Source organism: Geotrypetes seraphini, chromosome 2 (assembly GCF_902459505.1).
Source record: "Geotrypetes seraphini chromosome 2, aGeoSer1.1, whole genome shotgun sequence".
NCBI lineage: Eukaryota > Metazoa > Chordata > Amphibia > Gymnophiona > Dermophiidae > Geotrypetes > Geotrypetes seraphini.
In genome coordinates this window covers 218,126,222-218,198,310 of record NC_047085.1, presented here as the reverse complement: position 1 = coordinate 218,198,310, position 72,089 = coordinate 218,126,222, and positions in this window count along the sequence as shown.

The window sequence follows — 72,089 nt, the reverse complement described above, 5'->3', positions numbered from 1 at the left end:
TCAACGCGGTTTACAAAAAGTTACAAAAGTAAACATATTGCATAAAATAAGACGGTTCATTAGACAGTCAGATATTTAGGAAAAAAGATAGATCTTCAATTGTTTTCTAAAATGTCCATGAGAACGGGTAGTAAGCAACAATGTTCGGAATTCGTTGTCATGAAGAGCTGCCTGAGATGCCAAAGTATGATTAAGAAATTTCTTACTCCTGCAACCCTGGACAGATGGAAAATTAAACAAAGGATGAGATCTTCTACTGTGTCTGTATGATGCTAAAGAAAATCTATTGACTAAGTAGGAAGGAGCTATGCCGTAAGCAGCCTTGTAACAGAAACAGCCTAATTTAAACAACACCTAGGCTTCCATTGGCAGCCAATGCAATTCACAGTAAAAAGGTGTAACATGACCAAATTTCTTCAGACCATAAATCATTCTGTATTCTGTATTATTGTAAGTCTTGCTAATTCTTTCTTGGTGACTGTCAGGTAGATGATATTACAATTATCGAGAAGACTCAGTAGTAATGATTGAACCAGTAGTCTAAAAGCAGTAAATTCAAAATAAGAACTAATTGTTTGTAATTTCCATAACGTGAAGTGGCATTTACGTAATACAGCATCAATCTGAGCATGCATTGTAAGATGCTAATCTAGAATGACTCCCCAAATTTTAATCGGATGAATTATATACTGAGTATAATTTATGCTAATAGAAGGTTCAGAAGAAATATTACTAGCGGTCGCCACAAAAAACTTTGTTTTTCCAGAGTTTAGTTTGAGTTTAAATTTTTGCATCCAAGAATCCATCTGCTTCATTACGATTTCAACTTTAGTGGCAATCTGGGATAGAGCTGAAGTAAAAGGTATGACAATAATAATGTCATAATGTCATCAGCATAACTGAATCGACTACCAATTAGAGAGATAAGTTTCTTAGTAATCTGTGACACTGGTTACTATATACTCTTATAATCACAGCTAAAATTTGAATAGAAATATTTTTCTTTTTCTTTGATAATTAAACAAATTGTATTTTTATATAAATTATTTGTGAAGTGCTCAGACCAAGAAACCCATATAATAGTGATGTCACTACAATGAGGTTTTCAAGGGGACCATCATCGCCTTCACAAGTCCCCAGCCCTCCCTATATCTTAAGGCCTGTGTAGTGCCTATCTGGTAAATGTAACCAACTTATAGTGTTGGTCTATTTTGGGGAGCTATTAACGGTGTTGCCTCTCATTGGTGACTTATTAAAATAACAACAAAATATGAAAATAAATATAAAGTGCTTATCTAAAATGTAGTACTGATCGTTTTTTCTTATCTGATTAAATTCCCGTCCCTCCGACCCGGATTTCGTCTCTTCGTCAGGGAGGAACACTAAGAAAAAATCAGACAAACACTATATATCAACTCGACTTAACGTGTTAAAATATAATACTAATAATGACCCTACCGTGTAATTCTAGGTCTAAACTCTATTAAAGCTTTATTAAAAGAACTAAAAGAACCCTTTATTCAGATTCTTATAGGTTTTATAAGTTCAATTTTTACCTGGTGAAGGCTCGCTTGTGGCATGAACAGTCAAAGCGGATGGGCCGTCTGAACCTATCTACTGCTTAAACGCTATTTATATTAACTAAACGGAAATGGTAAAGGACCCAACAACCGGAAGTAGACACAACGTCAGATGGTCACTTTCTAAAGATCTAAATTGCTAGCCAATCAATGTCTAAATTCAAACCAATTGGTTCTAATGTGTGCCAATTGTATATCAAACGCTGTTCTTTTTGTATTAGAGATTTTGATATATCTCCGTCATTTTTTCTTGTTTGAATCAATACTGTGTATTTTAGATCTTGAAGTGTATGTCGAACAAAAGACCCAGTATGGATGACTAAAATAGTGAAAGAAGCGATAGGCAATAAGAAAAATTCATTCAGGGAATGGAAAAAGGACAAAACTGAAGGGAACCAGAAGGAGCACAGGAAGTATCAAAAAGAATGTCACCGTGTGGTTCGAAAAGCCAAAAGAGAGTATGAAGAGAGGCTAGCCAGGGAGGCACGAAATTTCAAACCGTTCTTCAGATATGTTAAAGGGAAACAGCCAGCTAGGGAGGAGGTAGGACCGCTGGACGAAGGAGACAGGAAGGGAGCGGTGAAGGAGGAGAAAGAAGTCGCAGAAAGACTCAACATGTTCTTCTCGTCTGTATTTACAAACGAAGACACAACCAACATACCGGAACCTGAACAAATATTCAATGGAAATCAAGCAGAAAAATTAACATCCATGGAAGTGAGCCTTGATGATGTACACAGGCAGATAGAAAAACTTAAAACTGACAAATCCCCGGGTCCGGACGGAATCCATCCCAGGGTTCTGAAGGAATTAAAGGAGGAGATAGCGGAACTACTGCAGCAAATTTGCAACCTATCCTTGAAAACAGGCATGATCCCGGAGGATTGGAAGATAGCCAATGTCACGCCCATCTTTAAAAAGGGATCAAGAGGTGACCCGGGAAACTACAGACCAGTGAGTTTGACTTCGGTTCCGGGGAAACTGACGGAAGCACTGATTAAAGAACACATCGATGAACATCTGGAAAGAAACGAACTTTTGAAAACAACCCAACATGGTTTCTGCAGGGGGAGATCGTGCCTAACGAACTTATTGCACTTCTTCGAAGGAATTAACAAACGGATGGACAGAGGAGACCCCATAGACATCATATACCTTGATTTCCAAAAAGCCTTTGACAAGGTGCCTCACGAACGTCTACTCCGGAAACTGAAGAACCATGGAGTGGACGGAGACGTACATAGATGGATCAGAAACTGGTTGGCGGGTAGGAAACAGAGGGTAGGGGTGAAGGGCCACTACTCGGACTGGATGGGGGTCACGAGTGGTGTTCCGCAGGGCTCAGTGCTCGGGCCGCTGCTATTTAATATATTCATAAATGATCTAGAAACAGGCACGAAGTGTGAGATAATAAAATTTGCGGACGATACAAAACTATTTAGTGGAGCTGGGACTAAAGAGGAATGCGAAGAATTGCAAAGGGACTTGAACAAATTGGGGGAATGGGCGGCGAGATGGCAGATGAAGTTCAACGTTGAGAAATGTAAAGTATTGCATGTTGGAAACAGAAACCCGAGGTACAACTATACGATGGGAGGGATATTATTGAATGAGAGCAACCAAGAAAGGGACTTGGGGGTAATGGTGGACATGACAATGAAGCCGACGGCACAGTGCGCAACAGCCGCTAAGAAAGCAAATAGAATGCTAGGCATAATCAAGAAGGGTATTACAACAAGGACAAAAGAAGTTATCCTGCCATTGTATCGGGCGATGGTGCGCCCGCATCTGGAATACTGCGTCCAATATTGGTCTCCGTACCTTAGGAAGGATATGGCGTTACTCGAGAGGGTTCAGAGGAGAGCGACACGCTTGATAAAAGGGATGGAAAACCTCTCATACGCTGAGAGATTGGAGAAACTGGGTCTCTTTTCCCTGGAGAAGAGGAGACTTAGAGGGGATATGATAGAGACTTATAAGATCATGAAGGGCATAGAGAGAGTAGAGAAGGACAGATTCTTCAAACTTTCGAAAAATAAAAGAACAAGAGGACACTTGGAAAAGTTGAAAGGGGACAGATTTAAAACGAATGCTAGGAAGTTCTTCTTTACCCAACGAGTGGTGGACACCTGGAATGCGCTTCCAGAGGGAGTAATAGGGCAGAGTACAGTACAGGGGTTTAAGAAAGGATTGGACAATTTCCTGCTGGAAAAGGGGATAGAGGGGTATAAATAGAGGATTACTGCACAGGTCCTGGACCTGTTGGGCCGCCGCGTGAGCGGACTGCTGGGCATGATGGACCTCAGGTCTGACCCAGCAGAGGCATTGCTTATGTTCTTATGTTCTTATGTTCTTAAGTACTCAGCCCAATGTGAAACCAGGGGGGCAGTGATCCGATTTGTTCTAATATTACTTAGATGTTCTGTAATCCGTGTTTTGATTTTGCGGATCGTTTGGCCAATGTATACTTTTTTACATGGGCATTGTATATAGTATACTACTCCCCTGGATTCACAATTGGTACCGGTATTGAGAAAAAATTTTTTCCCAGATAATGGAATGTTCACGTGATTAACATCCAAAATATAATTGCATATTCGACATTTTCCACAAGGTTTATGTGGTAATTTTACCTCCATGGTTTGATTTAATTGATTATGTTTAAGCATTTCGCCTAAGTTAGAGGCACGTGAATATGCAAATTTTGGTAAATTATTCAATGACGGGTGATATTGTAATATTGTCCAATGTTTTAGTATAATATGTTTTATAGCCGTACTGTTGTTCGTATGAGGCATCACACATACTATATCTTGTTGTTTTTGTTTAGTCTGCTCTTTAAGCATTAACCAAGGACGATAACAGTTTTTAGCTCTTTTCCATGCTCTTTTGACGATTTTCCCAGGATACCCTCTTTGTATAAATTTATTGTACATTTCTTTAGCTTCTTTGTCGAAATCAGATTCCTCCGAGCAAACCCTTCGAATACGTAGGAACTGTCCGGTAGGAATACTGTTTCTCAAAGTTTTAGGGTGAAAACTCTGATACTGTAACAAAGTATGGCGATCTGATTTTTTCTTGTATAGAGTGGTGGAGAAGGTTTGTTGATGTTTATTAATCTGTATATCTAAAAACGAAATTTGATGCTTATTATAAGTATAAGTAAATGCTATATTGGGATCCTTATGATTTAATTCATCCATAAAAATTTTTAAGGTTGCTTCTCCACCACTCCATACAAAAAAATATATCATCTATAAAACGTTTCCAACAGGAAACTAAATGAAAAAAAGAAGATGTGTAAACATGTGATTCCTCATACTGAGTCATATATAGACACGCTAGTGTGGGAGCAACCGTGGCTCCCATTGCTACTCCCTTAATTTGGAGATAGATCTCATTTTCAAATTTGAAATAGTTGTTATGAATGACCAATTTTGCAAATTCTTTCAGCAGACTCTTCCTGGAGGGAGAGTAATTCATTTTTGACAATTGAGATTCTATTAGCTGAACAGCTTCTATTTGAGGAACATTAGTGTATAACGCAACCACGTCAGCTGTGACTAATAATGTTTCTTCAGAATGAGTCTGTTCAGAAAATTGTTGTATAAATTGCAAAAAATGTGTTGAATCTTTGATATATGACTCAGCATGAGGAACCAGATGTTTTAGTTGACCGTCCAAATATTGAGATACTGGCTCAAGCACTGAGCCTATGCCCACAACTATTGGACGCCCAGGTGGTGAGGTATCAGACTTATGTATTTTAGGTATGAAATGAATTCTGGGTATCCTGGGAAAATCGTTGGTAAGAAATCTAATTTCTTTAGAAGTTAATGTTTGTTCGATATTGGCTTTATTTAGTAAATCATCGATGTTGTGTTTAATTTCGGCTGTTGGATCCCATTGTAATAGTGAATAATAAGACCCATCTGATAATTGGCGTAAAGCTTCATTTCTGTAATCCGAGTAATTCTGGATTACAATTCCCCCTCCTTTGTCAGCTCTGGAGATGTATATAGAGGTATCGTTTTTCAAATTTTGTATGACTCGTCGTTGTATTCGAGTCAGATTAGAATAATTATACACATTGGTGCTGGCTTCTAATTTGTGTATGTCTTTAAGGACTAACTTCTCAAATGAGGCAATTAACGGATCTGGGTGTCCTGGTGGCATCCAGCTTGATTTATATCTTAGTCCTTCTGGTAAAGAAACGTCATTAGATGGTTTATCTTGAAAAAACTGTTTCAACTTGATGGTACGGAAAAACCTCTGCAGATATGCTCGGGTATCAAAGCTGTCATAATTGATACTTGGGACAAAGGAGAGGCCTTTCATTAGTAATTCTTGTTCTTCACTGTCAAGCTCTCGTGAAGATAAATTAAAGATACCTGTTGGTATCGATGTTGTTACTTTCTGTCCTTGTTTTTGCTGCGTGTTTCGATTTGATTTGTTGGACGGGTGGCTGCCTCGTTGGGTTGTAGTCTTAAAAAAGATTCAGGAAGGGCTGTTGTTTCTTTATTCATGGATGTAGTTGATGGCTGCACATTTGGTTCATTATCATCTGACAGAGATGAATTGCTAGTAGATAAATTAAAAGTTATTTTTTTATTATTTTTGTTGTTATAGGCCGTTCGTTGTCTTCTGGTTTTAATATTACGATTCATCCAGGGGTATACGTAACCCCTGGTGAAATCGTTTTCATCTCGCCTAAATTTTTTTATTTTTAATTGCCTTTGTTCTTTTTGATATTTATCCATTAGGCTTAAATGTTCTTGGTAATTATTCATGAACGATTCATCTGTCAGCTGTTGTTTAATTTGTTCCAGTTTAAATCCCAATTCTTTTTGTTGTATGTCAATCAGAGGTGCTAATGCATCAATGGTTAACAGCATGAGATCAATGGAACATCGGGTTAATGTTTCATTCCAGTTTTTTATGTAATCTGTATTGTCCTGAAACCTTGGTTCTTTATAAAGACGTAACCCTCTGGGCACTCTCATGGAGAGACAATATTCAACTAGTGCAGCCGAATGTAGTTGTGATCTTATCAATGCTTTATGGGTGAATTTAATGTCATCCCATGTCAACTAAAACATCTGGTTCCTCATGCTGAGTCATATATCAAAGATTCAACACATTTTTTGCAATTTATACAACAATTTTCTGAACAGACTCATTCTGAAGAAACATTATTAGTCACAGCTGACGTGGTTGCGTTATACACTAATGTTCCTCAAATAGAAGCTGTTCAGCTAATAGAATCTCAATTGTCAAAAATGAATTACTCTCCCTCCAGGAAGAGTCTGCTGAAAGAATTTGCAAAATTGGTCATTCATAACAACTATTTCAAATTTGAAAATGAGATCTATCTCCAAATTAAGGGAGTAGCAATGGGAGCCACGGTTGCTCCCACACTAGCGTGTCTATATATGACTCAGTATGAGGAATCACATGTTTACACATCTTCTTTTTTTCATTTAGTTTCCTGTTGGAAACGTTTTATAGATGATATATTTTTTGTATGGAGTGGTGGAGAAGCAACCTTAAAAATTTTTATGGATGAATTAAATCATAAGGATCCCAATATAGCATTTACTTATACTTATAATAAGCATCAAATTTCATTTTTAGATATACAGATTAATAAACATCAACAAACCTTCTCCACCACTCTATACAAGAAAAAATCAGATCGCAATACTTTGTTACAGTATCAGAGTTTTCACCCTAAAACTTTGAGAAACAGTATTCCTACCGGACAGTTCCTACGTATTCGAAGGATTTGCTCGGAGGAATCTGATTTCGACAAAGAAGCTAAAGAAATGTACAATAAATTTATACAAAGAGGGTATCCTGGGAAAATCATCAAAAGAGCATGGAAAAGAGCTAAAAACTGTTATCGTCCTTGGTTAATGCTTAAAGAGCAGACTAAACAAAAACAACAAGATATAGTATGTGTGATGCCTCATACGAACAACAGTACGGCTATAAAACATATTATACTAAAACATTGGACAATATTACAATATCACCCGTCATTGAATAATTTACCAAAATTTGCATATTCACGTGCCTCTAACTTAGGCGAAATGCTTAAACATAATTAATTAAATCAAACCATGGAGGTAAAATTACCACATAAACCTTGTGGAAAATGTCGAATATGCAATTATATTTTGGATGTTAATCACGTGAACATTCCATTATCTGGGAAAAAAATTTTTCTCAATACCGGTACCAATTGTGAATCCAGGGGAGTAGTATACTATATACAATGCCCATGTAAAAAAGTATACATTGGCCAAACGATCCGCAAAATCAAAACACGGATTACAGAACATCTAAGTAATATTAGAACAAATCGGATCACTGCCCCCCTGGTTTCACATTGGGCTGAGTACTCACATACACTTCAAGATCTAAAATACACAGTATTGATTCAAACAAGAAAAAATGACGGAGATATATCAAAATCTCTAATACAAAAAGAACAGCGTTTGATATACAATTGGCACACATTAGAACCAATTGGTTTGAATTTAGACATTGATTGGCTAGCAATTTAGATCTTTAGAAAGTGACCATCTGACGTTGTGTCTACTTCCGGTTGTTGGGTCCTTTACCATTTCCGTTTAGTTAATATAAATAGCGTTTAAGCAGTAGATAGGTTCAGACGGCCCATTCGCTTTGACTGTTCATGCCACAAGCGAGCCTTCACCAGGTAAAAATTGAACTTATAAAACCTATAAGAATCTGAATAAAGGGTTCTTTTAGTTCTTTTAATAAAGCTTTAATAGAGTTTAGACCTAGAATTACACGGTAGGGTCATTATTAGTATTATATTTTAACACGTTAAGTTGAGTTGATATATAGTGTTTGTCTGATTTTTTCTTAGTGTTCCTCCCTGACGAAGAGACGAAATCCGGGTCGGAGGGACGGGAATTTAATCAGATAAGAAAAAACGATCAGTACTACATTTTAGATAAGCACTTTATATTTATTTTCATATTTTGTTGTTATTTTAATAAGTCACCAATGAGAGGCAACACCGTTAATAGCTCCCCAAAATAGACCAACACTATAAGTTGGTTACATTTACCAGATAGGCACTACACAGGCCTTAAGATATAGGGAGGGCTGGGGACTTGTGAAGGCGATGATGGTCCCCTTGAAAACCTCATTGTAGTGACATCACTATTATATGGGTTTCTTGGTCTGAGCACTTCACAAATAATTTATATAAAAATACATTTTGTTTAATTATCAAAGAAAAAGAAAAATATTTCTATTCAAATTGTAGCTGTGATTATAAGAGTATCAGCATAACTGAACAATTCTACATCCAGGTTACTCAAACATGAGCCCAATGATGAAAGATAAACATTGAATAGTGTAGATGAAAGTGGAGAACCCTGAGGAACACCACATGGGTTATTCCAGCTAGAAGAAAGATGGGTCCTAAACCTAACTTGGTACAATCTAGACTCCAGAAAGCCTTTAAACCAGGAGAAAACATTTCCTTGAAGGGTCATGGTATCCAAGCAAATTAATAAAGTAGGATGATCTACTAAATCAAAGGCACTACTAAGATCGAATTGGAGCACTAGTGCACTTTTGCCTTTACTTAAAAGGCTAGTTAAATAGTCCAGTAGTGCAGCTATCACTGTTTCAGTGCTAAAATAGGATTTAAATCCCGATTGTGAATAATGGAGTAAAAGTGTTGCTCAAGATGTTTAGTCAGACCTTCCATGATTTTAACAAAAAAGGGAATAGATTCTATTGGTTTATAATTAGTAAGCAGAGAAATAGATTATTTAGTATTTTTAATTATTGGTATAATTATTATATTACCAGCACCCACTGCACAGCTGAATCCCCATCCTTCCTTCCCCCCCTCCCATCGGAACACTGCCGCGAGCCTTACTTACCTTTCTAACAGCATCAGGCTGGCAATTCTGGTCCTCGAGAGCCACAGGCAGGTCAGGTTTTCAGGATATCAACAATGGATATGTATGAGATATACTCGTATTTGCATGCACTGCCTCCTTGAGATGCAAATCTATCTCATTCATATTTATTGTGGACATCCTGAAAACCTGACCTGCCTGTGGCTCTTGAGGACCGGAATTGCCTACCTCTGCTCTGTACCAACTTTGTTCTATTTATATCTTTTTATATACAATATATTACCCCCTTCCCCCTTTTTTACAAAACCGTAGTGTGGTTTTGAGTGCTGGCCATGGCGGTAATAGCTCTGATGCTCATAGAATTCCTACGAGCATTGGAACTGTTACCGCCATGGCTGATAAATGAGGTCTGAGAGTCTTAAAAAAGGAGCATCATTACCTCCTTTTTCCTACTTTCCTTTCCTCTCCCTTTGCACCCAAGCATACTTCTTGCTTTTGCTGGTGCCTTTTCTACCTGTTTGGCTACCTTAATATCAACTACTGCTACTACTATTAATTATTTCTATAGCGCTACCAGACGCACACAGTGCTGCATAGAGTCACAAAGAAGAAAACACACTCCCTGCTTGAAAGAGCTTACAATCTAAACAGCCAAGACAGACAAACAGGATGTCATGGATACAGTTAAGGGGAACAGTTAATCAGCTAGCTGGGTTGGAGGGCAGAGAGTCCAGGACAATCAAGCCTTTGTGACATCACTGATGAGGTTGGCTTGTAGGCACTAGTGGAATGAGGCATTATGACATCACAATCTCAACTCTGGTTGCCAGAGACAGAAACTCTTCACACTACTACTACTATTACTACTACTACTACTATGAATTATTTCTATAGCGCTACCAGGCGCACGCAGTGCTTCACAGAGTCACAAAGAAGAAGAAAACAGTCCCTGCTTGAAAGAGCTTACAATCTAAACAGCCAAGACAGACAAACAGGATGTCATGGATACAGTTAAGGGTTAATCAGTTGGCTGGGTGGAGGGCTATATCAAAAAGGTGTGTTTTCAGTCTGCTTTTAAACAAGGGAAGGGGCTTGACAGACAAACTAGGGTAATTTATTCCAGGCATAGGGGGGCAGTTAGATGAAAGGAACAAAGTCTGGAATTGACAGTGGAGGACAAGGGTAAAGCTAAGAGCAGCTTATCTGAGGAACAGAGTTCTCTGGGAGGTATATAAGGAGAGAGAAGAGAGCAGAGATATTGAGGGGCAGCAGAATGAACACACTTGTAGGTCAGCCAAGCTCATTTTTGTTATGAGTAAATTCGATTACATAACTCCATTGCTCAAGGAACTACATTGGCTTCCAGTGTACCTTAGAGTTCAATTTAAGTGCATTTGTATTGCATTTAAAATTATCTTTGGCATTTTTTTTACTTTGGTTCCTTTAGATTGGAATGTACACAGATCTCATCTCGCTAGGAGTTCAAATAAATTAAAACTTACATTTACTTCCCTTAGGGGTAAAATAGAACTTTCAAGAGATTCAGCCACTCTTTCATTTTCAAACTAACTGAGCTCTGGAATGAGTTACCGCTTTCACTTAGAAGTCTAGGTCCCTTTGTTTTATTTCGGAAAGCTCTGAAAACTTTCTTGTTTACTAAACACTTTGGAAACTAAGCCATTCTAGATTTCATTTTTCTTTTATATTTATGTACTATACTTATATTATTGTAAACCGAGTCAAACACTTTTTTGGCTGAAGACTCGTTCTATAAAATTAAGTTTTAGCTTAGTTTAGTTTTAGTTAGTGAAGTGACTTGAGAGGGGTGACATGAGCATAGCAAGATTGGTAGAAATTACAAATTATGAGGAGTTCAATCAACTAATACCTCTGTATTCACAACCTCCTACCATATTTCAAAACAGGATTAAATAAAAATAAATATCATAAATCTTATCATAAACAGATGCACAACCAAAACAGCTACAGAATTAGCAAAGTTTGCTTTGGGACCATCATAGCAACTTCACACTCCCTATATTACCCAACAGTCTCTAAGCATGTAAAACTTCAATGAAAAAAAGATATATATTTATATTTTTTTTTTCAACTTATCTGAGAAGTGGCTGAATACTCATTCAAATCTCTTTGCTATCTGTCAGGCAACCATCTTAAAGTGACCAATCTCATCAAAAGTGCAGTGGCAATTAATTGGTTATCTTCACTGAAAATTAACAGTTAGCGCCTTATTGAAAGCAGGCTATTTGGGGGGCATTCTGGGGGTGGAGTCGGCACTTGGCCACTTAAGTGGTGATATTCAGCACTTAAGCAGCAGACTAACCACATAACTGGTACTAGTTAAAATGGTACTGTACCTAAAATGCACGGGACAAAAATGCATCAACAATCACACACTGACAATCCCATGCAGGACTTATGCATGCGGCCTTAAAAGAGTTCCTGTTAGCGCTTTGAGGGTGTGTGGGGGGGAGGGGAACCCCCCAGTAAACTTACAAGTGTGTACGTTCCCGTTGGGAGTGTGTGTGCCGTGTTCCTTCGTTTTTTTGGGTATTTGGCAGTTTTCAGTGTAGTGGGGGGTTCCCTTCCATACCCCCAATGGGAATGCAAACACTTATAAATTTAGTAGGAGTTCCCCCACACACACACCCTCAGAGTGCTAACAGGAAGTGTTTTAAGGCAGAGCGCATAAGTCCTGCGCACGATTGTCAGCGCATTTTTGATGTGTCACCACATGAAACAGTGACCTAGTGGTTAGATCGGCTGCCTGAGCGCCATGAGATTGTGAGTTTGATTTCTACTGCAGCTCCCATGTGACCCTGAACAAGTCACTTAACACTTCATTGCCCCAGGTACAAAATAAATATCTGTCTAAATATAGAAACCTCACAGAAAAAAACAGTATATCAAGCCCCATTCCCTTTTATGCAGCAACCCATGGCTAGTTAAGTTCTGAATTTTGACTTAGCCATAAAACTAAAATAGGAAAGTGGAGTCGATGGCCTGGATGAACAGAGTTTATTTAAACAAACAGTCGATGAAAACAGTCAATAAAATAAAATATGATAAGTAAACTGGGTAGCTGTGATAAATTGTAACTCGAGGCCAAAATATGATCCAACAAGTATGACAAGTTAGTTTCCAAATATCAATATGTTGAATTTAAGAATGAATGATGATCATTTTGGCAAATCATACAGCAGAGATTTGTGTCAGTATTGAATGGTGACAAATCAGTATATCAAGTCCCATTCCCTTTACCTTTTATGCAGCCACCCATGGCTGGTTGAGTTCTGAATATTGACTTAACAGGACATGTGTTAGTCAGCACCACATAAACGTGATATTCAGTGCTGAAGACAGAACATACCTGGCATTGAATATCTGGGGATAATGCTTGCGGTAGTCAGCACAATGCTCACTACCACTGTCTGAATATTGACCCTTAGATTTTTATCTTGCTTTTTTAGGGAGATATGATTGAGCAGAGGGCATTGACTAATTTACGTGTTTCAGAGGTATACTTCATAGAGAATGACAAGGGGCAGAATTTGTCCCCGTCCCCACAGATAACCATGAGAAACCATTCCTTCTCATTCTTTAGCATCTATCTCAACTTCAGTCTAGAGAGTTGCACGGGGACAGAAATTCCCACCCGTCCCCGCCAAAATCCCACCCGTCCCCGCGAGGAATCCCTCCGTCCCTGCGAGGAATGCCCTCCATCCCCGCCCATCCCTATAAACTTCAAAAATAGTTATTTCATTTAATTATGCTACTGAATTAAAGGATCTGGTAGAGACCCACTTACAAATAAGCAAAGACACTTTATTAATTTGGAAATATTAATTGGGAAGAATATTTACTTTGTAAATGGGTTTCTACCAGAGCCTCTAATGTAAATATAAAATCTCAGCTGATGAGCCCCCCCCCAAGCTGTTAGTGAAGGACTTCCTTTGCAGTTGGCCAGGGGTCCCTTTTGCCAGGCTTGGAAGGAAGCAGTAGCATCCCTGAGTCACAGATGCTGGCATCTCAGTGGCTCAAGGATGCTGCCAGCGACTGCTGTACTTGGGGGAGGGGAGTTCAGGCCATCTCTAGAGGAGGTCCTCTGCTGGTGGTGCTTGGGGATCCCCACCAGCCACAGCAAGGGTCAGCAAATACTTCAACACTGTAGAAATAAAACCGGAAATGCATTTCCTTTTCTTTTAAACACAATGCAAAGACATCTACTATATACATTTCCCAAAGCTAACATATTTTAGTCAATAAATTCTGTTTTTTACCTTTGATGTCTTGAGACTTATTTTTCCAACAAGTTTCTTTTTTCCGCTTTCCCATCTTTTGTAAATTCTTCTCTTTCTGTCCATTGGTTCCTCCTACCATGGTCCAGCATTTATCCCTTTCACCCCTGCCCACCAGTCTCATGCCCAACATTTCTCCATCTATCACTCCTCTCCAGCACCATGCCACATCTCTCCCTCCATTCCCTTCACCACTATGTCCAACATTCCTCACTCTTGCATCCATTTCAATCTATCCGTTCCACCTCAATATTTCTCCCTCTCATCTGTACCTCACTCCCTCCCTATGACCAAAAATTCTCCTCTTTCTTCCTTTTCCCATGTACTCCATCTCTTTCCCTCAAACTGACACACTCATGCCCAATTCTCCCTTTTCTATTCTCTCCCCCATCTCAGCATCACTTTCCCTCCCTTCTTCCTTCCTCTCTCCCAAGTTTATGCCATTCAACAAGGTTATGGACGTCAAAACTAGCTAACTAGCTTGCTATAAAAAGCAAAGGGCTGTAGACATTTTCCCTTCCTTCCTTGCCTCATTGTACAATGTACAGGAACACCCCCCCAAAAAAATAAAAAACCCCAAACAACAAAAAAAAACCAACTCAAGCAGCCAATCTGTCCTCTTTCCATTAATGTTGCTCCTCTCTTCTTTTTCCTGCCTTGTGTGTTCAAAAATGCACTCTCTCCTGTGTCCTGCGTTTGGGCCCCTCTCACATCCCAACTGCTTCCTCCTAATTACAATGCATGAATGTCCACTTGCTTGCTCCCTCCCGTTCTGCCCCCCTCCCGCAAGACTCGCTGCTTCCTTCTTTCCACTCCTCTGTGGCATGCGAGGCGCACGACAGAACCATCTCACCACCTCTCCTGAAGTTACTCAGAGCAGCACTTCTTTACAATCATAGGGCAGCGGGCCCTGCATGCTGCACGTAGCTGACGAGAAGCATTCCTCCGACATCAGCTCTGACATCAGGGGAAGACTTCCGGGTCGGCTAGTGTGGACTCGGAGTGCTGGGAGCGCTGTATGCTACAGAAAGGCAGGAAAAGAAGATGAGCCACTCGGCTCGAGCTGCCTCCAACCCCACGGGATCCCCGTGACCCGAGAGGGCGTCCCCACGACCTGAAGGAGGAACCCGTGGGATCCCCGTGGGTCCCGCGGGATTCCCATCATCCCTGTTCCCCTGCAGCTCTCTACTTCAGTCCTTCTACATCAGCATTCTTCAATGCAAGTCTTGAGGCCCATTCATACTCTGATTCTTCCCTCTCTTCTTAAAGAATGACATGGAGATGGTTTTCTGTGGTTTACCACGGGAATGTGGATGGTTGATAAATTTTCTTGTGGGAGAATGTAGGTGGGCTTTTATAAAGCTTCCATGTTTAGCAGTGCATGCTACAGGCCAAGTTTCCTTAAGGAATAGAGCAGTCAGCTCAGCATTGAGGTCCTGGTTGTAGGCAACAGTAGGCGTCCTACTGCTATCTAACCAGCCAATCGGGATGCATGTGTTTTTTTTTTTTTTAAAAAAAAAAAAAGCTCCCAAGGCAGGCTACCTACATTGGCTGCACCTCTGGGAGCCTAGGAAGGCCCGCATGCCTGCCTAAGCTTGCCTAAGGCTAGGCGTGGGCACGGTTTGCCCCGGACGTAGCCTTAGGCGAACCTAGGTGGCCTTATGCGTTTCCCTAGTCCAGCGGGAGACACATACAATGTAGGCCAGCAAAATGCTGGCCTACATTGTAAGTAGACGTGGCCACTAAGCTTACTGTGGCAAAGGATCTCCCTGCTGCAATAAGTTTAGCGGCCACAGCTGCGGCCGCCAGTCCTCCAATCACACCAAACGAATGTGGCAGAAGGTATTCCCAATCCCTCCTGCCTGGAACACCCCCCCCCCTACCTGCCCTGAATTAACATAGCAGGAGGGATGCCCAATCCCTCCTGCTGGAACACATACCCTCCCACCCTCACCCCTGCATATCCCTAGCTGTTAGCAAGGTTTAAGTAATGTGTAGACCAGCCATTCAACAGCTCTCAACTAGTGCACTTTTTGAAAGAAAATTTGTTCATGCTGTTTTAATTATAATTGTGGTGGCCAGCTGTTGTTTATATGCCTGATCCTAGCTGTCTGTCCTGTGCTTTCATTATACATACAACCTGGCCTCCTATGTTACTCTGCTCTATTGAATTCCAACACAGAACACATCCCAATTTGCTTTGTATTTTGGTCATATGCTGTCAAAATATGCATCACGAAGACCTCTAGACTAAAGAATGACACCAAGACAAATTTGTCCCTGGCCCTGTGGTATCTATCTCCATCCCATGAGTGGGACCTTAGACACATCAGCCTACCAAAGATTCTGGTTGGCCCAGGTGCATAAGGCCCCTCCTATGGGTGGGGCCTTAGGTGTCAGGGCCAATCAGACCTCAGGACCCTCCCCAGGGTATTTCATCTTTAAAGGTTAGAGGGGGAGGTCCGGGAGGGGGATTAAGAGGGGTTGGGTGTGTGGGAGTGAGTTTGTGGGGTTTCATTTGTGGGATGGGGGGTTTCTGGCAGGAAGGATTGGGCACCCTCCTGCCAGTTTCATTCGTGGGGTGGGGATGTTCTAGCAGAAGGGATTAGGCATTCTCCTGTTGGTGATATACAGGGGGAGGGGGGTTCTGGGCAGGAAGGATTGGGCATCCCTCCTGCCAAGACTGAGCTATGCCATAGGATAGTTTGTTTATTTTGTGCTGATATAGATTTTATTTTGTTTTATTTTGGTATTGATTCATTTGAAGGATTTTATTATACACATTAAATTGTGATCCTCCTTCTGAAACGACAGAATTTAAATAAACAGGAAAACAATAAGAATGTTTAGCAATAGAAATTCAGCACGATGATACGAAAATGGATAATCATCACCCTTCATGATCAGTTTAGCCTGATTTCATGCCTCCCTAAAGCAGCAGTTGTGCTGGGCTGCCAGCAAAAAGAAGTGGGCAAAGCATCACAACATCAAGGAGGGTGTATTGGGGGGGGGGGGGGAGGGGGCAGGACAGCACTACAGAACCTTACAGCAGTCATCTTTTTCTTCATTCCCTGATATTCAAAGTGCTTTAAGAGGGCAGGAGATGTTCCTGTTTGCTTAAATTCCTTGAGGCCACCCAACTGCTGATATTCAGCAGCACTTAACCTGGCAATTTCCCATCCATAGCAACACAGGAAAATGTATGCGGAATACAATAAAGTGCAATCAGGAGTTTTCAGAGAATCACAGAGGCCTGTGTACAAAATTAGGAGGTCCTGGAGTCCTTTAATACACTGAAAGCATGCTCACCAGATGCCACAGATGAAGGCAAATGGAATCACCTTTTCTGTGTGAAGCCTGGCAAAATAGATCTGCTGACTCCCTTCTAAGAGGCCCTGACTGCAGTATTAAAGTACCTCAGGGTCTTAAATCCTATGAGAATTTTTACACAGTAAAATAGCATGGTGAATTGTCTCTTAAAAGAGGCCACAAGCAGTACAGTTTCAGAATTGAGAGAGGGCTGTTTTTTAAAGGTATAAATTGCTCGTTGCATTCTGGATTTTCAAGAATACTCTCTTGATCATAAATAATGTAGCTTATGTTACACTTATTGTGAATTTAAAAATGAATAAAGATTTAAAATAATAATAATAATGTAGCTTGGAGCCTAGTTACTAAGCTGCAGTAGAATGGGCTACTTTACCACAGGGGGAGGGGGGATATTGTGGGATTCCCTCTCTTCAGATTAGAGAATCAAATATACAGTTACAGTTTGTGCTACTGCAGCTAAGAATAATGCACAAATTTGACCACAACAATGCAAAAATAATGGAAAAAGAGTCATTGTGGCTGTGCTGGCGTTTCTTTAAAGAACTTCCCCTCCTCCCATACACACTTTTATCAACTTTTAAAATAACTCCTGATCACTATTTATAGAAAACTATATTCCCTAATATGCTCTCTTTAAAACTACCCCCCCCACCACCACCACCACCAATCACAATGATCACTTTTTTAAAGGAACCGTATCCTCCCTGATATACTGTTCAAACTTAACCTCTACCCCCCTATTACCTTTAGCACCTTGACAATTATACTGCTAGAATATAGCTAGAGGACACAGGCTAACATTTTCAAGCCAAATGCCACAGAGGCAGCTATATTGATGATCAGCCATAGGGGATCTGTGGTGGGGTGTTAAAGCATCTAGTAAAGGGTTCCTTTAAAAGGTAATCAAAGGTTGGGTCAGGTTTTATTCTGTTGGGGAAGGGAGGCAGGCAATGATCATAATGGGGTGGCGGATATATTCTGTTGGAGGATGAGCATTAGTCCTTTTCAATTGTTCCCTGGGAGGGTCAGGCTACATGTCAGTGGCCCATTGTTTCCAGTTAGGAAAGATAATGCCGCCTCTCGAGGTGATATTATCTTTCTATGAATAATGCAGCTTAAGAGCTTTCACAAAAGCTACATTACTTATTTTGCATAATAATGCTAATAATGCACTAGAACTCACGGGTAAGGCGGTATATAAAAATAAATTATTATTATTATTGTTTTCCATGCATTTCTATGCTTTGCACATTATTAGCAGCAAATGTGTTATAATAAAAATAGCACTCAAAATAAAATGCTCTCCACTAAATGTAAATACCAATAGCCAAAATATTATAAGGATATAGAGTTAAAAGCCTCAGACTCCAGCTCAAATGGCTGATTTTCAATTGGATTTCTCTCAAATTTGGATATCCATTCAGTCATTGTATAAAATGAGTCACTGAACATAATTAAGAGATTCTTTTCCAATAATAAAAATGATATTGTATAACCCTTTGGAAAGTTAATGATAGTTTTTAGACCTCTGAGTTCTTTTTCCTCCATTTTATGATGAAGTGCCTCATAGATGAAATTTGGGTTCATAATAGAGACAGCAAACTTTTTTTTTTTCTTTTACAGTAGGTGTTAGATAGCTCTGCTGTAGCTCTTTGTTATTTGAAGATGATTTGGGAGATTAAATATTCTTTGGACATGGTAAACTCTGAATATTTTGTGTGTATGTGTTAGTCACCTGAAATTTCCCCTCCAGTTTGTGCCTTGTTTGTATGCGAAAAAAAAAAGATAACCCGATCAGCAAGAGAGCGGGTCTTTTATATATTATTCTGCTCTCATTCCAGATGGAACTGAATACAAAATCTTTAGATTGTTAAAATGTGATGCCCGCCCTTTCAAACAACCGCTGGAGTCAGCTGGGTGCAAGGAAGAGACGGTTACAGTACTGGATGGCAGGAGCAAACCTCTTTTTAGAAAATGGCAGAGGAAAAAAGTCATTGTAATGAGGCTTTGATTCAGATCAAAAGTGCAGCAAAATAAGTCTGGGGAGCTGTATGACTCAGTGAGTCATACATCTCAGTCATGCTCATCCTGCTGCTTGCGCACTTCTAAATGTGCCAGCATGACTTTTACTCTTGGCATTTTACTGTGAGATTTTCCTTCCTGTTTTTTTTGTGTGGTTGTTTCATTAGTATATACTTATCTGTTAATTAAGCTTTGAATGTGGCTGCAGAAACCACAAAGAAGCAGCAGCCAGAGTTTTATGACAACATTAACACAATGGCACAGTAAATGACAGATAAAGACCCCCAACGATCCATCCACTTTGCCCCACAAGGTAGCCTGCCACTCTGTGTGGGTCCCAGTCACCTATATATCGTTTGTTAGGTCTCCACCATGCCAAAAATGTAGCCACATATGATGGGGATGGTATGTGGTTATAACCAAGGCTCTAAGTATTGTTGACAGTATTCAACTCACCGGTCAAGATGTCTTCCATCCCTTCCCCCACACACACGCAGCAGCATAACACCCTTACTCACAGCGCATGACAAGAAAGTGATATACAACACTGGAGCTGCCAAAACTTAACCTGCTTTTTTTGCCATTTCTAGAATACAAACAGTAGAAGTTTGTCCGGCATCAGCTTTAGCTCCCCATGCTGGATTTGCTTTCAGCCTTTTGCCATTTGCAGCACACAGCCATAGAAGTCAACTTGCAAAGCCTTTTGGTACTCACATTTGGAAAAGACTCCTTTGAGTATAGGCAGTATTGGTTTTACTAATGATGGACAAGATGTGTTGGGTGAATCCTGTAGCATGGACTCAGGCCAGTGGCTTCAAGTGCCACTGCTTGTACTGAAGCAGAGACACAAAGGCAGATTTTTGGATAGTACATGGAGGGGAGAATTCATATGTCCAAATCAAGACAGGGAAAATTCTCACTGTAATTTACAAGCGGGGGGAGGGGAGGGGAGGCAAACAGCACAATTGCCCTGGGTCTCGCAGCTTCAGGATGTCCTACTCTCCCCTCTCGGTCCATCTCCCTCTCTTCTTCTCACCTTCGAATCATGTTTCCTTCTGCCACAATCTGCTCCCACTGATTTGGCTTCCTGTTTCCACCTGAGAGGATCGCAGCAGAGAAAATGCTTTGAGGCCGCTGTCAGCAGCTTGTAAGAATGGCTGCTGCACCGGGGCCCTCTGAAAAAGGAAAATTTTGATTTTTGAAAGAAGATTTGAAGGTGAGAGGAAGGGAGGGAGGTGGACTGAGAAGAGGAAGAGTTGTTGGGGTTTTTTTCCTACCTTTTTGGAGGAATAAGGTTACCTCGGTTTATATTTGAGTATATAAGGTATTTATTTATTTTAGATATTTATATACTGCCTATTAAGGTTATCTAAGCAGTTTATAAACAAGTGCTCAAGCATTTTCCCTGCCTATCTAATGGACCTGCGGCAATGAAGGACTAAGTGACTTGCCCAGGGTCACAAGGAGCAATGTGGGATTTAAACACACAACTTCAGGGTGCTGAGGCTGTAAGTCTAACCACTAGGCCACTCCATCTTCCTAATCACTATTAGGTGCCAATATCACCACCAGTGTCACAAATGTACAATCTATTAACCTGATCCAAAGTAACACTATCCACCAATTAGTCCACAGTAATATCTCTTCTCTCAGTTTTAGTTGAACACTTTTTCACAGGGAGATAATAAACCTGATTAACAGTAACATTTATTTCTAAAGCTATCTGCAGGATTTTAGAGCAATATTTCTTGAACATTACACATGCTGTAATTTTTATATCCTATGGAAAGTTTATGAAGCTTAGATTCACATTCCTAATTATATTTTCTATTGCTTCCACTTTAAATCTTAATGCTGAAACATCCTTTACACTAGTCATTTGAATAGATTGAGTCTATCCCAGCAGTTGTTCACAATTATCTACTTTTGAGAACAGAAATTCATATCGTATTAACTTAATTTCTTGTCTAGCAGAAAACTCCAAAGCTCTGAACTGTGGCATATATCATTAATCATCAGCATCACAGTCTAAGCCAAGTCAGAAATAGAATGCCAGATTGCATCCAAAGTCATATCTGTCAGTTTTTCAAGTAAATAAACTGGTAGAGTACATGCAACATTGGTAGCTTCTACTAGAGACTGATGAGAACATAAAGAGGGGCATTTTCAATAGGATGTCTAACTCTGAGTTTGGATGTTTTGGGAAAGATGTCCAGAAATCCAGTAGAGAAAGGGCATCTAAATAAAGTGGATAATAAGTTCAATTAATGGCTTTAACAAGCATTAATTGGAACGTAGACATCCAAACGCTGGACGTGATTTTCAAAATTTCACGAATGTCTATCAGAAAAAGTTGTGCCTAAAAAATAGCTGTGGGCATAGCATAGGCGTGACATGGGAGTGGCTTTGATTTGGACATTCATTTAGAGAATCACATGCCGCTCAACACCCAAACGCATCTACCTAACATGTTCAGGCACCGCAAAGCCAGGCATTGCAAAACCAGGTCTACTTTTGATCATGAGCTGGGAGCTAGGTAAATGTGACTTAGGTGGATGTGACTTAGGTATCACTTAGACATGCCATAGGCATCCGTTTATAGGTGAATGGGGCTTTTATTTTGGGGTATAGAGGACTCCAAGTTGATATTAAGATCAAAATATGTTTAATAATGCATTACTCAAGCAAAGCACATGAAAAAAAACAATATATATATATATAATATAATAAAACGGTAAGCCGCGCATGCGTACTTCCTATGTGTGCGCCGGTTTTCCGTGAGCTGTAGTGACCCATAGGAAGTGCGCATGCGCGTGAAACTATCTCTCTCCCTCCCCTGAGGCGGATGACACCGAACCAGTTCTGACACTGCGCTGGAGGGGGGGAGGCTAAATATTTATTCCGCCGGCCCTCTCAGCTCTTACCGCGTCTGCCAGAGAGTTGGGATAGAGGACTTCAGCACGGGACCACAGCCACCCGCTGATCGCCTCCAGAAGCCCACTCCGCTCCTGCAACAGCGGAAGGCCCCGAGCCCGAGTCAGCTCGTGCCGCCTTCAAAATTAAAAATAAATGGCCCCACACCGCCTCCCTGCTCGCGCAGACCTCCATCAAGGAAAAACAGCACTACTGGCCAAAGTTTATTTTAAATTTAAAGCCACTGCGGCGGCTCATCTCATGAGGCTTCCGACGCAGGCAGTGATAGTGCGAGGAGCTGCCGCAGCGGCTTTAAACTTTAAAATAAACTTTGGCCGATAGTGCTGTTTTTCCTTCATTGAGGTCTGCGCGAGCTCTCCCAGAGCCTGGCCCTCACCAAGACGCGCTCCTACGGCAGTATGGCTAGCGTGATAGCGCCTCTGGCCGAGAGCTACGTGGTGCACCGGGTGGGTGACGGCGATACGCTGCAGGGCATCACGCTCAAGTACGGAGTGATGGTAAGGCGCGTTAGACCAAATAACCCACCCGGAGGCACTTCCCCCACGGTGAGGGAGCCCTGTGGAGGTCCTAGACAGCCCACCTTCAAATTATTGACAGCGGTATTTTGAAGGGCCACAGAGGCTTCCTAGCACTCTACAAACACACCGAAGTGGCCTGTTAACAGAGAGAGATCCTGGCTTTGCCTGTGGGTTTTATTTTATTTAAGATGCTTATAAACAGTCTTCCAGGGTAACTACAAAGGTAGAAGTAGACTTGGTTATCCAAGTGATCACCCCCCCCAACTCCTCCCCCCTCACAAAAAGGCTGGTGTTAACTTTTGTCAGATCAATCTGTTTCTTGAAACATAGCCTTTCAATGGCAGGAGTCATATGCCTCAGATGCAGGAATGTCAGAGCTAATTTGCTTTAGTTAGGTTGGGGGAAGAAAAACAGACCAGTGACTGGATAACTGGGGGCAAAACTATTCTCTGAAAATATAATGGAAAGGTACCAAATTTGATGTGGTTAAAGCTGCTGCCTCAGCACTGTGAGGTTCTAGAGAATGACACGGTGACAGAATTTGTCCCCATCCCTGCGGATAACCTCAATAAACCATCTGCATTCTTTCAGGAGAGAGGGAAGATCAAGAGTATGAATGGACACAACCACTGACCCTCAAGCCTTGCATTGAAGAATGCTGGTGTAAAAGGACTGAAATTGACATAAACACTAAAGAATGGCATGGGATGGTTTCCCACGGTTATGTGTGGGGACGGTGGCAGTGATGGATTCTGTCACCGTGTCATTGTCTAGAACCTCACAGTGCTGAGGCAGAGAGAAACAATGACAGATGGGGCCAGAGAGTCAGACAGAAAGAAAGACAGACATCTATTCTAGCACCCGTTAATGTAACGGACTTTGAAGGAGGTGGTGATGGACAGGGGGGAGGTAAAACAAAGGGAGAAGAGCTGCTGCTGGATAAGGTGAGCAGTGATGGGATGGTGGAAGACACAGGGGAGGTAAAAGGAAGGGATAATGGATGGGGAGTAGAATACAGAAAGCGCTAAGGAGAGAGAAAAAGAAATAAAGACAGACACACACACATATATTCTAGCACCCATTAATGTAACGGGCTATAAGACTAGTTTATATATATATATATTGCATACTAAACCTCATTTCCAAAAGGTTAACAAAAGAAAAAGAGATACACTACTTGGTTGTGCTTGAAAGCAAGTGGACGTGTCTGAAGCACAATCGTGACATCATTGTGCCATCATCAATATGCATCTAGATGGCAGAATTCAACTAAAAAATAATAAGAACTTATACTTAAACACAAGCTCCTGTGGCTCAGTGATTAAAGATACTTCTTCCATCTTCTATAAATCATAGGTTCAAATCTATACAACCCTCCCTAGTACCTTAACAGTTTATTTTTGGTCTCATAAGAGAGTATGGATTGTGGACTTTGTCATTTACATTAGCACTCTGCTCATTCCAGTGTCCAGAGGGAAAATTATTTTTATCCCATGATGGTTATGATGTCCTAAGGTATTATCTCACATGGCAGGAACTGCTGTTTAAAGAAAAGCACCTATGGATCAGTGGTTAAAGGCCCTGTATCTGTCTGCCAAAAGTATTGTGTTCAAATCTACCCCTTCTCTCCAGTACCTTTACAGCTTCTTATTTGCTCTCGTATGAATTGTGGACTTCGGCATTTACATTTGCACTCTGCCTTTTCCAGGGTCCAGACGGAAACATATTTGTACCCTGAGGTGCCTATGATCACCTAAAGCAGGGGTAAGGAACTCCGGTCCTTGAGAGCCATATTCCAGTTGGGTTTTCAGGATTTCCCCAATGAATATGCATGAGATCTATTTGCATGCACTGCTTTCAATGCATATTCATTGAGGAAATCCTGAAAACCCGACTGGAATACACCTCTCGAGGACCGGAGTTCCCTACCCCTGGTCTAAGGTATTATCTCACTTGGCAGGAATGCTTGTTTAAAAGGAAGTACCTATGGCTCAGTGGTTAAGTGCATTACTTCTATCTTCTACAGGTTATGGGTTCAAATCCCAAGTATGGTCAGATCTCTCAGCACATGTTCCTTTTTTTTAGTGGCATTCTGCCATCTAGGTGCATCTTGATGATGTCACAATGATATCAAGATTGTACATCAGACATATCCACTTGCTCTGAACTACAGCCTTTGTGTGAGTAGTGTATTTCTTTTTATGTTCTTAACCTTTTGGAAATGTGGTTTAGTATGCAATATACACAGAGGCCAAAAGGTGTAAGAGTTTATGGAAAACAGCAGAGGACCTGGACAAGTGTTGAAGGTATATGTTTGATATGTATCCTAGAGAAATGTCTGCTTGTGAATCAAGAGGATATAAGCTTGACTTTTGAATTGACATGTGGTTTATTGCCTGAGATATGTGTGTGTAGGGGGGAAGGTCAGAAAACTAGCACCTCTAGAGAGCAAGCAGGTGAGGGATGGTTCAGTGTAAGAGCTCACTGATAACTGGTGCAGGTGATTAAAGCTACAGCCTCAGCCCAGGTATTTTTGGTGGGAAAACATTCAAAGGATGCCCAATCAGTTTACATTTTTTGTGGCAGGAAACTCCTACTGGACATCTAAGCAGCATCTGACGTCAAATGCTGCTTAGGCATCACTATTATACAAAAGGACTCAGGTGCAGTTGGATATTGGCTTTAGGACTCCCAGAGCGTGTTTGTGCTTTTGGTGATTCATGGCAATATTGTGAGACTTTTCTGTGTGCTGTGACCTATTACTATCCTTGCTGTTTCTGCTTTTTCTTTTGTCCCATATATCTTCCACAACTCTATCCATTCCATTTATCATCTCCCTTTTGGACCCCCAATACTTTGTGTACTTGTTCTGTGTTTGTAGCTGGGTATGTGGAGCTGTGTGCAAGTGACAGTATTTGCATCTAAGTGTTTGTCTGTTGGTGTCTTTTGGTGCTGGTGTGAGGGATGGCTGAGTTCTTTGCTTTGCTGTTGAATGTGGAGGGCCATAGGTTATTGAGGAGAGGAAGGGGCCAGGGCCAAGCCCATGGGCATGGCCATGCCAGATGTAGATGCCAAGGCCAACGTTGATGACAGACTCCAAGGGTATATAGGCCAAGGGTGAATTTCTTGGATATGACAGATGAATGGTGATAGAAAAACTCAGATGTCTCAATCCGTCTTCCTTTTTCTAGAGCCATATGGTAACCCTAGCTTAACTTCTCCTCCCAGCTGACAGTGTTCTCATCTATCTTTGAGAAGCCCTTTATGAAAATTGTCTAGATGGATGTCTTGGCCATCAGGACGTCCAGCTGGATGTCTAATCTCAGGACATCTAATTTTATTCCCCATTTTCAACTGCATTATCATCCAATTTGAAAACATTCAATTGAAGCCCATTTGAATGTGGAAGGGACCAGCTTTCTAATGGACTGGCCACACAGACATGCCAACAGAACATTGGGGCACATTAGAAGACACTGCTGTGAACTTCACATATACAGTGCCAGAAGTACATCTCACCATAACCCCATTGTAATATATGATAAGTCCTGCAAAACTACCCCCCCCCGAACCTACTATACCCACTTGTCCACCACCCCAATAGCCCTTTTGGCTGCAGGTGATACCTATATGGCAGTATAGTAGGGTTTTGGTGGGCCTGGTTCCTCATCTCTAAGGTGCACTAGCCCACTCACCTGACTACTTAAGACATTTAAGACTACTTAAGACAGTCAGTCCTACGACGACGAAACCAGGGCTGATTTATACTGGAACAACTTCACCACTCCCACCTGGCAACAATTCTGCAAATTCTACTCAAAATATGCAAATTCCCACTGCAAACTAGATAGCTGTCTACCAAATGTAATGAAAGTTGCCCCGATCTCCTTCAAAACCAAATTGTATACCTGGATCTCCTCCCAACTACAATCAGGCTCATTCCCTGTGGACCTAGGCCAAATTCTCATCACTCCAATCGTCAAAAACCCCAAAGATCCCATCTCCCATATATCCAACTACAGACCCATTGCGAATATACCCTTCTTTACAAAGTTGATGGAAAGTCTGGTCAACCAAGATTTAACAACCTACCTGGACAAATTCAACATTCTAAATGACAACCAGTCAGGTTTCCGCTCTGGACAAAGCACTGAAACCGTCATCGCTTTTCTGGTAGACTACCTTCACAACCTGTTCAGCCAAGACACAAGTGCACTAGTCCTGCAATTTGATCTTAGTAGCGCCTTTGACTTGGTCGATCATGCCATTCTCCTGGACTGTTTGGAGTCTATCGGTTTCTCAGGCAACGTGTTAAAATGGTTCCAGGGTTTCCTAGGTCAATGCTCCTACCAAGTTTACAGTGACAACTCCCATTCCGCCAGCTGGGCCAACACCTGCGGAGTCCCAAAGGGCTCCCCCCTGTCCCCCACGCTGTTCAACATCTACCTGGTCACTCTAGGTAATCTACTACTAAACCTGAAGATCAAATTCTACATCTATGCCAATGACATCACCTTAGTCTTCCCCCTATCCAACATAACCCCCGAGATAAATAATCACCTAGCTTCAATCCTAACGCAAATCGAACTATGGATAGAAACATAGAAACATAGAAATAGACGGCAGATAAGGGCCACGGCCCATCTAGTCTGCCCACCTTAATGACCCACCCCTACCTTTCTCTGTGAAGAGAACCCACGTGACGATCCCATTTTGTCTTAAAATCGGGCACGCTGCTGGCCTCAATCACCTGAAGTGGAAGACCATTCCAGCGATCTACCACTCTCTCGGTGAAAAAGTACTTTTTGGTGTCACCGTGCAGCTTCCCTCCCCTGATTTTCCACGGATGCCCTCTTGTAGCCCTGGGACCTTTGAAAAAGAAGATATCTTCTTCCACCTTGATACGGCCCGTGAGATATTTGAACGTCTCGATCATGTCTCCCCTCTCTCTGCGTTCCTCGAGTGAGTATAGCCGCAACTTCTCCAGCCGTTCCTCGTACGTGAGGTCCTTTAGTCCTGAGACCATCCGGGTGGCCATTCGCTGGACCGATTCCAGTCTCAGCACATCTATGCGGTAATGAGGCCTCCAGAATTGTACACAGTATTCCAGATGGGGTCTCACCATGGATTTATACAATGGCATAATGACTTCAGGCTTATGATTGACGAAACCCCTACGTATATACCCCATGATTTGTCTAGCCTTAGATGAAGCCTGCTCCACTTGATTGGCAGTCTTCATGTCTTCACTGATGATCACCCCTAAGTCCCGTTCTGCTACAGTCCTTGCTAGGATCTCGCCATTAAGGGTGTAACTTTTGCATGGATTTTGGCTGCCAAGGTGCATGACCTTGCATTTTTTGACATTGAAACCTAGTTGCCAGATCCTAGACCAGCACTCCAATAGGAGTAGGTCGTGCGTCATATTGTCGGATATTGAGTTTTTGACCATTGCACTCCTTTCTACTTCATTGCATAGTTTGGCGTCATCTGCGAATAACGTTATTTTACCTCGAAGCCCTTCTGCTAAGTCTCTTATAAAGATATTGAACAGGATCGGGCCCAAGACCGAGCCCTGCGGCACTCCACTGATCACCTCTGTCATTTCAGAGGGGGTACAATTCACCACCACCCACTGAAGCCTGCCTCCAAGCCAGTTCTCAACCCATTTTGTCAAAGTGTCACCCAATCCTATAGAACTCATTTTGTTCAACAGCCTGCGGTGTGGTACGCTATCGAAAGCTTTGCTGAAGTCTAAGTATACGATGTCCAGGGGCTCCCCAACATCCAGCTTCCTCGTCACCCAGTCAAAGAAGCTGATCAGGTTGGATTGGCAGGATCTCCCCATAGTAAATCCATGTTGACGGGGATCCCGTAGATTCTCCTCGTTCAGGATCGTATCCAATTGACGTTTGATTAGAGTTTCCATCAGCTTGCTCACTATTGATGTGAGACTCACCGGTCTATAGTTTGCAGCCTCCATTCTGCAACCTTTTTTATGGAGTGGAATGATGTTAGCCGTTTTCCAGTCCAATGGGACTATACCCGTACTAAAGGAGAGATTGAAGAGCACGGATAGTGGTTCCGCCAAGACATCACTTAACTCCCTGAGCACCCTGGGGTGTAGGTTGTCTGGCCCCATCGCTTTGTTAACCTTGAGTTTAGACAGCTCACTGTAGACACTGCCTGGTGTAAACTCGAAGCTACTAAACGGGTCTACTGAACAATCCCTTGTCTGTAGCAGAGGGCCAGATCCCGGCTCCTCGTGGGTGAAGACCGAGCAGAAGTATTCATTTAAAAGTTTAGCCTTTTCCGAGTCCGCTTCTACATAGTTCCCATCTGGTTTCCTAAGGCGTACTATCCCGCCTGTGTTTCTGTTTCTGTCGCTAATATACCTGAAGAAGGATTTATCGCCCTTCTTGATGTTCTTCGCTAACGTCTCCTCGTTTCGGAATTTGGCCTCTCTAACTGCTGTTTTGACGGCTCTTGCCTTGGCCAGGTAGTCTTCTCTCGAATCCTGATTCCCTGATTGTTTGTAAGAAATGAACGCTCTTTTCTTTTCTTTTATGAGGCCCGAGATCTCCGCAGAGAACCACTGTGGCCTATTATTCCTTCGCCGTTTACTTACTGATTTTATATATCGGTTGGTTGCCTCCTGTATGGTATCTTTCAGAGCTGACCACATTTCTTCTACGTTATCTGTTACCGCTTGATTTTGTAGCGCTTGATGGATGAATTCTCCCATGCCCTCGAAGTTGGCGTCCTTGAAGCTTAGGACCTTGGTCAATGTGTTAGATTTGGCAAACCCCTTTTTGAGATTGAACCATACCATATTGTGGTCACTGGAGGCCAACGCTTCGCCCACTGAGACCTCTGTGACACTTTCGCCATTGGTAAGTAACAGGTCCAGTATTGCCTGCTTCCTTGTTGGCTCCAGTACCAGTTGTTTCGGTCTTGCTCCCTTTATAGAGTTCAATAGCCTCCTGCTGCTGCTGGATGCAGAGGAAAGTGTGTTCCAATCCACACCAGGCATATTGAAGTCACCTAACAGTACTGTATCCCCACGCAAGGTGATATTCTCTATGTCTCCGATCAATTCCATATCCAGGTCCTCCTGTTGACTTGGGGGTCTGTATATTATGCCAAGATACAGGCATTTGTCTTTCCCTCTGGCCAAATTTACCCAAAGGGATTCCCCTGTGTACCTGACATCTGCAATTCTGGTGACTTTAATGTCATCTTTAGTATATAGTGCTACGCCTCCTCCCATTTTGCCCTCCCTGTCACGGCGAAGTAAATTGTAGCCTGGTATGACCATGTCCCACCCGTGGGAGTCCGTGAGCCAGGTCTCAGATATCGCCACCACATCCAGGTCAGCGTTCTTCATTTCAGTCTCTAATTCTAGGATCTTGTTGCCCAAACTGTGGGCGTTGACGTACATGGCTTTCCATGTCGCATGTTCGCTTTTAGTGCTAGTTTTAATGTGAGTATCTACCCCAGACACAGAAATGTGTGTACCCTGTGGGGGAATTCCCACTTGAGCTATTTGGACTCTTTTGGTACAATTTGCAAGGTGTGTACCCTCCCTAGATCCCAAATCACAACATGTACCCACCCCAGACTCGGAAATGTGTGTACTCGCCCCAGTCCCGGACCCAGAATTTCGGTGTCCACTTACCCCAGTCTCCAAAAAGTGTTGGCAGCCTAGCTCGCCAGGTGGGTTGATTGAGCCTGTACCCTCCTCCAACTTACCTAGTTTAAAGCCCTGTGAAGTAGGTGGGCTAGTCGGTGTCCAAGAACGTTCTTCCCTCTTCTGGTCAGGTGTAGCCCGTCTGATCCTTGTAGTCCTTGTAGCATCTCTCCATGGTGCAGAAACCCGAAGTTCATCTCCTTGCACCATCCTCGCAGCCAGTCATTAGTCCTCTGGATGCGCTCATCTCTGGCTCTACCTTTGCCCCTCACTGGGAGGATCGAGGAGAAGACCACCTGCGCTTCCATCCTCCTCAGCTTCTCACCTAGGGCTCTAAAGTCTTCTTGTACGCTCTCCTGGGTGTTCTTGGAAGTGTCATTAGTTCCAACGTGGATGAGAAGCATAGGGAAGTGGTCCTGGGGCTTGATGAGTCTGTCCAGGCAAGCGGTAACCCTGAATCTTGGCCCCCGGCAAATAGCAAACCTCTCTTGATTGTAAGTCTGATCTGCAGATTGGTCCCTCTGTGCCCCTCAGTAGCGAATCCCCGATCACCACCACTCTGCGCTTCTTAGGGGTGGGCCGACCTGTTGACTCCGGAACTGGGGCCTTCTGCTGAACAACACCCTGTACCTCATTGTCAGATACTTCCTGTAGTAGCTGGAATCTGTTCTTCAAGGTGATTTGCGGGGTCGATGTAGAACAGCCCTGTATGTGAGAGAAAGAAACAGAAGATGAGGAAGGTTTTCTGTGTTTTCTTGTGGAGGAAGTTACGAGCTGCCAGGAGTCAGCGTCTCTGACTTCAAACTGAAACTCAACTCAGATAAAACCAAATTCTTCCTGGCAAGTCCAAATGACAAAATCAAAGACACCTCAATCTCCCTGAATGGCCAAGTCTTTCCCATTACAAACTCCTTAAAAATCCTTGGAGTGACTCTCGACCGCAACCTTACCTTCGAAGCTCACACCGACCTTCTGGTCAAAAAAGGCTTCACCACCTTATGGAAGCTAAGATCCATCAGAAAATACTTCGACGCTTCCTCATTCCGCCTACTAGTGCAATCCTCCATCTTAAGTCTACTCGACTACTGCAACATCATCTACCTGGGATCATTCAAAAAAACCATACAAAGACTGCAAATCATCCAAAACACAGCAATCTGACTGATCTTCGGACTAAAAAAATGGGAACACTTAACTCCCTACTACTACAAACTTCACTGGCTACCCCTGGAAGCAAGAATGCAATTCAAGTTCTCCTGTTTCTGTTACAAATCTATCCTTGGCTCAGCCCCCCTTTACTTGATATCCCATTTCACCTAGACCATCCATCCAAACTCACACGTAGAACCCTACATAGAACCCTACGTTTAGCTATCCTACCCTAAAGGCCTGCCATTACAAAAGATATCTAAATAGAACTTTTGCCTTCCAAGCAGGTGAGCTCAATGACTGGCTGGCCCACATCATCTCACGCACTTCATTCTACTTAAACTTCAGGAAACTACTAAAAACTAATCTTTTCACCCGATTCATATCCTAAACCCCTATGCCATACCTTGGACCCTTCTTTCTCACCATGTCCTTCACGCAGATTGTCTTGACCTTCTTCCCTGTACCATTTATTACACTGATTGTACCTATCCTCGCCGATTGTACCACCGTTCGCTGATTGTTCTATTTTTTCTCTGTTTGTACCATTTTTCTCTGCCACCTATTTTCTCTGTTTGTACCATTGTACCAATTTCACTGATTGTCCAGCCCTTCTTCATTATAAACCGCCTCGAACTACTATGGCTTTGGTGGTATATAAGAAATAAAATTATTATTATTATTTGTGTGACGTTCTACCAGGCTTTTCTATACCAAGTGCTGCTGTTCTAGAGCCAGATATGTACTATTTATTTCCAATTTTTTTGGGGGGTGGAAGGGGGTCAGTGACCACTGGGAAGTGTGTGGGGCTCATTATTTAATCCCTTCAGTGGTCGTATGATCAGTGTGGGTACATTTTTGCCACTTAGATGCTTCTCAAGCAGGTCTAGTTGAAAATGTCTATTACGTCCTGGGAAAGGTTTGATTATAGCTGCAGGACATCCAAGTCTATTTTACACTTGATATACCACAATGGGAGAACATTTATGCATTTAACAGTTATCTGAAATTTATCTTCTATTTTATAGACTTACCCACTTGAGGGCATAGTTATCAGTTGGATACTGTTCAGACATGGTTTTACCACTGGGGAAGTTAACAATGTGGGCTACAATTAGGATGTATTATTCTACTGTTAGCCCCAGTTATTAGTATCTAACTCTCATTGAATAAAATGGGATCTGTGCAAAAATAGCAAGAGTTAGTTGTAACATAACCCGTCTTAACTACATTGATAACTACAACCCTTAGTAATAGAATAACATACCATAGGGATAGCCCATGTAGTTAAGAACCTAAGAATAGCTGTGCTTAAGTCCTAATCCAACTCACTTGTAACACACCCATATCTTTTTGTCATTCCCTCTATAGTCCCTTACCCTATCTGCCTTTCATTCCCTGTGTAATTCCCTACCTGAGCAGCATGTATAGATTCACCCATTTTGTCTTGTTTGTCACATAGAAACATAGAAATATGACTGCAGATAAAAGCCAAATGGCCCATCCAGTCTGTCATAAATAGATTGTAAGCTTTTTTGAGGAGGGACTGTCTCTTGTGTGTTTACAGTACTGCCTGATTCTGGTAGTGATATAGAAATAAATAGTAGTAAGAGCCATACTGGGCCAGACAAAAAGTCAATCTAGCCCACTATCATGTTTTCACAGTAGCCAATCCAGGTCACAAGAACCTGGCAAAAAAAAAAAATAGTAGCAACATTCCATGTTACTGATCCCAGGGTAAGCAGTGGTTTTCTCCCATGTCTGTCTCAATAGCAGACTATGGGCTTTTCCTCCAGGAACATGTCCAATTATTTATTTTTTTTTAAACCCAGCTACATTAACTGCTATTACCACATCCTCTGGCAACATGTTCCAGAGCTTAACTATTCTCTGAGTGAAAAACTATTTCCTCTTATTGATTTTAAAAAATATTTCTTTGTAACTTCATCAAGTGACCCTAGTCTTTGTCATTTTTTGATGGAGTAAAAAATCAATTCATTTGTACCCATTCCACACCACTTAGGATTTTGTAGACTTTAGTCATATCTCCCCTCAGGCATCTCTTTTCCAAACTGAAGAGCTCTAACTTTAGTTTTTACTCATAAGAAAGGAATCCCATTCCTTTTATCATCCTGGTTGCTCTTCTCTGAAACTTTTCCAGAATTGTACACATTCTAGCTGAGGTCATACCATGAAGCGATACAGAGATATTATAACATTCTTAGTCTTATTTACAATCTTGGACTAGGGTGCCTAGTGGCACCTAATGTAGGCATTCTATATAGAATCTGGCCCTCAGGAGAAATTCTATAACCAGCACCTAAACTTAGGCTCCAGTAGGCACCCTACCAGCACCTAAGTTAATTGAGGAACGCCGTTAAAAATGGCAAAAATGGCAAGGTTGAAGCACCTGCCAGCGCCTAAATAAAAGGCACTGGAATCATGCCTATGTAGGTGCTTTAGGCTGTCAAATGCCAAGGTAGGTGTGTTCAACACTGGAAGTGGCGTTAGGTAGCCTAAAGCGACTACATACAGTAGATGCAAATCACATAAAGATAGACGCCAGAAATGTAGGCCCAGAAAACCGTGACCTACGTGCCTATCTTTGCTGGGGGATCATGACAATAGTTCACAACCTGCCACCAGCTGATCACAGCAGAAGAATCCCCAATCAGCTAAGCTGGCAGGACTCCCCGAAACTGTGGCTTCAGGTAGTTCTGACAGCTTACCTGATCAGGGATTCCCCTGACGCAATTAGCTAAACTGGCAGGAAGATTTCCGATTCCTCTCTTACTCTCTCTCTCCCTACCTCTCACCCACCTAAAAGAGAGACCCCCAAGCCTTTATCCCCACACACACCCCTTATACCTTTGATGGAACATTGACAGGAGGGATGTCCACTTCCTCCTCCTAGCAGGCCCATCTCATCAAAATGGTGGGACTTCCCCTTCCTGGTACACCCTAAGATGCACTGGGAGGGGGGGGGCCTAAGGCCTTGATTGGCCTAGGTACCTAAGGCCCCTCCTAGTGCATACCAGAGTGCTTCAGGGAGGAGAAGGCCCTCCATTTTGTTGAGGTTTGTCTGCCAGCAGGAAGTAGTAGGCATCTTTCCCACTGATGTTCCATCAATGGTACAAGGAGTGTATTTGGGGATGTTGGGTTCAGGCTCAAGGGTCTCTATTTTGAGGGTTACTGGGAGTATTGGTAGGTGGATGGTGGAAGGGATGGTGGAAGAGAGAGAGGAATCAGGAATCTTCCTGCCATGATCAGCTGATGGCAGGCTGTGAACATTTGTTGTGATCCCCTAGCAAAGATAAGCACCAGAAATGTAGGCCTGGGTTTTCCAGGCCTACATGTCTGCTACCTATCTTTGATGAATCAAGCTTATAAAGGAGCTTGAGGTGCAATTCTCTAACCAGCGCTGTTCCATGATTGGCCTACGATTGGCGGTCAATTATAAGGCGGAAGCCAACCTGGGTTCCAATTAGAGAATCCTGAGGTTAGTACTTGCTATGTGTTAATATTTACATTTAACATGTGGCAAATGTGCAAACTTCCTGCACTTTCATTTGCAGGCTTTTTAACATATATTAATTGATAGGTTAGTGAATATTAAATCAATTTAGTATGCACTAACCTCCTCCTTTACTAATGTGTAGCGCGGGTTTAGGGCCTGCAGCAGTGGTAACTGCTCTGACGCTCATAGGAATTCTATGAGCATCAGAGAAGTAACCGCCGCTGCTGACGCTAAAACCCGCACTATGCATTGGTAAAAGAGGGGGGTAAATTTTTTAAAGAATTCTAACAAACTGAATGCACACTAACAAATGCGCAAAACTTATTTTCTCTCTGTTGCAAGCTTCATCTAGGGTTTTCCTTGCCATAGCTTGCACATCAACCATTGACATTTATATGCTTTCCCTATGAATTTCCCCAAATTCATTTATGTAGTATTCTTAATGCATTTACCCTGCATAAAATAAACCAGATGGCATGGCACAGTGAAAATTTTTGATTGTGTCGTCTGTGCCATGTCAGCTTGATGCATGGCTCCTGTGAATCTTTCCCTTAGAGAACACGCATCAGTGCCTCCTCTATGTAGCACTCCCACCCTCCCCTCCTCAAAATGAAATGCCTTGTCATAAGAAAACTATTCTTACTGCAGTAAAGAAAAATCATCTTTTTTTTTTTTCTAATAGGTTTGAATTCTAAAAGCTTGCATCTTGGAGACATTTTCTGAAGTCCGATATCCTCACAATCCCGAAACGGTGCATATGAATTAGGAATCACTAGAATAATTTCCAGTGACGCCCGGCAATTGCAATAGTTCAGAGAAACTTACAGCACGTCCTGCATAGCTGCAAAGCCATTTAAAGCAGTTCCAAATCTGTTTTGAAAAATTATAAATGAGAAGAGGAAACTCAGTTTCAAAGTCTATAAAAATGATTTGATGATTGATCTCTGCGTCGGTTCACATCTCAGAGCTGCAAACTTCTAATGTTTAATCTCTTTAGCCTATAAATGTAAGATGAATAGGTTGGAACATCATTTCTGATTTATTAGTTGCCTCTGATACTGTCCCTGGATTCTTTTGGAGTCTCCTTCACAAATGATTATATTTCCCTCACTGGCATTTTATATAGATATAGATAGATATCTGTATTTATATGGCTACATCTATCTATATCATAGATATAGATTCATTTTATTTTACTGTTCCCAGAGAGAAAATCAAAGGGAATAGAAATATTGTTTTATTGCCCTTTGACAACAACATAGACCACATGGCATGCCTCAGTGGGCACTGTGCAATGTATATTTATATGTACTCGAGAGTCAGCTATTTGCAGGACATTTATCTGGCCTTCACACAAACCCTTTCAACTCTTGTTTTCTACAAATTAAACTTGTCCTGGTTTCATCCTGCTAGTTTATTTATGCTCTCATTTTACACTGCTCAGATTGTGATTGCTGTAAGCTTGGCATTCAATTGGAAAGATAAACTTTTGGGTCTAAATTCTTTGCCTGCTTTCAGAAGAAATGCAATTCAATGAATACCAATGCATACTTGCACAAGACATTTAAATTGGAGAATCAAACTACTGGTTGCAGGTGACTTTAATTCAATTCATCCAAATATATTTTGATGGTTGGAGGGTGAATACTAATAAGTATTCTGATTTCCTGGAACTTTGTCTTCCATAACATAGCTAATTGAGAAAAGTTAAGGGCATTTTTCATATGAGTTCTAAATCCGAGTTTAGACATTTTATGGAACTCACATAAAAATCCAGTATCAAACACACCCATTTTCAAAACTACAAGGTCATAAGACAAAGGGGGATAGATTGGAAGTAGAGAATGACACGGTGAAAAAATTGGTCCCCGTCACCGCCCCGTCCCCGTCTCACCATCCTCTGCACCGCCCCGTCACCGCCATTCCCTTCACCGCCCCGTCACCGCCACTGCCACCCCATTCACCGCCCCGTCACCGCCACTGCAACCCCATTCACCGCCACGTCACCGTCACCGCTGCATACATAAAAGCCTCAAACGGGTACGATTTTATATATTTTTCTTTATTTACGTATAAAGGAAACATTCTTTAAAACTTTAAAACTTAGTTAAATATTAATTAATAACTATACAAAAACAAACACGACATGTACTTTTAATGCTTACAATGTTAGCCTACATGGTAAGTAGACGCGGCCGCTGTACCTAATCGCGGCAAAGATCTCCCTGCCGTGATTAGCATAGTGACCACGGCTTCGGCTGCAAGTCTCCCCTCCCCCCAGCGATCACGACAGGAGGGCACCCAACCCCTCCTGTATGCTTCTCCTCTGATCCTCCTTCCCTCAACCAAGCATCTCTCTCTCTCCCTCCATGAGTCCAACTTTTCACTCTCTGCGCTCTCCCCCTTCCCCAGTGTAACATTTCTCCTTCCCTCCTTTCTGTCCTCCCCATCCATCTTGCCCTCTCCATGAGTCCAACACTTTCTGCCTCCTGCACACTTTCTCTCTCTGTCCTTGCCTCTTCCCTCAGTGGTATCCCTCCTTCGCACCCCACAACCCAACATGCTCTCTCCCCATGCACCATCTCACCTTCCCCTCCAGTGTGTAGCACCTTTCCTTTCCCTCCTTTTCTGCCAGGTTCAGCAGTACCTCTTCTCCCTTCCTTTTACTTCCCCCTTGTCCAGCAGTACCCCTTCTCCCTTCCCTGTTCCCATTGTCCAGCAGTACCCCTTCCCTCCTGTCCAACAGTATCCTTTCTCCCTTCCTTCTTCCCCTCCTCCCCTTGTCCAGCAGTACCTGGTGTACACTGGGCAGGAAGAGAAGCTCCGGCATCAGCGTCAGCTGACTAGCAACTTCCTGCAGCTGCATCTTTTGCTGGGACTCCTGTCTTCGTGTATCCGGCAGATATGCGAAGGCAGGTGTCCCATACGATGGGGGGTTGCTAGTCAGCTGACGCCGGAGATTCTCTTCTTTCCCAGTGTGCAAGATTGCGCCAGCGTCAGCTGATTTGCAACTGCCTGCTGCCGTCGCGTATGCCGGGACTTCTGCCTTCGCGTATCCGGCAGATACACGAAGGCAGGAGTCCCAGCATACGCGACGGCAGCAGGCAGTTGCTCAGATTTCGGGATCAGGTTGCCCAGTTGCAGTTGCCCAGATTGCGAGTTCGGGTACTAGACTGTGTATTCCTGTAGACCCCCCCCAACGGCCCTCCCGACAATCGCAGCAGAAGGGTACCCAACCCCTCCTGCTGGACCCCCCCCCCCAACGAACCCTCCCACCCCGGAACCCCCTTAGTCTTACTTTCCAAGTTGGACCGGACGGCTCCTCACATGTATGGCCAGCAGGCTTGCCTCCGTCCAAATGAGGCGGGCCCGCCCCTACCCTGCCCAACCCACAGGATCCTAGGGCCTGATTGGTCTAGGCACCTAAAGCCACTCCCGCTATAGGAGGGGCCTTAGGTGCTTGGGCCAATCAGGCCCTAGGATCCTGTGGGTTAGGCAGGGGAGGGGAGGGGCGGGCCCGCCTCATTTGGACGGAGGCAGGCCTGCTGGCCAGACGAGCGAGGAGCTGTCCGGTCCAACTTGGAAAGTAAGACTAAGGGTGGTGTTTCGGGATGGCGGGGTTTGTTGGGGGAGGGTCCGGCAGGAGGGGTTGGGCACCCTCCTATTGGCGATATAGGGGGCCGTTAGGGGGGCCGGCAGGAGGGGTTGGGCACCCACCTATCAGTGATCATAGGGGGGCTGTTGGGGAGCTGGCAGGAGGGGTTGGATATCCTCCTGCCGCGATCGTTGGGGAGGGCTGGTTCTGTCGGCATGAAGGGCTGAGCACCTTCCTGCCGGCGATCGTCGGGGGGGAGGGGGGGGCGGGTTCTATTGGCAGGAAGGGTTGATCTGACAAATGCAAGTTGGATCGAGAGTAAATGCGGCAACGTGCGAGTTGGATCGAAAGTTGGAGGAGACAGACAACATGGCGGAGACATCTAACACCCGGTCACGAACACGGTGAAACACAGGTAAATAGCGGTTCCTAGAAGGGGGGACATTGGCCTGCGGGGACAAATCTATTCACCGTTTTTGCGGGCGGTGAAAGGATTTGTCCCCACGTCTGCGGCGATTTGCTAATGAGGTCACCATAACCCGCAGCCAAACCGCAGCCACGCAGCGGTTCGTTGCGGGGATCGCTCCCCGTGTCATTCTCTAATTGGAAGAAATGCAGGAGAGGGGAGATATGATAGATCTCCATAGGATAAATGCACATGAGATACACCTCTTTCAGTTGAAAAGGAGCGCTGAAACAAGGTGTAATAGGATAAGGGTGAAAGGTGATTAAACTCAGGAGTAACCTAAGGAAATATTTCTATATAGAAAGTGTACCTGACGAGTGGAAAAGCCTCTCAGTTGTGGCGGTCATGAAGACAAAGCACAAAGAATGTCAGCGGAAGGGATTGTGGAACTTACAAGACAACTTTTTAAAATAAAATAATGGATATGTTTGTGCTTACTGTGTCTATCTTTTTAAACCATTTTTTTTTTTGGGGGGGAGGGGGGAACCACGGCCAAAACAAAAATGCACAGAACAAGCTATCGGGATATAGAAGAGGCCAATCTTTTTAGTAGACTGGCCACACAGACATCCCTGCTGAGCAGTGGGGCAATGTAGAGAGCACTACAGTGAACTTCACATTAAAAGACCAAGGTGCACATCTCAACCTAATCCCCTTATATTGAACGGTAAGGCCTCTACAACCCATCCAAAACTCACTGTACCCAATTGTACACCACACTAATAGTTCTTATGCCTGTAGGTGACACCTATATGTGGGTATAGTGGGACTAAGATAGAGTTTGGAAGCTATGTTCCATCACAGTGGTAGTGGTTAGAGTGGAGTATGGGCTTGAGTCCCCTGCTCTGTGGTTCACTCCACCCGCTCACTAGGCTACTCCAGGAATTCCTTGCTGTTCTACTAGGACTGACCATAACATCTACAGCTGCCAGGCAGGAAGGAATGTAATGTTTCATTCACATCTTTGGGGGTAGGAGGGGGTCAGGGACCACTGGGGAGGGAGTATGGTGGGGTCATGCTAACATCCCTCCAGTGGTCATCTTGACACTTTGGGCACCTTTTTGACATTTATTTGTTGTTAAGCCCCAGAGGTCTAAATTGTGCCCTGGACATATTCTTAAATGTTAAATTTTGGCAGAAAAACATCCAGGTCATAACCACCCTAGTCATAAGATCATAAGAATAGCCTTACTGGATCAGACCAATGGTCCATCTTGCCCAATAGTCCATCCTCACAGTGGCCAATCCAGGTCACCAGTACCTGGCAATAATCCAAAGAGTAGCAACATTCTATATTACTGACCCAGGGCAAGCAATTGCATCCCCCAGGTCTCTCTCAATAACAGATTATGAACTTTTCCTCCAGGAAATTATCCAAACCTTTCTCAAAACCAGCTATGCTATCCACTCTTACCACAACCTCTGGCAATGAGTTCCAGAGCTTAATTATTCTCTGGGTGAAAAAATATTTCCTCCTATTGGTTTGATAAGTATTTTCCTGTAACTCCATCAAGTGTCCCTTAGTCTTTATAATTTTTGACAGAGGGAGAAAAAATCAATCTACTTGTACCCGTTCTACTCCATTCAGGATTTTGTAGACTTCAATCATATCTCCCCTCAGCCATCAATATCTTTATAAGGGACTTGGCAGAAGGGCTCCAAGGTAAGATAACATTATTTGCCGATGACGCCAAACTAAGCAATGTAGTGGGCAAAAGCACAATAGATAAAAATTTAATGCCCGACAATATGATGCACGATCTACTCTTACTAGAGAACTGGTCTAAGACATGGCAGCTCAGCTTCAATGCCAAAAAATGCAAAGTTATGCACCTGGGTACCCAAAATCCATGCAGGACTTATACCCTTAATGGCGAGATCCTAACAAGAACGGTAGCAGAACGGGACTTAGGAGTGATCGTCAGTGAGGACATGAAGGCTGCCAATCAAGTGGAGCAAGCTTCTTCCAAGGCAAGACAAATCATAGGTTGCATACGCAGGGGTTTCATCAGCCATAAGCCTGAAGTCATTATGCCTTTGTATAGATCCATGGTGAGACCCCACCTGGAATACTGTGTGCAATTCTGGAGGCCGCATTACCGTAAGGATGTGCTGAGGCTGGAATCTGTCCAGAGAATGGCCACCCGGATGGTCTCGGGACTGAAGGATCTCCCGTACGAAGAACGGTTAGGTAAATTACAGCTATACTCGCTCGAGGAGCGCAGAGAGAGGGGAGACATGATCGAGACGTTCAAGTATCTCACGGGCCGCATCGATGCAGAGGAGGATATCTTCTTTTTCAAGGGTCCCACGGCAAGAAGAGGACATCCGTGGAAAATCAGAGGCGGGAAACTGTGTGGTGACACCAGGAAATTCTTTTTCACCGAAAGGGTGGTTGATCGCTGGAATGGTCTTCCACTTCAGGTGATTGAGGCCAGCAGCGTGCCTGATTTTAAGGCCAAATGGGATCGACACATGGGATCTATTCGCAAAGTAAAGGCAGGGGAGGGTCATTAGGGTGGGCAGACTAGATGGGCCATGGCCCTTATCTGCCATCAATTTCTATGTTTCTATGTTTCTATCTCTTTTCCAATCTGAAGAGCCCTAACCATTTTAGTTTTTCCTCATGCAAGAAGAGTTCCATCCCCTTAATCATCTTGGCCATTCTTCATTGAACTTTTCTAGTGCCACTGTATTTTTCTTGAAATGAGACCAGAACTGAATGCAACACTCCAGGTGAGCTTGTTCCATGGAGCAATACAGAGACATTCTAATACTCTTACCCCCTGTTTTACGAAGCCGCATGACAACGGCCCCGAAGCCCTTTAAATCTCTATGGGCTTCGGGGCCGTTACCACAGTGCAGCCGCTAGCGCGGCTTCGTAAAAAAGGCCCTTAGTCTTGTTAACCATCCCTTTTGTAATAATTCCTAACATCTTTCTTGCTTTTTTTGCCACTGCTGCACAATGGGCAGAAGGTTTCATTGTATTGTCTACAATGACAACGCCATTTTGAAACTTGAATTAGTTTGTGCGAGTAGATGTATTTGCAGCAGCGCTGTCCATATGTTACAAAACCCCTGGGTTATTCGGAAGGGGAACTTGAAGCTGAGAATCGGAGGTTATCGACAGATATTTTGATGCCGCTGGAGCCTGGGCAAGAAGCTAAGTAACCCTTTAAGTTTTTGAATGCAGTGCTGATATTACTAATACCATAATTTTGAATGGACCTAGTGTTCTGCAACCTGATTCTGTGGATGTAGTAACTTTGATTTTGGAATAGCTGCAGTTACAGATTTTTTTGCCAAGTTGTATCACCTTGTTTGAAGTTTTTTTTAAGACCCATGAAGCCCGTTAAATGAGGACTTTTTTTTCTCCAAAATTTTTTTCTGGTGCTCCTTGTTTCTGACTTTACACTTTTGGGTTTTTGGTGATCAGCCTGGTAACTATGATTCAGGTTATTCTTCCCAATGTGCATCACTTTGCATTTGTTCAAATTAAATTTCATCTGCCATTTGGATGCTCAGTCTTCCAATTTCCTAAGGTCCAACTGCAATTTTTCACAATCTGCATGCGTTTTAACAACTTTGAATAGTTTAGTGCCATCTGCAAATTTAATCACTTCACTCGCCGTTCCAATTTCCAGATCATTTATAAATAAGTTAAATAGTATTGGTCCCAGTACAGACCCCTGCAGCACTCCACTGTTTACTCTCCTCCATTGAGAAAAATGACCATTTAACCCTACCTTTTGTTTTCTATCCGATAAACAATTCCTTATCCACAACTGAACTTCACCACCTACTGTATGCCATGACTCTTTAATTTTCTCAGGAGCCTTTCATGAGGAACTTTATCAAAAGCTTTCTGAAAATCTAGATACACTATATCAACTGGCTCACCTTTATCCACATGTTTATTCACACCTTCAAAGAAGTCAAGTAAATTTGTGAGGCAAGATCTCCATCAGCTGAACCCATGCTGACTCCGTCTCATTAAATCATGTTTGTTTACATTTTCCACAATTTTATTTTTTATAATCATTCCTACCATTTTCCCGGCACTGAAGTGAGGCTTACCGGTCTGTAATTTCCCAGATCTCCCCTGGAGCCCTTTTTAAAAATTGGTGTAACATTGACCACCCTCCAATCTTCAGGTACTATAGACGATTTTAGTGACAGGTTACAGATCACTAAAAGCAGGTCATGTTTGAGTTCTTTTAATACCCTGGGATGTATATCATCTAGTCCTGGCGATTTATTACCTTTTAACTTGTCGATTTGGCTCAATACATCTTCCAGATTCACCGAGATTTCTTTCAGTTCCTCCACATCATCACACTTGAAAATCATTTCTGGTTCAGGTAGATCTCTTACATCAGGGGTGCCCACACTTTTTGGGCTTGCGAGCTACTTTTAAAATGACCAAGTCAAAATGATCTAACAACAATAAAATTTAAAAAAAAAACCCACAAAGCACACTGAAAGGCAGAGAAAATGTTAATTATCATTCATATTCCGGGTTTTTTTCAAAGAGGTCAAGGCAGATGACTCTAAGCAATGTCATCTCAATAACAACCATACAAAAATAGACAAATATAGCCCCTCCCTTTTTACTAAACCACATAGCAGTTTTTAGCGCAGGGAGTTGTGCTGAATGCCCCACGCTGCTCTCGACGTTCATAGGCTCCCTGCGCTAAAAACCGCTATTGCGGTTTAGTAAAAGGGAGCCATAGTGCAAAATATAGACAGCAGATATAAATTCTCAAAACAGACACATTTTGATCACTAAATTGAAAATAAAATCATTTTTCCTACTTTTGTTTGGTGATTTCATGAGTCTCTGGTTGCACTTTCTTCTTCTGACTTCTTCTCACTTCACACTGGCTGCACTTTTTCTGACATCTTCTGATTTCAGCCCACTCCTTCTTTCAGCCTCCTATATGCTTTCTCTCTTCCATACCTCATTCTCTCCCCCAACTTTTTCTTTCTTTCTCCCTGCCTCCTGTTCTTTCTTTCTCTCACTCTCCATGCCCACTTTCTTTCTGTCTCCCTGTTCCCTTTTTCTTTCTGTCTCCCTGCCTGCCCCCTTTGTTTCTTTCTCCCTGCCCTCCCCCAAGCCACTAGGTTTGCCATCGCCACCGGGGAACAGGTGCACCTCCTCCAAGCCACCGCCCCCCAAGCTCTGCATGCAGAAGCCTTGCACTGACCAGCATTCTGCTCCCCTTCAATTCTGATGTCGGAGAGGAAGTTCGGGCCAGCCAGGCAGCGATTGGCTGGCCCAGAAATTCCTCTCCGATGTAAGAATTGATGTCAGGGAGAGGAATGCTGGTCAGCGTGAGGCTTCTGCAGGCCCAAATCTCTGGATCCCCAGGGCCGAGGAAAAGAAAAAAAGCCAGTCTTCCATGAGAGCCGTTCCAGTATCTTTTTAGCACGACACTCAACTTCCCATTTTCAGGCTCAAGACATCAGAGCAGCAGCAGCAGCTCCGGCATTTTTGGGCAGAGCACCTCCTGCTCCCGACTGCCTTTCTCCAGTCTGGCTTGTCAATTCCGCCAGGGGCAGCCGGCGCTCAGCTCTCAAGGGTTGTGACTTCCCTAGACCTCCCTCCCGCCTTCTCCCGAAGGAAGTGACATCATCCCCCAGTCGGAAGACGGGTTCTGGCAGTCGGGCAGGAAGGGTGCAGCAAGAATGAGTGTGCGTGGGGAACCTTGGGGAGGTTCCGGTGGGGAACCTTGGGGAGAGGAAGGCTGATCGGCCGGCCGATTGGAATGGCAACATGAGACTATCACGGAACCCGGGATGGGCTCCATGATCGACTGGCGTTGCCTTCCCGATCGACCGGTCGATCGCGATCGACGTATTGGGCACCCCTGTCTTACATCTTTTTCCGTACACAGACCAAAGCAAAGAATTCATTCAGTCTTTCCGCTATGGCCTTATCCTCCCTGAGCACCCCTTTCGCTCTTTGGTTATGCAACGGTCTCACAGATTCCCTCACAGGTTTTCTGCTTCTGATGCACCTAAAAAAGTTATGAGTTTTTGCCTCTTTTGCAAGTTTCTCTTCATATTCTTTCTTAGCTGTCTTTATCAATGCTTTGCTTCTAACTTGCCAATGCTTGTGTTTCTTCTTATTTCTTCATTTGGATACTTTTTCCATTCTTTAAATGGAGAGGGACCATATCCGCCCTTTGCCCATCCTCTGGTACCACTTTGCCAGTCCTCTGGTTACCACTCCTGACTGTTGACATTATCAACTTTTCACAAAAATATGTATTACCAACTGTACTTGGTTAAATAACTTAAGGCTTTTCTGTGTTCTGTATCTTAGTCCAAGCTTTTGTCATTAATATGTTAGAATTCTAGTCTGAGCTTTTGTTATTAATATGTTGGAATTCTAGAAGTGAATGACTTATCTGTGCACAGTCTTGTCCATTCATGTGAAAGTGTTATGGCCTGTGTATCCTTAAGATTAGTGAGCCTATTTCACAAGGAACATTGGCTAATGTAGTGTGGTTGCACCGTTATTACACATGAGGGATGCTATGCATTAACCTTTATTTTTATGCATATAGCATTGTGAGGGACAAATGTGAATGTGAGACTGAGAACAATAACAGTTCCCACACAAACACCCATATGCTTCTCTCTGGTGCATTCGGTATGTGACAGAACCTGTCTTCTTAAAAGTCAATTTCTCTCAGTAATGGTGGTTTCTGTAGTTCCTGTTTGGCCCAGATATTGTCAACATGAATATGGCTAAACATCTCTATTTTGATAGCTCATCACAGGTCATCCAAATGGACTAATCTTGCTGTTTGCCACATTGCAGGCCATCAGTACTGTTTCATTTGTTTCGGAGCAGGATAAAAATTTAGACCTGATATTCAAAGCAATTTAAGCATTTAGAAGAGACTCCTGCCCACTTAAATTATACTCGGTGGGTTGACGATGATAATCAATGACACTTTACACTCAGATCACCCTTCTGCCCAAATTTACTATAGAGTTAGGGAGGAGCTAAGTGTTATATGGATATTGGCAACATTTACTGCTGATGCCCACATAGCAAAATACCCTTATAGGACCACATAAAAGAAAGACTCCCTACCTATGTGGGGTGCCTGCACTGAATATTGGTTGATACCCACATAGCTTCTGGGTCACAGTTGTAATTTTGTATTGTTTCCATCCTTCCTTCTCCCAAAACAAGATCCAACCCTCCTGGACCTTCCTCCATAAGATGAGCACATTCTCTGGTACACCCCCACAAGAAGAAAGGACCCTTTAGGCCATAAGATGAGTATCCTCTCCAGTGCCCTGTTCATGTAGTTATTCAGAGCACACAATAGCACCTATGTATTCAATATTGGTGCCTGAACTTAGCCTGGCTTTGACTATCTGAAAATATTATAATACCCATGTATCACTCTATGGTATGGCCACACCTCAATTACTGTGTGGAATTCTTGTTGCCATATCTCAAAAAACATATAGTGGAATTAGAAAATGTATAGAGGAGGCACAATTCTCTATATAGTGCCTTTGCCTGATTGACATGTGATCAGCTTGGAGAAGAGATGGCTCAGGGGAGATATGACAGGTTTATAAAATTCTGAGTGGAGTGGAAAAAGTAGATGTGAATCACTTGTTTACTCTTTCCAAAAACAATAGGGCTGGGAGGCATGCAATGAAGCTACTAAGTAGTAGATTTTTAAAAAACCCAGAGAAAATATTTTTTCACAGAACATGTAATTAAACTCTGGAATTTGTTTCCAGTGAATGTGGTGAAATCAGTTAGCTTAGCAGGGTTTAAAAAAAGGTTTGGATAATTTCCCAAAAGAGAAGTCCATAGGCTATTTTAATTGAGATGGCTTGGGGAAATCCACTGCTTATTCATATGATAAGCAGCATTAAATCTGTTTCGCTACTTGGGATCTTGCTAGGTACTTGGGACCTGAGCTGGCCACTGTTGGAAACAGGATACCGGGCTTGATGAATCTGGAAAAAATAGCCACATCAAAATCAAATGACTCTCTTTCGGAAGTAAACCGAACTGGATTCCTGAGGTCCTTCATTTAGGTCTATTGTGGACTCTATGGCCCGGATTTTCTATAAGGTGTTATCAGTGGCCACCTAAAAAGTGGTTGTCAATGACATGTCAGTCACACAAAGGCACAGTATAAAGAATTGTGCCTCCATGAAACATAGGTGCTCGAAATGTAGGCCAGGGTTTTCTGGGTCTACATTTATGATGCCTATCTTTGCCATCTTAATCCACCTAATGCCACTTCTGGCATTAGTCATGCCCATGATGGCATTTTGTAGCCACAAGTAGGTACCTTGAAACTCAGTTACAAATGTCATTTGAATGGTGTTTTTAACTGCATTTGGGCACCTCCTGGCACCTAAAAAATAATCAGCATCAGTTAGAGAGTCTGGACCTATGTGAAAAATAATGGAAAAATAAAAGAATTACCGATAGCCCAATTAAGGCACTACCAAAATCAGCAGTGCAGAGCAGTGCCAGGACTTAAACTGAAAATGTACAAAAAGCAGCAAACTTGAGAGAAAAACATTTCTTGACACTAACTTTGGTGATGAGTAACCGACCAGCTCCATGGAGAAACAAAGACTGAAATCCAGTATGGCAGAGGCAGGTTGGAAATGATGTGTATGAATAGTGAGGTGACTCTAAAGCAGGGATCTCAAAGTCCCTCCTTGAGGGCCGCAATCCAGTCGGGTTTTCAGGATTTCCCCAATGAATATGCATTGAAAGCAGTGCATGCACATAGATCTCATGCATATTCATTGGGGAAATCCTGAAAACCCGACTGGATTGCGGCCCTCAAGGAGGGACTTTGAGACCCCTGCTCTAAAGCTTCCAACTCTGACATGGAGGAGTAGCCTAATGGTTAGTGCAGTGGCTTAAGAATCTGGAAAGCTGGGTTCATTTCCTATTTCAGCTCCTTGTGACTCTGGGCAAGTCACTTAATCTTTCAATGCCCAGGTACAAAATAAATACATAATAATATACTGTAAACTTCTTTGACTATAGCCATAGAAAGGTGGTATATTAAGTTCCACCCCCTTTCCTTTACCCAACTCCTGTATGTGTGCAGTGGACACATCACCAATGCTTTGAGGACTTTCTGTCCTTGGTGAATCAGAGCTACATACATTACATTACATTACATTACGGATTTCTATTCCGCCTATACCTTGCAGTTCAAGGCGGATTACAAAAGATTTGACTGGACATTTCCAGTGATGATCACATTACAGAGGATTTTACTGGACATTTTCCAGTGAGGATACAAATTTTTTTTTTTTTTTTTTCTTGGGGAACTTATGGGTTGGATAGAGAACTAACAGTGCCTAGCAGTGTGATATTAGCAAATGGAACACAGTTAGAGAAGGCAAGATTACAATCTTTTTATGGTCTGTTTACTTGAAGGGTGATTAGGTGTGATACTTGGGGGAGGAATGTCTGATGGTAGATGAGTTCTGTCGAGGTAGGTGAATTATCTGGAGGTAGGTGAACTTAGCTGGAGGTAGGTGAAGTGGTTTAAGGTTTTTGGATGAATTTTTTAAAAAGCAGGGTTTTGATTTCTTTACGGAATGTTTTGAAGTCGTCCGATGTTGTCAGCAGGTTGGAGATGGAATGGTTGAGTTTTGCTGCTTGTGTTGCCAGAAGGTTGTCAAGGTTGTCAAGGTTGTCAAACATATTGTCCTTGGAACTCCTTTGGGAGCAACTTAGATATATTTTAACTTGCAATATAATATTATCAACTGAATCTGTAACTTAAACACTAATGTAGCATTTTTCCCACTGAATTAATGAGATGTAATGATTGATAAATTCAAGTGTCATTTATAATGATTGAATATTATATTTAAATGAATTACATAGAAGCTGATATTGGTTCTGTATAAAATATATGGTGCAATTCTTCACTCATCAGTATCCATATTAAATATGATATAAAGGATGTCTGAGAACATTTAAATGGTAGTTTATCTTTTAAGTAGAATCTAAATACAACGCAAACATTTATGACTGGCAGACTGCTGATGAGTTAGACCTCCTAAATGATTAGACATTCTGTATATGTTTAATAGAGCTTTTAACATTCATATTCATCTCAATTGGTTTAGGTTCTTATTTCAAGTTTAATGTCTTTATGATGACAGAATAAACTTTGGCAACATTTCAGAGAGCGTATTCTTTTAGCTTTTAGAATTTCTTCATATATTATTGTTTGACCTTCTGGGACAAATACAGCAATTCTTTGAAATTAGTAAATAACAGCAGTAATGCTGGAAAGTTAAATAGTGATATAAATAATGTTTCTACTTTTGGTACATTTTTTAGTTTAAGTCCTCTGGTTCTCATGCAGTGCTGATTTTGTAGTGCTTTGCAGGGGCGTAGGCATATACGAACCTGGATGGGCCCATGCCCACCCAGTTTGGGCTCTGGCCCATCCAACAGTAGTGCACCTTGACCCAGCACCAATGTTGATGGAGCAGACTGAACTCCCAAAGGTCTGGCTGTGTCGTTTTCTTCAATGGGTCAGCACAGCGAAATATAACTTTGAAGCCTCCCTTCTACCATATCCCTTCTACCATAACTTTGAAGCCTCCCTTCTGCCATATTAGTGACCTGGATTGATCACCGTGAGGATGGGCTACTGTGCTAGATGGACCACTGATATAAGGCTATTATATTCCTATAGTTTTTCACTCCACATTTTATAAATCTCTATTTTATAAATCTCTATAATATCACCCATAAGCCGTCTCTTCTCCAAGCTGAAGAGAACTAGTACCTATAGCCTTTCCTTACAGGGAGGTTACCCCATTCCTTTTATCAATTTTGTCGCTCTTCTCTATACCTTTTCTAATTCTACTATATCTTTTTATGATATATGGTGACCAGAATTGCACACAGTATTAAATGTGCAGCCATACCATAGATTGATATGGTAGTGACACCATATTATCTTTTTCATCTCAAATATACATATATTTTTTTAAGTCATCTTTAGGACTGAATATATAAATGTACAAGGGCTCAATATTCAAAAGGGCATATCCAGGCAGGAGAGGCTTCCACCAGGTTAAACCTCACTGGAAGACAGCGCTTGATATTCAGTGCTGAATATGTCTGCTAACCAGTCATCCCCATCCAGATAGGAGTTAACGGAGTTAATTGGTTGGCAGTGATTTTTAGTTGGCTAAATAGCTAAAGGGGAAAATTCATCAAAAGGCACTATAGTGTGAGTGTGTGCTATGTGCTAATCATATTAGCATGTGCTAAATGCTAAAGATAACCATAAGAATATAATGGGTATCTTTAGTATTTAGTGCATGCTAACATGATTAGTGCACTCTAACAAGGTAGCACCCTTTCATGAATTCCCCCATAAGTATCTACATGAAGTTAAGACAGCACCGGTAGAGAATGACACAGGGAAAAAATTTGTCCCCGTCACTGCCCCATCCCCGTGACCCCTGACCCCGCCCTGTCCCCATCCCTGCAACCACTGTCTCCGCCCCATCTCCATAGCATCCATACAAGCCTCAGTACTGCAATATTTAGCTTATGCCTTCCTTTTAAATCAAAGTTCTGGCTGCTGAACTAGAGAAATAGATGTTCAGCTGGCAGGGCTTTGTTTATACATTTTTATCAGCACAACTAATATACTACTTTATCCTAAAGCAAAAAAATAAAATAAATAAATATATTATTTTTTCTACCTTTGTTGTCTGGTTTCTGCTTTCCTCATCTTCTCATTCATTTCCTTCCATCCACTGTCTGCCATCTCTGTCTCTTCCATATGCTCTGTTACTGTACCTCTTCCTTCCATATCTTTCTCCACCCCCACCCAATTGGTCTGGCACCCATCTTCTTCCCTCTGCTCCCACCATAGTCTGGAATCTCTCTCTTCCCCATTTCCCTTCAGCGTCTGCTCTCTACCCCACCTTTCCTCCCTTTCTCCCTCCCTGCCCCTTATCTTTGCGGGAGGCAATTTCTAAATTTGCTTCCTATGAGCAGCCAAAGCATTGAAATCACGTGTGGCTTCAGGAAGGGTTCTCTCTGATGCAACTTACGGTTGTGTCAGCGATGACCTTTATGGCAGCCACACGCGATTTCAACGCTCCGGCTGCTCATAGGAAGTAAATTTAGAAATTGCCTGCCGCAAAGATAAGGGGCAGGGAGGGAGAAAGGGAGATGCTCAGGCATCGGCAGCGATCGTGTGGCAGCGGTTGGGCAGCAGCGATCAGGAGGGAGGGAGGGAGATGCTTGGGTAGTAGCAGCGATCAGGCAGTAAGGAGGAAGGGAGTGTGATCGGTGACCGCATGCGTTCCCTCCCTTAACTGCAGAGACAAGGCCATTCACCGCTCCATGGGGCAGAGAATGATCCTGTCCCCATAGCCACAGTGAACACTTCCCCCCCACCACCACCACCATTTTGGCGGGTTACCCACGGTCACCCGCGGCTTACTGCGGGTAACAGCCACCATGTCATTCTCTAAGCACTGGTCTGAATATCAGCCAGTGACCAGTTAACCTCCAGGTCAGCAGACATACCTGGATATTCAAAAAGGAAAAGGAATGGGGTCTTGTATAATGTCTTTTAGTGGCTTTGGCATTTCAGAGCTGATGGCACTGGAAAATAAAATGACTTGCCGAGGGTCACAAGGAGCAACACTGGGATTTGATTTCATAACTTCCGGGTGCAGCAGCAGCAGCTCTACCAGTGAGCCACACCTTCCAGACTGGGAGCTATACATATTTAGGCATTCAATATCTGGGGTTACTTAAGAACATAAGCATTGCCTCTGCCGGGTCAGACCAGGAGTCCATCATGCCTAGCAGTCCGCTCCAGCAGCGGCCCCCCAGGTCCAAGGCCTGCAAGTGATCCTTTATCTAAACCTCTTATTCCCTAATCATTTATTATCCTGTATAATAACTCTCTATCTATACCCTTCAATCCCCTTCTCCTTCAGGAAATCATCCAATCCCTTTTTGAAGCCCAATGTCCTATCACCCCTACTGGAAGCGCATTCCAGGTGTCCACCACCCTCTGAGTGAAGAAGAACTTCCTAGCATTCATTCTGAATCTGTCTCCTTTCAATTTTTCTGAATGCCCTCTTGTTTTTGTTGTTCCTGCTAGTCTGAAGAATCTGTCCCTCTCTACCTTCTCTATGCCTTTCATGATCTTATAAGTCTCTATCATGTCCCCTCTATGGCTCCGCTTTTCCAGGGAAAAGAGCCCCAGCTTCTCTAGCCTTTCAGCATATGAAAGGTTTTCCATGCTCTTTATCATCCTTGTTGCTTTTTTCTGGACCCTCTCGAGCATCGCCATATCCTTCTTTAGGAAAGGCGACCAGTACAGGATGCAGTACTCCAGATGCGGGCGCACCATCGCCAGATACAGTGGCAGGATAACTTCGTTCGTTCTGGTAGTGATACCTTTTTTGATAATGCCCAACATTCTGTTCGCCTGAAACATTAGCTGTGTTCAGTTAAAATTTCTAGTTTATTTAAAATTTGATATACCACCCATTGGAAGGCCATCTGAGCAGTTTACAAAGCCCATGGCTGGAAGCAACTTACCAGCCACTGACCACCCCAAGCTGAATATTGACCTTACAAATATAGATATACTGTATGTTAAATGCTGATATACATACACCTCAATGCTATATAAAAAAACAAATACAATATAGAAACATAGAAACATGAAGGCAGATAAAGGCCAAGTGGCCCATCTAGTCTGCCCATCCACAGTAACTATTATCTCTTCCTCTCTCTAAGAGATCCCACGTGACTATCCCAGGCTTTCTTGAATTCAGACACAGTCTCTGTCTCCACCACCTCCTCCGGGAGACTGATCTATGCATCTACCACCCTTTCTGCAAAAAAAAAAAAAAGTATTTCGTTAAATCAGAGACACTGAAAAATGTTTTGCAAATTTCAATCATAGTCTGAAAAATATATCATAGATAAAGGCCTCCAATATTAATATGAAATGGAAAGAAATGAAAAGTGTATTGGCAGATGGTAATTAAGCTATGTACAAATGTCAAATGTTATAAATTTCAGAAAACAGAAAGGTTGCACAGTGTAACATGCCAAAAATAAAAGTAGTGAAAAGAAAATCAATAGTGACATGGAAGGGATAAGACTGCTGTAAAGCTAATGAAAGTTTGAAAGTGCTAGTTTTCTAGTCTACAGAGGTCCCATTCCTTGGGTGATATCTTTTAATGCAAACAGTCTATTCAAGCTAAGGGTGGGAAATCTAATTAGACTGCATCCATCCCTCCTTGACAATGAAGGCATTTAGGATTGCATTTTTTAATAGCTGTTTTTTTCACCATCTCTGCCAGGGATGATTTAATACATGTTTTGGGATTCAAAAACTGAATTGCTATTAGCCTATCATTTTACTAACTGCTCAAGTAGAGAGTGACATGGTAACCGTTACCACAGAAACAGTAAGGGAACTTGGCAGAAGCCTGAGAATACTGCGGCATTGGTGATCTACCCTGCTGCAGCATCACGGGAATGGGAACTGATAATTTGGTATCCCCGTGGTGATAGGGAAATCGTGCCGGCCACTCCTGAGCCTCTGTTGGCCCTCTGGAGACCTACCTTATGATACTGGTGGTCTAGTGGCCTCTTGGGGGACAGGAAAGAACCCCATACCCCTTGCTGATGATGTAGCCACCCGCAGCAATGTTTTATTCAAAATGATTGCTGAGCCTTCATGAGGCAGCTTCGCGAGATTCACGGAAGTGATGCAAGGCTGCTGCATGAAGTCTCATCAGCCATTTTGAATAAAACTCTGGCGCACTGTCAACCATACTGGTCCTTTGTCCTGACATTCCTGTTCCGGGGCAGCTGACAGAATGCCAGAACAAAGCCGTCTTGCAGTGGCGTACCAAGGAGGAGGCAGGGGAGCTGTCTGCCTCGGGTACAGACTACAATGTCATAGTCTGCGAACCTCTAATCCAGGGATCCCCAAAGTCCCTCCTTGAGGGCCAAATACAGTTGGGTTTTCAGGATTTCCCCAATGAATATGCATTGAAATCAGTGCATGCACATAGATCTCATGCATATTCATTGGGGAAATCCTGAAAACCCAACTGGATTCGGCCCACAAGGAGGGACTTTGGGGACCCCTGCTCTAGTCCCTTGCAGCAGTGGCAGTCTCCACCATTCACTGCTTCTGCCAGTGCCGGGCTTCTCCTCTGCTGGGTCTTGCCTTCACAGAAACAGGAAATAGGAAGTTTTGGCCTCTGAAAGCTAATCGAAATATGTATTAGTCCAATAAAATGGTATTTTCTTATTTTCCATTTTTTTTGTTTCTTGGAAATGGACACTGTCTGTTTATGCTGTTTGATTTGACTTCACAGTCCACACTGAGAAAAGCAGGTAATTGGGGGGGGGGGGGGGGCAGAGAGGCAGACCACCCCAGGCGCTACCTTGGTGGAGGAGCCAGCACCTCTCCACCTCCTGCTCCTTCCCACTCCTCTCCCACTGTACGCATACCTTCAATTCTTCTCCACCATACCTCTAGACATTTGCCGGCGAGCAGTAGCTCCAACCTGCTTCTCACGCTGGCCTCAGCGCTCCCCTGTGATGCTAGATCAACGCATGCGCTAACCGCTAACGCGTCCATAGGATAACATACTCGCATTAGTGTTTAGGGTGTGATTAGCGTACGCTAATATTTATCGCACGCTAAAAAGCATAGCGCACCTTATTAAAAGAGGGGTTTGTGTGTGAGATATTCTGCGGGCTGTTCTTAAGTTTTATACATGAATAATTAGAGCTAAAATATCACTAGTATTGAGCTGATGTTTGGCTTTCTTTGTGCAATGCAGAACCCAGCATGTAGTTTTAGTGTAAATCGTGTTTTATTGTTGTACAATCAGCAAACACACAGAACAAAGCAAAAGCATAACAAGGTCGAGAAAACCAAAAGTACAACAAGACAAGTTTTGGAAATAGACCCCCGTCCCCTACTCTGCCCACTCCCGATTGCATAAACTCCACCCATACTAGAATACCACCCCCCGTACCCCACCCCCATCTCCCCAAAGAAAACAAACAGACCAGGATGACTGCTGAGCAAGCTGTGCTCTTATGCCACTCAAAGTAAAATAAAACACTATAGGCTTAAAATGTTTATTAATGCCTTAGACCCATAAAATTACATAAAATCATCTTTCTGCTTTGAAAGGGGAGATGTGGGGCAGAAAAAAATAGACTGCAGAGATGAGGGTCTTTTTTCTAAGGCGCGCTCCATAGACGTATCCATAGAATATAATGGGCGCATTAGCATTTAGCATGCACTAAATCGGCTACCGCGCCTTAGTAAAAGACGCAGATGGTGAGGGGACGGGGTGAAAAATGTGGGGACGGTAAGGGGATGATGATGAATCTTTGTCCCTGCACCACTCTCTATATTGGAGTATATAGGTTTAACTTTTTTTATATTTTAAATAGCCTTTTTAATAACTGAAAATAATCATGAAAATGTGTAAAAACAAGGAACATGCAATTGACAGCAAAAATTTGGTTTGTTCGTGCCCCTTAAAAAATTTAGGGACCCTTTTACTTAGGTAGCTGAACTGTACAATTTTCCACAACAATTATTCTCTAGAACTGTTAGTCACTAATCACACAGAGGGGCATAATCAAAAAAAAGTCTAAGCCCCTTTTGGCCTAAGGCCTTAAACGTTGAAAGTAAAAGCAGGGAAAATGTCCATTATCAAAAAAAACGTCCAAAAGGAGGTTTTTTTGATAATGGCCTGCCTCTATGTTCAGCTGTTTAAACGCCCAGACCACCACTACGTCTAAACTTATACCATATAATCAACCTAAAAAAAGCCTAAGCCCCAAACGTCCAAAATAAGGGCTTTTAGGCGAAGGAGGAGCCAGTCCTTCACCTAAAAGCTGGATTCTGTAAGCGGTGTCTGTCAAAAACAACACCGGTTAAAGAATCCACCGCCCCATGACATCGGGGCAAAAGGGAGCCCAAGCCCTCTTGCCCTGCGATCCCCAATCCCCCCCCCCCCGATGACATTAGGGCAAGAGGGAGCCCAAGCCCTCTTGCCCTGCGGCACCCCCCGACCTCCCCGACACTATCGGGGCAGGAGGGAGTCCAAGTCCTCCTGCCCCGCGATCCCCAACCCCCCCCCCCCCGCTGAGTTCGATCCAGCCAGGAGGGAGCCAAAGCCCTCCTGGCCACTCGACCCCCACCCCCTACAAGATTGTGCAGGAGGAAGCCCAACCCCTACTGCCCAGGCGGATCCCCTACCCCCCACCCCCACTAAAATAGGGGCAGGAGGGAACCCAGACCCTCCTGCCTTCGACTCAACCCCCCTCACAACCACCTCCAACCCCTGATCAGCCCCCTGCTGACCTGTGACCACCCCCACCCCTAGTCCCACCCCCCCCGTACCTGGACATCATTGACCGGATGGACGGGTGCCAAGCCCACCCGTCCGGCAGGCCAGCCAGCACAGGAATGGGGCCGGATTGGCCCAGGTGGCTCAAACCCTGCCCACAGGTGGGGCCTGAGGCACCTGGGCCAACCAGAATAGGCCCGGGAGCCATAGGCCCCTCCTGTGGGCAGAGCCTTAGGCACATGTACTCAACCCGGCCCACCCCGTCGGGGGGGGGTTGGGGATCGCAGGGAAAGAGGGCTTGGGCACCCTCTTGCCCCAATGTCATCAGGGGGTGATGTATCACAGCAGGAGAGATTGGCTATCTCCCCTGCCGCGATGCGATCAGTCCTCTACACGAACTGCCACAACCTGCGGCAGGAGAGATTGGGCATTTCTCCTGCCGCGGGTTGCGGCAGTTCCGGTAGAGGGGTGATTGCATCATGGTAGGGGAGATGAGGCATCTCTCCTGCCACGATGGTTGCGGTGGGGGGGTAGGTTGCCAGGCATCTGAACTGATGCGCCAGCCGCCATCAGCTCAGCGGCCCCTTTTCGGCACTTATACCTGTTTTGACTTGGTCTAAGTCAAAACATATAAGTGCCGACTAGGCAACCTGTCAAATGTTTTGGTTATACCTGTTGTACGCCTAGGTGTAGGTCGGCCCACCTCCCGCCCACCGCCAGCCCTTTCCCCGCCTCTAAAAACGCCTCTTTTCTCTCTGTGCATTTAGAGGCAGGGGAAAGGCCTAAGCTGGTTTTAGATACGTCTAAAACTAGCTTTGATTATGGGTACTTGGATGATCAGGCTTTTTGATCGTCCAAGTAGCCAATTAGGCCACTTTTTAGACTTTTTTTTTATTATTATGAGCCCCTTACTTTGTTAGTTCTACTCAATTTGTAGCATTTTTAATCATTGTAAACTGCATAGAACTTCTCGGTCCTGTGGTATATAAACTGTTATTATTATTATTATTACTAAAGCTTCAAGTTTCAAGTTTATTAAAAGTTTGATATAAACGCAGTGTCAAATATTTTCAATGTATATAACAATAAAAAAAAAATTGGGTGGGACAAATTAAAACAATTTATACAAGTAAACATACAATCTATGTACACAATTAATTAGCGAAACATAAGGGAAGAGGGGTGAACTACAATTTTTTAAAGAAAGTAGAAAAACATTTAAGGAAAAAACATCAGGAGAGTAATTGAAAATGTTTTACAAATAAGGCTAGGCCTAAAAGTGAAAGGGAGAAGTTGTGATCTATATATAGATCTGATTAAATTTAAGTATTTGAGCCCGAGATTGTTAATTTACTGTTCACAAATGAAAATAGACTATGGCCCTGATTCTCCAAAAGTGCGTCCCGATTTTAGGCAGCTGTAGGCGTCCTACAGCTGTCTAATCAGCCAATCGGGATGCACGTTTAAAAAAAAAATGCTCCCCAGGCAGGCCGCCTATATTGAAGGTGAGGCCCGCAAGACACCTAGGCCCTGATTCTGTATAGGACGCCCGGGAGAGGCGTCCTATTCAGAATCGGCCTACACTAAAACCCCGATTCTGTAACCGGCGTCCAAGTTACAGACGCTGGTTAGAGAATCGGGTTATTTTAGACATGGCCCGCTACACTTATCGCGGCAAGGGATCTCTCTGCCGCTACAAGTATAGCGGGCCGCAGCCTGTCCGATCGGATGCCCCCCCCGACATTACCGATCTCCCTCCCACCCCGACACTACCGATTGCTGGCAGGAGGGTGTCCAATCCCTCCTGCCTGAAGATGCACACTCCCGCCCCCCCCGGCACTAACAACCCCCAAACCTCCAAACTAACCTGTTCTTCAGGCCAGACGGTTCTTGCCCGTCCAGCCTGTAGGCCCGCCTGGTCAAAATGAGGCGGGCTCGCCCCTTCCCGGTCCATCCCGCCGAAGCCTAAGGCCTGATTGGCCCAGGCTCTTGAAGCCTGGACCAATCAGGCCTTAGGCATAGCGGGTCCGCCCATCCCCACTTAATCTAAGGCCTGATTGGCCAATCAGACCTTAGACTTAGTGGGGATGGGCGGACCCGCTATGCCTAAGGCCTGATTGGTCCAGGCTTCAAGAGCCTGGGCCAATCAAGCCTTAGGCTTCGGCGGGATGGGCCGAGAAGGGGCGAGCCCGCCTCATTTCGACCAGGCGGGCCTACAGGCTGGACGGGCAAGAACCGTCTGGCCTGAAGAACAGGTTAGTTTGGAGGTTTGGGGGTTGTTAGCGCCGGGGGGGTGCATCTTCGGGCAGGAGGGATTGGACACCCTCCTGCCAGCAATCGGTAGTGTTGGGGTGGGAGGGAGATCGATAATGTCGGGGGGGGGCGGTCGGTAGTGTCGGAGGGGGGCATCCGATCGGACAGGCCGCGGCCCGCTATACTTATAGCTGCAGAGAGATCCCTTGCCGCGATAAGTATAGCGGCTGCGTCTACTTACAATGTAGACCAGCATTTTGCTGGCCTACATTTTAAGGTTTCTTCCTCTACTAGGGAGACGCGTAGGGCCACCTAGGTTCACCTAAGGCTCGCCTAAGGCCCTTAGGCAAGCTTAGGCGTCTTGCGGGTCTCCCTAGGCTCCCGGAGGCGCCTTCAGGCCTGCCTGGGGAGCATTTTTTTTTAAAAACGTGCATCCCGATTGGCTGATTAGACAGCTGTAGGACGCCTACAGCTGCCTAAAATCGGGACGCACTTTTGGAGAATCAGGGCCTATGTGTCCACATTAAGGAATTTTGTGGTAGTTTGCCTGTCCTGTGCATTAAACCACACAGTACTACAATTCCCAAATTTTCTTTCTGTCATGTGAATGACTTCAGTAGAATGTGGACATGGAAACTTTATCCAATCAGCATGTTACATTTACTGTGCAATAAAGGCCTGGTTCACCATGACCAAAGACTGTTTTCAGGTTGCTTTTTTGGATATTACTGTTGTTCTACATCAGGGGTCTTTTCAGACATCCATTTACCGTAAACCCACGGACAGAAATAATCTACTCCAGTACGACAGTTTCCATCCTAAGCACTTAAGAGACAACATTCCCACTGGACAGTTCTTGCGTCTTAGGAGATTATGTTTGTCAGTGGAAGAATATGTGTACAGGGCTGAAGAAGTCAGGAACAGATTTTTACAGAAGGGTTATCCATCAACAGTTCTCAAGAAGGCCTACAAGAGAGGTTTGTACGCCAATCGCTCTTTACTGCTACAGTCACATCCTGCTCCTTCATCACGTCCTCTGGTGTGTGTTTTACCATATTCCATCCATGCGTTCCACATCAAGAAGATCATCAAAAGCCACTGGCCCATTTTGCAGTTCCATGATGCCTTTCATGAGATTCCCATGTTTGCGTTCTCTAAAGCCACGAATCTTAAACAGAGATTGACCCACTCTCAATTTTTGAGTCAACCCTCTCAGCTATCTCCTCTGGGACATCATTCTCCGTGTGGACATTGCAAGGTATGTTTGTTCAGTGTATCAATACATCACATGTCACTTCCTCCCCAGTTGAAGTATACTCGTTTCAGTACTAACTGTAACTCACATCATGTAGTGTATGCAATTTCATGTCCGTGTCATCTGGTGTATGTTGGATGTACTACACGTCAATTAAAACTACGGATTGGGGAGCACATGAGTCGCATTCGAACAGGGGTGCAGGAGGCCCCCCTGGTTCAACACTGGCAACAAGCACACCATACATTGGAAGATCTGACTTTTACAGTTTTGGACAGCATAGAGTGCCCCGGGGTGGTGACATTGCTCGACATTTGTGGAGGAGAGAACAGAAATGGATCTTTAATCTGAACACTCTGCATCCACATGGCCTCAATGGCGAAATTGAATGGGCTGCTTTTCTTTGACAACACCTGATCGTGCTGTACGTTTGACAGTCATTTTTTATGCATCAGCTGTGAATCGATGACGTCATCACGACCGTGCGCACGGGGCACCCCTCCCCCTCCTGCTTTTAAATATCGGAGCGGGAGGTGGCGTTCCTTGTTGCACAGAATTTTTCTATTGTTTGACCGGTATGTATGATTTATGTGCCTCTCATGCGTTTCAGCTGTTAATTTTTATGAAATCTGCACAGGTCCAGTAGCTTTTTGAGTGTCTGCGTCTGTATCTGTAGTATTTCATTTTGTTTTTGGTTTTTGTATTTCAGACCGCAGTTTGAACACCTTTATTAGTGTGACTCTTTTGCAAGCATTTTGTGTGTGTGGCGGGGTCTCCTGAAGCAGACGCCGAAACGGGGCCGCGTCGGGACCCTGAATATAGCTTTATGCTTACAAGTTAAGTTCACATTCTGTACAACCTGAATGCAATCTCCTATTGTACTTTTTTCAAAAAACGAATCAACTCATATATTAGCATTGAAAGCATTACAAACAGTTGCCTTCTTGAGTTGGACTTGCCCTTACTGCATTTCTAGCCATGATTGGATGTAAAACTCTTTTCCTAAGAGAGGATTATCTTCCCCTCTTCAGAGTTACAAGTCTCTGAGCTTTGAGACAGTAGTGCTTGTCCTTCTCATATGTTGGCTTTACTGAGTGAGTCAGTCTTTATCTTGTTATTTAACTTTTAATTGTGCCTAGAGCTTGCCTATTTATTGGAAGCCTCCAAAATAGGTGCTGCTCAGCGTGATTCATTAAACAGCACCCAATTTTACTTGAATTACCTATATCAGCGCCTAACTTTTGGCCGCTTCTTATAGAATTTGCTCTTTAATATATAACCCAAGGAAGAAAGATAAACATTAAACAATGTAGGAGAAAGTGGAGAACCATGGGGAATTCCACAAGGGTTCTTCCAAGTGTTAGATAATAAGTTGGCTGCTACTCTTAATTTATTATTGGAGCATAAGAAGTTGAGATCTCCCTCCATTCATACAGGCATGTTTCATTTTAATAGTTTGTTTCTCTCATTATTTCTGGTGATCTTGGTCTGTTTTAGATATCCATATATGGGAGACACCGTTAGCTGCAATGATTTTATTTTTCTTTCTATGTGTTTATTGTAGTTCTCCCCTTTTTTCCACTCGTACCCGTTTGTTCAGTCGAGTATGTTATTGTTTTGTCTAAATCGTGTATGTCTATTTTGTTAAAGTTGTGCTAATTTGTATTATCTGTTTTTACCTTATTTAAAAATGTATAACCACCTTGAAATAAATTGATAAGGTGATATATCAAATTTTTAATAAACTTGAAACTATTTTTTTCCAAGGAGGAGTTGTTACCTTTCTCTACACAGTATCATATTTAATTCCTGTTATATGAATAGATTTTCTTTTAATACAGCTTATGGCCTTATTCATCTTATCATACTCTTTTCTCTAGGTGTTAATTCAGCTTTGATAATCTTTCCCTATCCAGTATATTTATCTTTTTCCCTACCCAGTATATTTATCTTTTTCCAAATTGGCTAACAGTTTCCTTGTCTGGGTCTGTCCCTTGTCTCTCTTTTTATTCTTCAGTTGACATCTTAACTTGCCTTATATTTATTTTATTTTCTTATAGCTCTGGATCTCTTTTATCCTTCACTATCTCATCCTTTCTTCTGGAATTCCATTCTGAGCCTCCTCTTTTTCTCTGTCTTCATTCCTTTCCAGATTCTGTTTTTTTATCTCTTTACTCCAGACCATTTGCTTATATTTTTTTCTAGATCACCTCTTCCGGTCTGTATACAAGTCTTTATTTGGGTGCTTCTTTTCAAGCCCTTTCTCACTGTGCCAGCCTAGTGCTGATTATAGAATATCAACATTTACATACCTAACTGCCTACTGTTAGACACAAACATTTACACCAGCCTTTGAGCTAGAATAAATGCTCACACCTAAAGTTAACACATAAATGTGAACTTATGCTAGTATTCTATAAAGACAATTGCACACATAATTGCCATTATAGAATTTGCACTTAGGGCCAGATTCTGCAACTGGAACCAATATCAACCAGTGCCTCCAAAACTGACGCCAGTTCCATGCTAATCAAGTACCGGCTTGGTTGCAGAATCGCAGCTAGGTCAAACATAGGCACTGGAAATATAGACCAGGGTTTTGAAGGCCTATATTTATGGCACAGAGGTTTGATGTGAAGTGCATCTACAGAGGCACCAATTGGTGCCTAAGGTCATTTCCGGTATTAACCACATCTGCGTTGATCTGAAGTGCTGGTAAGCACCTCTGTAGATGAGATTCCAGTGCTGGAAATGTAGGCACCAGCGGGCACCTATCTTTTTTTTAAATGCAATTTTAATTGCTTTTAAACAACGTGGACAATTACCGCATCACTTAAAGGCAATTAAACCAATTAAGTTAGGTGGTGGGAGGGCACCTACCACTGCCAGTCTTCTGGCACCACTTCCAGAATCAGTGTCATAATGTGCACCCAATCTTGGTGCCTGACTTTAAGGGCTCCTTTTACAAAGCTGCGATAGTGGTTTTAACGCACACTAGACACTAACGCCAGCATTGAGCTGGCGTTAGTTCTAGCCATGTAGCGCGAGTTTAGAGAGCTTGTGCTCCTGCTGCCTAGCCCTGCACTGCTCCTTAAATGGCTGCCACCAGGTCTTATGGGACTCCCAATGACATTGTTGCCATTTCCCAAAGTATTACAAATGAATGCCCATCCTTAGTAAGTATATTATCTCTGTGTTCAATATATGGGGAGATGCAGAGAACGTGAAGACAGAGGAAACCATTGAGGAAGAAGTCCGGTAGTTAGAGAAGTTCATCAAGGAGGCATACAGGGAGGCCATGGAAAATCACCAGCAACAGTGGAACTGCCGAGAACACTTACAGAGAGTGAAGACCATCTGGAGGACAACCACAAGGAAGAAATGGGTGACACAGAGGCAAGATATGGAAAAAGCGGAGGGAACCCACAAGAAGAGACCAGTGTAAGCCAATGCCAGGATGTGGGAAGATGAAAGTGCACAGTGGACTCGGCTGGAGAGATGGTCATACACCAGGAACATGGACCTGCAATAAGAGAGGCATGAGAAGATAAAGAGGACAGCAATAGTTGTGGGGGACTCCATCATCAGACAAGTCGACAGCCACATACCGGGAGGAAGACAGGATTGACTGGTGACCTGCCTACCAGGAGCCAAGGCAGAAGACATAGCGAGCCACATCGACAGGATCATCAACAACATGGAAGAGGAAGATACAGCGGTGGTGATCCATGTGGGGACAAACAACATGAGCAACAGAAACTATAACAGGGAAGTACTGAAGGACCAGTTTCGGATGCTAGGAAGGAAGCTGAAGACCAGAAATCAGAGGTTAGCATTCTTGGAGATCCTTCCGGTACCCAGGGCTGACAAGAAGAGGCAGACAGAGCTGCAAGCAGTCAACGCGTGGATGCGGCGTTGGTGTGAGGAAGAAGGATTCCACTTTGTGCGCAACTGGACGATGTTCTGGGGGAAGAGCAAGCTATTCATGAAGGATGGACTCCACTTCAGCAGAGATGGAACGAGGCTACTTGCAAGCAACATCAAGAGAAAAATTGAGAAGTTTTTAAATTAGGAAGAAGGTGAAAGCTGACAGTCGACTGAGAGTCGATGGTTCAGGAACTGGTATACCCAGAGGATACCGTGCAGGAAGATAGCAGTGAAGACTCAGCAGGATCATAAGCAAGACAGAAATCCTGACAGATTGAAAGTGACACAAGAGGGAAGGAAATGCAAGAAAGTGACAGGCCGCAAACTCAAGTGTATGTACATGAATGCAAGGAGCCTAAGGAATAAGATGGGTGAATTAGAAGCTATGGCACAAAAAGATAACCTTGACATCATCGGCATCAAGGAAGTATGGTAGAAAGAGGAAAACATCTGGGACACTGTGCTACTAGGATACAAGCTATACCGCAGAGACAGAGTGACTCAAAAATGTGGGGGCATTGCCCAATACATCAAAGAGGGAATTGAGTCTACTGGAGAGAACACGCCAGAATCAAACAATAAGGTAGAGTCTCTATGTGCCAAAATTCTGAGAACAAATGGAATGGAAACGAAGATCGACATCTACTACTGACCCCCAGGGCAGTCCGAAGAAATTGATGGAGAAATGACAGACGAGATTAAACACAACAGCAAAGGAGGCAATGCAGTTACTGCATGGGTGACTTCAATTATCCAGAGATAGACTGGAACTTAGGCACCTTAGGTTGCGGTAAGGAGACCAAGTTCCTGGATGCTATAGATGATTGCTTTCTGGGACAACTTGTCAAGGAAAATACGAGAGGAAACACAGTTCTAGACTTAATTCTAAATGGACTATGAGGACCGGTACAAGGTGTAGAAGTAGAAGGAATGCTGGGAACCAGTGATCTTAATATGATCTGCTTCGATCTGCACACGAGGACAAAACAATGATCCAGAACGATGGCCACAGTGCTGAACTTCCAAAAAGGGAATTACGAAGGGTTGAGACTCATAGAGGGGAAGAAGATCAAGAAGAGGATAAGCACTGTAAAGATGCTAGAGCAAGCATGGTCCCTTTTTAAGGACAAAGTCACCAAGGTACAAAATCTATATATACCAAGTTTCAACAAGGGATCCAAGAGGAAAAAGAACAAGGAACTGGACTGGCTCACTGTAGTGGTGAAGGAAGCAATCAGGGACAAGAAGACTTCATTTAAGGAATGGAAAAGGAAAAAACAGATGAAAACTGTAAAAAGCAGAAACAGCATCAATGCAGGTGCCATAAGGTGGTAAGAGGGGCCAAAAGAGCCTAAGAGGAAAAAATAGCCAAGGAGGTGAAAAACTTCAAGCCGTTCTTTCAATATATTAAAGGGATATAACCCATGAAGGAAGCGGTGGGGCCATTAGATAACTGAGAAATAAAGGGAGTGCTAAAGGAGGACAAAGAGATCACCGATAAACTGAACACATTTTTTGAGTCTGTGTTTACCAAAGAGGATATACGCAACATACCGGAAGCCGACAGGCTATACGCAGGAAATGAAGATGGGAAACTGACAGGGTTGATGGTCAGTCTAGAAGAGGTATGCCGGCAGACTGATAGGCTTAAAAATGATAAATCCCAGGGACTGGATGGCATCCATATGAGGGTAATCAAGGAACTGAAAGGGACTATAGCTGAATTGCTTCAACTGATAGCTAATCTGTTGATCAAATCAGGAAGGGTTCCAGAAGACTGGAAGGTGGCGAATGTTACACCGATCTAGATTGATAAGCTTAAAAATGATAAATCCCTGAGACCGGATGGCATCCATATGAGGGTAATCAAGGAACCGAAAGGGACTATAGCTGAACTGCTTCAACTGATAGCTAATCTGTCAATCAAATCAGGAAGGGTTCCAGAAGACTGGAATGTGGCGAATGTTACACCAATCTTCAAGAAAGGTTTGAGGGGTGATCTCGGAAACTACAGACCGGCGAGTCTGACCTCGGTACCGGGAAAGAGGTAGAGGCGCTGATAAAGGACCGCATCATTAAGCACCTTGATGGACATGATCTGATGAGGACCAGCCAGCACGGCTTCAGCAGAGAATGATCTTGTTTGATGAACTTGCTGCACTTCTTCGAGGGAGTAAAAAGACAGTTAGACAAGGGTGACACAGTCGACATTGTATATCTGTATTTTCAGAAGGTGTTTGACAAGATTCTGCATGAACAACTACTTTGAAAAATTGCAAGCCATGGATTCGAGGGTGAAATACTCATGTGGATTAAAAATTGGCTGGCAGATAGGAAACTGAGAGTATGAATAAATGGACAATACTACTGGAAAAGCGTCACCAGTGGAATGCCGATGCTTGGACCCATGCTCTTCAACATATTTATAAATGATCTGGAAATTGGTATGACTAGTGAGGTGATTAAATTTGAGGATGATATGAAGTTATTCAGAGTAGTGAAGATGCAGGAGGATTGTGAACATCTGCAACGTGACTTAAACACGCTCGAGAAATGGGCTACACACATGGCAGATGAGGTTCAACATGGATAAGTGTAAGGTGAGGCATGTCGGTAACAAAAATCTTATACACGAATACAGGATGTCCTGGGTGGTTCTTGGAGAGACCCCCCAGGAAAGTGACTTGGGAGTACTGGTTGACAAGTCGATGAAGCCATCCATGCAATGCGCGGTGGTGAAGAGGGCAAACAGAATGCTAGGAATGATTAAGAAGAGGATCACAAACAGATTGGAGAAGGTTATCATGCCGCCGTACTGAGCCATGGTATGCCCACACCTGGAATACTGCACTGTTCGCCATACATGAAGAAGGACATGGTACTACTCAAAAGGGTCCAGAGAAGAGTAACTAAAATGGTAAATGAGCTGGAGGAGTTGCCTTACAAAGAGAGATTAGAGAAACTGGGCCTTTTCTCCCTTGAAAAGAGGAGACTGAGAGGGGACATGATAGAAATATTCAAGATACTGAAGGGAATAGACTTAGTAGATAAAGACAGGTTGTTCACCCTCTCCAAGGTAGGGAGAACGAGAGGACACTCTCTAAAGTTAAAAGGAGATAGATTCCATACAGATGTAAGGAAGTTCTTTTTCACCCAGAGAGTGGTGGAAAACTGGAACTCTCTTCTGGAAGCTGTTATAGGGGAAAACACCCTCCAGGGATTTAAGACAAAGTTGGATGGGTTCCTGTTGAACTGCAGTGTATGTAGGTAGGGCTGGTCTTAGGGCACTGGTCTTTGACCTGGGGACCACCGCAGGAGCGGACTGCTGGGCACAATGCACCACTGGTCTGACCCAGCAGCAGCAAATTCTCATGTTCTTATATTCTTATGTTTATAGAATTCCTATGAGCATCTGAACTTTTACTGCTGTGGCTGGAGATAAAAACACTAATGCAGCTTTATAAAATGGTGGGGGTGGGGTGGGGTGATAGCTAATTGTTCTAAATTTTAGAAAAATAGAATTTAGCTCCTTTGTTTTCTGTTAAACTGATGCTCATGGCAAAATTCAACATTTTACAGATACAAGTAATTGGTAAATTATATAGTACATCTATGGTTAATTGTTTAGTCTGAAGGAAAATATATGGCATTTCATAGAAAAATAGTATTAGCCCCAGTGCTTCTAAATCTAGTTCCAATCTAAGGTAATTGTCAAACTTATCAACAGTGTTAGAAAAAAAAAAAATTTGTCACTGAATTTTGATTGGCAAATTAGAGTGGATTGAAATAGCAGTCTAAAAATATAGTCAGATCTTGGGGAAAGAAAACCATTTTTGTTCAGTTCTTAAAACTAAGAACTAAAAAAAAAAAAAATCCAGCAACTGAAGAGCAGAGAACTTGTTAGTTTGAGAAGAAATTAATACTAAAATGCCCAGAAGAAGGCAATGTAAGTAATAGATCTGGATTGTGCCAAGAGATGTATGAGAAGAGACTAGAATATGTATACCCTAGAGGAAAGAAGAGATAGAGGAGATTTGATAGAAATGTTTAAATAATTGAATGGTATTGTTCTATAAATAAATCTTTTCCAGAGATGGTGAAGTAATAAAATGAGAGGGCACGATATAAGGTTGCAGGGTGATAGATTAGGAGTAACATCAGGATATATATTTTTTTTTTTCACAGAGAGTGTTGTGGATGCCTGAAATGCCCACCTGGTGGAGATGGTGGAGACAGAAATAGTGACAGAGTTCAAAAATGTGTAGGATAGACACAAATTATCCCTAAATTGAAAGAGGATAGTATTGAAATAAAATTTAACAGATCAACAGCTATAAGTTCATTTATGATGCACAGGAGTGGTGCTTAAATGGCAGCTCCACCAGTGGGGGAAACTCATAACTTATCTTGATCCCACAAATACAAACAACCTTTTAAAAAATGTTTCTTACACCTGTGACAATTAAACTCTCTCTCTCTCTCTCTCTCTCTCTCTCTGAATATTTGAAAGATAAGTCTGACCACAATGGTCCATGTAATGATAATGTCATATCTGTACTACTATAATAAGAACATAAGGATAGCCTTACTGGGTCAGATAAGTGGTCCTTCAAGCCCAGTAGCCCATTCTCATGGTGGCCAATCCAGGTCACTAGTACCTGGCCAAAACCCAAGGTGTAGCAATATCCCATGCTATCAATTCAGGGCACAAAAAAAAAAGACTCCAAGAACTGCCACAAAACCTACACAAGAAACCCACAAAGAGGCAGAATAGTCAAATGGTTCAGAGAGTGGTCGCTGAAGACAAAGTACCTGAGTAAACACAATGCAAAACAGTGCGTAAAAATTTAAATAATAAAGAGTGTGCACTGGTGTGTTTACTCAGGCACTTTGTCTTGAGCGACCACTCTCTGAACCATTTGACTATTCTGCCTCTTTGTGGGTATCAATTCAGGGCAAGCATATTGGTCAACCCAAAAAGAGTTTGCACCTATAATGACTAATTCAGAATGCTACAGAATGACTATGAGAAGCATGCAAATGGAGTGACCACACCACACTTTTCCTGCAAAAGCTTCACTGGCTACCAGTGTTTTACAGGGACAATTTTAAAATGTTATACTTTATTTCCAAGGTCCTCTGACAAAATGATTCACAGTACCTAGAGAATAAGTTAGACCCCTACAGACCTTTAAAACTTTTAATGTCCTTTAAGCTGATATCGGGATTGTCTCCAGCTTACTTTTTCCTCATTTTGTGTTGCATGGACCATCAAGAGAAACTATAAACTTCTATTTATTTGCTTAGCCCAAAATTAATGGGTGTAGATATAAGACCTTCTTAGATAGGACTCTAGCATTTCAAGCTGGTAGGCAACAATCTTGGTTAGGTAAATGTATTCAGCAAGCTATGTTATCCTATTGCAGTTTTCAGAAATTAATTAAGACCACTTTGTTCGATAAGTTTATTACTTAGTGAGTTTTATTATTGAAATTCTATTTTACAAATATTTGTATTTTTTACCGTATTATTGTATTTCGCTGATTGTCAAGCTCTTTTTAGTGTAAACCACCTACAACTTTTGATTATGGCGGTATAAAAGAATAAAGTTATTATTATTGTTATTATTATTATTCAAGGAGCACTACTCTCTCTACCTTCATCTGCAAGCCTTCACAGGAGTCACCCCAAACTCTGGAGCTCAATCATATAGGAGCTATACCTAACTGAAAGACTACCACTATTTCAGGAAACAGGTAAAAGCCTGTCTCTTTTCTCAAGACTTTAATATATTTGGTGATTGACTATCCACTAACTCCACACCTCTTCCCATACCTTTTTAAACTTTGGCACTAGCAGCAAAAAATTTGCTGTCTGTGTCGGCTTTGGAGCTCTCTTTCTTTTTAAAAAAAAAAAATTATTTATTTATATTTTAATATTTGACAATCTTTACAAGTCAAACAGGAAAAATACTACTGTAGGTAAAAATGAAATATAAGAATCCAAATTATTTAAAAGATATCTCCTTATTACAAAGTATAGTTAGTCCTCTATATATCTTGGGGATGTAGCTAAAATATGACTGAAATTAAAAACAGGAAATCATTTGGAGCTCTCTCTGATGTCACTTCATCATGTCAGAGAAAGTGCCGAAGCTGACATGGGCGGCAAGTTCATCACTGCTCAGCCCCTGTACCAGGTCCAACTCCAGCCCCCATCTGCCTTCCACTCAGTGCCTAGACCAGTCCATAGCAGCAGAATCATCTCACATATCCAGAAGTCCCTCACAAGAAGAATCACCCATGAGTACAGCAGTCCCCCTAAGCAGCAGAATCCCCCTGCAAGTCCAGCAGCCCCCACAGCAGTAAAATCATCTCCGTGAGTCCAGCATGCACCCCGCATGCATGTCAGCATCTAAACATTCCTCTTCAACTCCTCTCTCAGCCCACACCTAGTTTACCTTTAGCCTCACCCACCACAGAGAATAATCTTCAAAGGCCTGTATCGAGGCCTTCCCTTTACCGAGTCCATTGCTGATGTAACTTCTGGTTTTACAAAACTGGAAGTTACATCAGTGAAAGATTTGTCCAAGGGAAGATCTCGGTGCAGACTTTTGAAGATTGTTCTCTGTGGTGGCTGAGGCTAAATGTAAAATAGTTGTGGGTCGAGAAGAGAGTTGAGGAAAAACGTTTAGGTATGCTAACTTGCATGGAGGGACTGCTGGACTCATGGAGATGTCAACCTGGATGCAATTTTATTTTTTTTAAACCAGGGGAGCAAGTCCTTGTACGACTCTCATGAGGCGGAAAAAGGACTTGTTCCTGTTCCGGTGGTAGATGGCCCAATTTTTTCCCCATCCCCACAGTTAAACCATGGTCCACCACAGTTTTCAGTCGCCGTGCCAATCTAATAAGGATTTCTCAAGTTATTATGATATTTAGCATTGACTAGTTAGATTGTTAGCGGTTAAAAACAGGACTCTGTTTATGTGATTAGACTTGAGTGCTAAACTTATCCAGTTAGGAATTGAATATTGGCACCTAATTGAATAAGTCCCTCAATTTAACCATTTACTGTATGTGGTAGATGTTAACTACAAATATTCAGAGACAGTAATCAGATAAATCCCACTGAATATTTGTGGTTAGGCACAAATAAGTTATTTAACCAGTAAGTGACTATTTCTAGCCAATTAGTTTTGAATGTCGGACAGATGATGTTTTTCAAAGGGACCAACAGTTATTCTGCAAGCTTCATTCATAATATTAGTTTGTTTTTGATAATGTTGTACATTTTTCAATTATAAATTGTTAGTGGGATTCTTTTTTTTATTATTTTAGCTGTGAACAGCAATCACTGTTATTCACATTTCGCAAATAAGTTTGTTGTTCAAGTTATTCATTTTGTCCATTCATGTTTTTTTCTTCTGTATTAGCCATTCCAATGTTTGACACATTTGTTGTACTGAAGGACCACAATCCATGGCTAGTATGAATATTTTGTCACAGCACTGCACACAGAGGAAAGAAAACCACATAGTATGATGCTAGAATATAAATACGTTTTGTTGTTTTTTGGTGCAGGCTCTAAAAACCCCACATCATTAAAGCCTTCATCAAGCATAATGAAGAAGAAATATAATTTAAGCACATTTTATTTTAAATGAGATGCATAATTTGCTTGTTTTAGTATTCAGGAAAGCAGAAAGAGGGCAAGGAGACATAGGTGAAAAATAATATGAAAATATGTCAACAAACATTTTTCTACTGAGCTAGAAAACATATTGAATACTTACCATCAGGGACAAAAGCATAAAGGATAGAAACCATTACAAAGGGCTTATTTTACTAAGGTGCATTAGGGCCTTAACGCGTGGAATAGCACATGCTAAATTGCCGCACGCGTTAGACCTTAATGCCAGCATTGAGATGGCGGTATTCTAGAAGCGTACCGCGCGGTTTAGCACACGTTAATTTTTTGCGTGCGCTAAAAATGTTAGCGCACCTTAGTAAAAAGAGCCCAAAGTATCAGTTTTTAAATTTAATGAATGCTAATCATTTTAGGGATATCTTAATTGCACTTAGATAAATGGTTGAGCTTTAATATTAGCTATTTCCCATTTATACAAAATATAAATCTGAAAAAAAAAAATAGGATGGGAGATTTAAGGCTCCTTTCACAAAGGCACGCTAACGGTTTAATG